Genomic DNA, 61,482 nt, shown 5'->3' on the forward strand with positions numbered 1-61,482 from the left:
TCTGGTTCTGAAGAATGTGACGACTGATGATGCAGGAACATTTAGCGGTTTTGGGGAAAAGCTTTAATGTGCTAGTTGTGCAAGTTACTGGTGGAATAATAAAAAAAAAGGATTATATTGATGCTACATGACATTTTATTTGGATTTAATCTTTTCATGTGGTTTTCTGTGCTGATGTGACAATGACCAACAAAGTCAAAATGGACCAGTTATAGAGCGTGAAGGTGGAAATGTTTTTGTTTAGCATATTTCAGTGATTACTTATTGTTACGTTGCTTACGTACTCGTCAATCATTTCTGCTTAGAAGCTCGTAAACCGGAAATACAGCCATCTCGTGTATGCGTATACTCTAATAATTGGCTGAGTCATCGTCAAGGAAAAACGAAAAGTTTTATGAACAACACGCAGTTGTAACAACGCTGTTTCTGATCAACATCCATTAAACTGGGGAAAAATGCCTGTTCTGACAAGCATCCCATTGATGATGGTCATGGCTGTTGGGAGTGTGTTGGTAGTAGCTGGTAAGTATCGACTGTTAGCATTAGCTGATTAGCATTAGCTGGTGTTTTTGGTTGCCAAGTTAAGCTTGTTTTTGTCTGGAGAATGAAACTAGATAAAAGAATTTACAACCCAACCCATTGTTGACATTGTTCACATAGTTTTCAACATTTTGGTTAGCGATCTGAAGTAATTTAGTTTAGATGGAATCCAATCATCGTTATCCAAGCTAAGGTTAGCTGTCTTCTTGGTTGCTGTTTAGAGACAATATGTCAGCCATTCAATCGAAGTCGTGAGAGCAGAATTTCTGCCTTAATTCCTGAGAACAAAAGAGAAAAAGAACAACAAAGACAAATATTTGTTCCAACATTCTTGAGTGTTTACAAAGTTTTTGTAGTTTATGTGCTCATGGCAAGATGTCCAGATGACGAGCACATAAGGCGGAATATGTCGGCCATGAAAGGAATCCTGACCATCTCTGCTCTAATGGCTGCTGGCGTCGAGTTTGCGGAAGCAAGTAAGAATGGCATGCTAACATTAGCATTGCTTTTGGAGTTACAGTAAGCGTCTATTCCTTCTGTGTAGAGACAAAAAACAACATTATAAGAATAGTATAGAACAGAGTAGAGATTTACAAACAACATTGTTGACATTGTTTACATAGTTTGAGACATTTAAGTTAACATGAAGCAGGGCGCGGTAAGACTGAAGTCACGGTGCTTGGTTAAGCTATGCTAGCATAGCTTCTGTTATGTTTTAATTAAGCATAATTTATGGAGTACTTTTTCAGAACTTGAAGTTATTGGTTTTACTTGTTTATTTTATGTATTCCTTATTTTTGTCTGAGTTGTGTTTGTGATTACTCAGAGTTTGAGAACAAAGAGTATATCTGGTACTTCCTGCTCACAGCTTAACCATGACTATGCTTAGAGGAAAATCTCAAAGAAAAATGCATGTTTGCACATTTCATTTTCCTTTAGATAACAATAAAAGTAATCAAGATTTTTATCAAGATCAAAGATTAATGATCAAAGATACTTTATTCATCCCCGAGGGGAAATTCAGAGTTTAAGCCAGCTCGTCCAAGGTCAGACATACAGACATGTAACATTCATGACAAAAGAGTAATACAGAACCAAGCTTAAGCTTAGGCCATGCAGCCAGTTTACCAGCGCTGCCTTACAAGATAAGAACAGAGATACATTAGGATCATAGGGGGGTCAAGGAAAAAAAAAGGTCATGTAACTCCGGACATTCAGAGAAAAACACCTCATACACTGAAGCACAAACTAAAACAAGACACACAAAGTCCAGGGAGGCGGTGAGTCATGTGGGAGGGGACTGGGGGTGGTTGAGGAGGGGGGACAGAGCGTCTATGAACATCTCTTCTTCCGTTCTCAAGGGGGGTTGCGCTGGCTCAAGGCCACTGGGAAGCCGAATTCAGATATGATTGTTGTTTGGGTTCCAGGCAAGGAAAACAATTTGCCCTCGGCCTTGAGTCCATAGCCGGTCTCAGGCTGGCAGCTCCAGACAGCCGAATGGGGGGGTCAATTTCCACCGACCCTAACAGATATCTTCTCCATGTTGTTGTTGATTCTGCGGACCAGCTCCGGGACCTCAGCCAAATGTCCAGTATGGACCAACTGGCATCCTGCCTACGGTCGAGTCCAGTCAACACAAGAGTCTGTGCACTGCTAGCCCGTCACATACCGTTACAGAATTCAGGCAGCCTGCCAGTTGCCAGAATCTCACGGGTCTTGAGGTAGATCAGGACTCCACCAGCGCCAATCAGCAGAATCCCGATCACCAATAATCCAAAGATATAAACATCTTCCACGTCCTCAGAGGACAGAACCACCAGACACATCGGTCTCCATCTGGCCCATGAGTCCTGAACGTATCCAGTCCGAAGCGTCCATGATGTAAATTTGAGTGGAAGTAAAGAGATGTAAAAAGAGGCTCAGAGTCAGACAGGCCAAAGTCGCAGTCCAGAGTTGGAGGGAGGGGGAGGAAACAGGAGCAAAAGAGGACACTTTTATTATTGATCAATCATTAATACAACAGTTGATAATATAGTAATAATAGTGTAATAATACTGTAATTAAAGTACGGTGAAACCTTGAAAGAATAATAAACAGTTCTGACATTATTTTTCCAAAACAAGTAGTCGTAATTCATGAAAAAAGTTTCTGATTTACCTTTTAAAAGTAATTTTCTGGTAGATACATAGCAGACCATGGTGAGAAAACAATACAATTGTTTTGATTTAATATTTATCTGATAAAATTATGACAACATATTTTTAAAATATATTTCATGAATCAAATTTCTTCTTTTTTTTATTTTCCAAAAAAAAAAAAAGGTTTTAACATTACATGAGCTGAAACCCTCTCAGGGTTTTGTATCTGTGTATTGATCCAGTTGCCTGGTCTGCAGGTGTCAATATCATTACATATTGATGAACTATCTGATGTTTGCTGATAAATTTATAGAATTATTAAATAATTAGGTTTATATCAGAATGATGTGTTTTCAGGAATCTCCAACGTTGCAAACTGACTGTCGATAAAACTATCAGATGATATAAGAATTTTTAGTTATATTTATTCTAGAAATCAGTCACAGATGAGCTGGACAGGATTTAAGGAGCTAATGAGCTCTCAGCGATGCAGATCAGATTTATTCACAATTTCATACATAAATGCAGAAAGTCATGATGTTTGTTTAGTTGTTCCTGCAGGACAGACAAACATCACATCTGAACCTGGACGTAACGTCTCTCTGCCATGTCTGGTTCCCAACCACATCCCCGTCCTAGCTGTAAAGTGGACCAAGGAAGACCTGCAGCCAGCATATGTGTTTTTTAACCGAGATGGTCGGTCTGATCCAGAAAACCAGCATCCATCTTTCCAGAACCGGGTGGATCTTCAGGACAGACAGATGAAGGACGGAGACGTGTCTCTGACTCTGAAGAATGTGACGACTGATGATGCAGGAACATATGAATGTATCGTCTCCCAGAGAAAACCAGGAAACAGGTTTGCAGACCAGAAGACCTTCGCCACCGTCCATCTGGAAGTTTCTCCAGCAGGTGAGTTTGTCTTGTTTACTGTGTCCCAGTTCAGGGTCTGAACATTTCAAAATGTGGATTCATCGACTACGTACGTCGCAGTGGTGCCCACTAGTGTCCCAGTTTGAAGTCTGCTTCACATCCACCCACAAACGCAAACTCCTTTTGGCATGTAGCGAAGGCTTCAGGCGTTGAACGACCTGGACAGGTGAACTCTCAGCCCCAGGACAGCCCGTCTGGGCCGTGTCCACCACGAGTTTCCATTTCCAACCACAGGAAAATGAAAACAACTGAAATAGAAATTTCTGGCTCAGTTTTCTGGAGATTGTTTTTCTATTTTAATGTGTTTTGTGGAAGAATGGGAATACTAATTGGACAGATATCACATTGGCAGTAGACAACAGAGGACTGGAGCATTATGGGTAATTCTGGTTCTCTACATAGGCTGTCTCATTTCACTAACGGTAAGCAGACTACGGAGGACACTCCGCATACATAGTCTAAACACTCCAAAGTTCACAGACCCTGAATGACATGGTGAAACTTCCTGGTTGTTGTGAGAGTGAAACATCTCTACTGATTCTCACCTGCAGGGATAACACAGCATGGAGGAGACCAGGATGGAGGAGACAAGGACAAGGTTGGAGGAAACAAGTATGGATGGAAACAGCATGGACGAGGCCAGCGTGGATCTACTGGACTGGCTGTTGGTGTGACAGTTTCTGTCCTACTTGCTGCAGTTTTTGGTCTTGTTGGTTTTATTTTCTATAAAAAGCAGAAATCAGAGCATCATGGTGAAGCAGTAGTGTGAACATGAGATGAAAGTCCTGCTGCTGTTCAGAAAGCTGCACTCAGGTCAGCAGCTATCAGCACATTTCACAAAGCTCCATCCCAGTATGGATCCACACGCTCCACACTTTGTTTCCATCATTTCTAATTGTTTTATTTATGATTTAACGACTGTAAATTCTGAATGTTCTGCATGAAAAGTGCTTCAGAAATGCAGTCTGACTGATCAGTATGGAGGATTGATGGCAGCGCTTCACTAGAAAGAAGCAGCATCATGATGGAGACGTGGACCTTTGTTCTGTCCAGCAGGAAATATTCTGTAGAAATGTCCAAACATTTCCTTCTGGAGATGTCTCAGTGTCTCTTTCTGTTGCTCCAAATGTCAACATGACCTGAGAGACAAACTGAAACTTTCATTCAGACATCAGTCACATTTTATTTCACTTTTCCTCAAATCATTTCTGATCAGAGTGAATCTGTTCCATGAATATTTCATCCCTGATCAATGAAAACAGCTTTATAAATGATCAATAATCTGTGTAATCCCATCATAGTGTATCTTATAACTTCTGTTGTCATTCATCATTGTTAATTATTCTTTGATTGTTTATGTGTGTGACCGACATGTGTAGGCTGTTGGAAAGTTATGATAAATAGGAACAAAGTACGTCCCATATTGGTTCAATCCAGGACGAAACATTTGTATATTAATTAAAAGACGATTCCGTATTTTATGGGAGGGGTGGCAACCCTACATGTGATAGGATGAGGAAAAAATAACCAGCTTCGTGTTCAATTCGCCAACAGAACGAGTTCACAACATAGTCTGCAATATAGTGTTGCCTCATGGAGTAAATGGGGCATCAGGAAACAGTGTGGACATTCAGACACAGCCGTTGATTTGTTTACATCCTGTACACGCTAATGCTAGCAATAACTTTACGTCCCGTACATGCTAACGCTAGCAATAAGTTTAAGTCCCGTACATGCTAATGCTAGCAATAAGTTTACATCCTGTACACGCTAACACTAGCAATAGGTTTACATCTGTACATGCTAACGCTAAGAAATACGATAGGATAAGAAGGATAAGAAAGGTTTATTGCTGTCTACAGATATTTAAGCTAAGCTAACAGCTGCTACATTTTCATATTTGATTGCTCATCAAATGCATCTGTTACACATGGTGTCTAATGAGATTCCCTTAATTTTCTGAAAAATGTACACATCAAACACAGTTAGCAATAGCTAAAGCTAGCTCTCCTAACTCACACAATACAAACAGAAACTGCATCTCCATCCAGTTAGCTCTCCTGATTGCTGAAAGTCTCTCTGATTGTTTTATCTTTTGGTAATCAATAAAAAGAAATATTTGGTTCTCGTCTCTTATTGTCACACCAAACTGCACAGCATATGGACGGCATCTGCGACAACCTGAATCTTCACCAGATGCCAGCGCAGGTAGTCAACATGGCGGCGGAGGGAGTTTGACTGTAACGTCAGAACAGGGGAACCGATTCCAGTCTAAAAGAACCTTTTCATGGATACATGAGACTCCAGGTCCACGGAGAGAGCTGGAAGCCAGCTTTACCTGGAATTGCTTGTGGTTCTGCGTTCAGCTGTTTGTTTAATGTTTGCTTAAACATAAATATGTTCTGTCATGAAAAAATGCGCAAAATTATTATGATTTAAAAAATGCTTAATAATAAACAAATATCTCATAATTACTCAAGTAAAACAGACTGAATTATATGAATTGAAAAATAATTTAAAAGCCAAAGACCACTCTTTTCAGGGAGCCGAGTCAAAAGATCTGAATCTTTGAAAAGAGTCAAACTTCTCATCACGCCTGTAGAAGGTGGACTACGGCCACCGACGGCTGATCGACCTTTAAGGTGGCCAGATGTCCAGCTTTAAGATGGACAGTCTGGTTTTTAAAGTCCTGTCTGCCTTCCTGCACAGCCCAATTGTCCTCCTTTTGAGATAATTGTTTTTTCCCTCCATCACATTGAGCTCTCTAATAAAAAAGTAAGCGTGCATCCCTTTAAGATGTATTTGTGGCTGATAATTGTATGAAATCAGTGTGAAATTATCTCATTGGTTAATGGTTAAACTCGTCACGTCATGTAGTAGACATGGTTGACTTGAAGACAGGCAGACCCAGTGAACCCACACTGTCCACATGCAGAATACTAAGATACCTAAACGTAAGACTACGTTTAAACCCGAGTGGACAGAGGAAAATGGATTCATCTCTAAAAGCAGGAAGGATGACGGTTATGCATATTATATGCCATGTTATGATGTGGATGTAAGCAGAAAAGGTAAAGGCCCCATCGATCGACATGCTAGCACAGAAAAACACAAGAGCAACAATGAAGATTTGGAAACTTCTTTCCTTATTTTTTTTCCATGAAACCGCATTTCCGCAGAACTTTGTAAAGTTTATCACGCCGTCAAGCATCACCAGTTGTACAGCAGTGTAGATGGTGGAATAAAAGTTGGCTGAGAGATCTGCAACAGCTCAATCGTAGCTAAAAGTGTAACCTGCGGTAAAACTAAAGCTAAACCTTTGTGTTTGAGCAACACACTCCATACAGACCCATGTGGAATACATAAATGAAAACAAACTGCATTATTCACTGGCGTCTGATGCATCAAACAAAGGAACAACCAAGTGTTTCCCTGTAATATGAAGATACTTTCCCTTTGAGGAGGGCTTGCAACACGCTCTGCTTGGCTTTTCCAGCGAAGTCATGAGACATCGGAGGCTCCAGAAAACCAGCTGCTGGGAAAACTCCACGTCTGCTTCGGATTTGCAGAAAATGTCACAAATACAGCAGACAGTGTTAACTATGGAAAACCCAGCAGTGTATATCAGAAGCTCAAACTGGCGTGCTTTCTGCAAACTGTTTTGTATACATTGTGCACAATGTGACTAGATCTGCGGCTGGCAACCTGGACCTGGACATTGAAAACATGGTGTTAAAGGTGGAAAACATCCAGTAGAGCAGCACAGCTGGGGGAGTTTTGTGAGTTTGTGGAGGTGGATGAATGCAACCTGCTGCAGCACATCACAACAAGGTGGCCGTCTCTGCTGCCATCTACCGACCCGATGCTGAAGTGTTGGAAACCCATGACCAGCTGCTTTCAGAGCCTGGAGGATGAAGAATGTGGAAGGGGTTTGCAGAAGACAGCAGTGAAGTGTCTGAGATGTACCTCCTCTTCCACAGGCCCACGCTGAAGTTGTTCTCGGACCAAATCATTCAGCATAACCTCTGGGTATAAAGTGATGACTGGTTGTGGGAAGTGTCACGATGGAGCTGCAGATGTGTGAAACTTCACGCTGGACTTCCCAGCCAAGTTCAGTGAAGCGTATTATCCTTAACGTTAATCTGTGATCCAGTGTCTCAGCGACAGTGGGTGTTTTTATTATTAATTCGCTGTGTCCTTAGACAAGCGGACGATCTCGGGGCACCACCCAGCCCTAAATTACGGCAGGGAATACCGTAATATGACAATGATATTTGTCTAACAACAGATAACCATCAATCTCAGAATACGCTTACTGTAAGTTCTCGTCAGAAGGAACAGATCACTTCTCAAAGATCGATCACACTACCACGACTTCTTAAAATATAACACACTTTATGAAAAATCACACCAGTTAAAATCAAAAGGCACAAAGGAAATTAATTATATAAACCAGAAATAGCGTCAGCAAGCATCAAATCCTGATTTAGCCAAGATATGAGAGAGAGAGAGCGAGAGAGCGAGAGAGAGAGAAAGAGAGAGAGAGAGAGAGAGAGAGAGAAAGAGAGAGAGAGAGACGAGCCAACAGCAAAAATGTAAAATAAAATGATTAAAGGTAAAGTTATGTAAGCAGCTCACATAACTTACACAACTAGGGAGGTTGGAAAGTCTAATGAAATTAACTCCTTTATATCAGGGTAGACTATCAGACGGATACCGCGGGGGATGGTTTTAAAAAGGGCAGCTTCTGCCAGCTGGTGATCGGAGACAGTGGGATAATGGATCTATCTTACTTCAGCGTCGGTGGTCGAGAAGCCGAATCTGTTTAGTCCGGGGACAAGAACCCAGTGGTCGTCCTGATACTTGTCCAAAGGGGACCTCCGCAGAAGTCAGGAGCTCGCCTGGAACCGCCTGGTTCGACGTCTGAAGCTGGACCCAACTCCGATAAGAATCCACGGGTCACGGGTGCCGGCAAAGTTCTGGGATCGTTGGACAAGTAACGTCCGGGTCGTCCGTACGTTATCGATCACAGTCTTGGGGAGGCCGGAGTGTGACTTGATGTCAGAAGCAAAAACTGTTTAACTAGAATTGGATGAGTTTTCTGCTGTTAAGCAGTCGAGCGGATTTACTGTAATAAAAAACGAACACGGCGCCAGACGGAAAAAAACACGACTAAAGAAAACACCAAACAAAAACAAAAGAGAAAAACGAAGAAGAAACTAAATGAAGAAGAGAAAGAATGACAAGAGAGAAAAAGAGAGAAAATAAAGAAAAGAAGCAAGAGGAAAAGCAAGAGATCGAGTTCCGGGAAGACCCACAGTTAAATTTGCCGGCGCTCTGGGGCGGACTTTAGATTATCCAATCAGAGCGCAGGGGTCAGGACATGGGGTCTGAAGGTTTGGTCAAAACACTAAGTTCTTAAGGAATTAAACTTAACATTTTTCCAACCTGAAAACATGTCTATAAAATCCATTTATAGATGAGCAGAAGTATGAATGATTCTTATAAACATGAACCTTAAAACAGTTTTGCTGCTGTCAAACGGGAAAAGGTTTTTTAACATGTACCAGACATTTCATCAAGACATTTCAAATACACTTCATCGATGATTTTCACTTTCCACGGACTTGGTGGGTCAAGAAATCATTTCCACACAACAAGTTCTTACTTTGAGTCAGAGTCGTTAATAACAACAGCATATAATGTTAATCACGGAGTATTTAATCAGCCTGAAATGCATATCTCAACCTGTTCGAGGGTCTCCGCTAGATGGCGCCATTGCTCCATCCAAGGAATCACAGAAATTAACTAATTTGCTAACTTCTGTGGATTTCACATCTGAGCTTCACGTCTGTGCCAAGTATATCAGAATCCTTCTCTGTAGTGGGATTGATGTGTTTTTTATCCCAGCTTTGTTGTGTCTTTAGAAATGTCCTCCTTTCTGGTGAAATGGAAACGGCCACCTTAACCTTCAGTCTCCGTTCATAAAGTTTTCTGTCTGACCAAACGGAGAAAAGAGGAAACTCAGAATGAGGTAAAGCAGATAAAACATGTCCTGCTGGGTCATGTTTTCCATGTGTCCAGTAAAGTTTACCATTTTAAAACTGGCTTTTTGTCCTGCATCCTTTTGTTTCTTGTTTGGCCCTTGCTGGGCTCCGTACTTTCCTTCTGCAGTGGAAGCAGTGGTTCAGTCAGGTTAACTCCAGTGGTCTCCTCTGATTCCCCCCTTCGGACACACATGTATGTTCCGGTGCATGAAGTCTGCATCCACACACAACTGGGATCATGAAAGGCTGGTTGACGAACATGTAAGCAACACAGCCTGCATAAAGCTGCACTTTAACCACGAAACAGTCAGAAACAGAAGAAAATATGTTTTAAATAAAGAAAAACATCAAGAAAAAAGAAATAAAATCATTTTACAAATAAAATTTCAACAACTAGGTGAAAAAAGGTGCAAAACAAACGTCTTGAAGCTGGAAAAGCAGCAGATTTTTTTACCATCTTTGTATTAAACCCAAAGTATCAGAAACAGATATGCACACATGACGTCGCTGTTCCACACCGCAGCTTGCAATAAGGATCAAAACTTTTTACTCTTTTTAAACACTTTATCTCCAAGACTTCCATCCTTCCAGAGCTACAGCGCAACCAGCACTCCCAGTGACCATATGGTGATTATTAGTGTGTGATATTCACATGGAACTGGAGGTTGTCATGTTTACCCTGACAGGATAACTGTTTACTTCCACTCATAAACACAACAGCAGAGTACTGCAACAACAGGCTTACTGGTGGAGAGTTCTGGACTGGTTTAGGTGGATGACAAACAAACAAACAAAAAGCCAAATATAACATTCTCTCCAGCAAATAACCACATTAAACTACACATCATCCACTCATTTCTAGTCACATTGTTCAGAACTGTACCAAAGTAAATACAGTTATACACAACTTTCCACTATGAATTAACACCAAAGCTCCCAGTTAACTGGGATATCAGAGGCCAGGAAGCTTCACAGCTGAACAACCACATGGTGATGAAGAGTTCTACAGAAACGAACCAAATGACACAGAAAGCCATGAAAAGCTCCTGATGAGGCAGAAACACAACAGTTTACTTACAGTCTTCACAGACGCACAACTCAAACCAGTTGGTTTCCCAGTCTGCTGCTGGTTCCAGTCAAGTCCAGTCTGCTGCTGGTTCCAGTCAAGTCCAGTCTGCTGCTGGTTCCAGTCAAGTCCAGTCTGCTGCTGGTTCCAGTCAAGTCCGGTCTGCTGCTGGTTCCAGTCAAGTACCGTCTGCTGCTGGTTCCAGTCAAGTCCAGTCTGCTGCTGGTTCCAGTCAAGTACCGTCTGCTGCTGGTTCCAGTCAAGTCCAGTCTGCTGCTGGTTCCAGTCAAGTCCAGTCTGCTGCTGGTTCCAGTCAAGTCCAGTCTGCTGCTGGTTCCAGTCAAGTACCGTCTGCTGCTGGTTCCAGTCAAGTCCAGTCTGCTGCTGGTTCCAGTCAAGTCCAGTCTGCTGCTGGTTCCAGTCAAGTACCGTCTGCTGCTGGTTCCAGTCAAGTCCAGTCTGCTGCTGGTTCCAGTCAAGTACCGTCTGCTGCTGGTTCCAGTCAAGTCCAGTCTGCTGCTGGTTACAGTCAAGTCCCGTCTGCTGCTGGTCTGTCTGCTGCTGGTTCCAGTCAAGTCCAGTCTGCTGCTGGTTCCAGTCAAGTACCGTCTGCTGCTGGTTCCAGTCAAGTCCAGTCTGCTGCTGGTTCCAGTCAAGTCCAGTCTGCTGCTGGTTCCAGTCAAGTACCGTCTGCTGCTGGTTCCAGTCAAGTCCAGTCTGCTGCTGGTTCCAGTCAAGTACCGTCTGCTGCTGGTTCCAGTCAAGTCCAGTCTGCTGCTGGTTACAGTCAAGTCCCGTCTGCTGCTGGTCTGTCTGCTGCTGGTTCCAGTCAAGTCCGGTCTGCTGCTGGTTCCAGTCAAGTCCAGTCTGCTGCTGGTTCCAGTCAAGTACCGTCTGCTGCTGGTTCCAGTCAAGTCCAGTCTGCTGCTGGTTCCAGTCAAGTCCCGTCTGCTGCTGGTTCCAGTCAAGTACCGTCTGCTGCTGGTTCCAGTCAAGTCCAGTCTGCTGCTGGTTCCAGTCAAGTACCGTCTGCTGCTGGTTCCAGTCAAGTACCGTCTGCTGCTGGTTCCAGTCAAGTACCGTCTGCTGCTGGTTCCAGTCAAGTCCAGTCTGCTGCTGGTTCCAGTCAAGTCCAGTCTGCTGCTGGTTCCAGTCAAGTACCGTCTGCTGCTGGTTCCAGTCAAGTCCCGTCTGCTGCTGGTTCCAGTCAAGTCCCGTCTGCTGCTGGTTCCAGTCAAGTCCCGTCTGCTGCTGGTTCCAGTCAAGTCCAGTCTGCTGCTGGTTCCAGTCAAGTCCTGTCTGCTCTCCACGTGCTGACTGCTGCTCAAAGCTTCCTCTTTAGTGACTGTCCACGTGCTTAGTGATGCAGTTGCACACCTTCACCAGAAGGGGGCACTAACGCCGCTTCCACAGTGTGACAACAGTGATGATGGTGGCCCTGGCTGGTTTTCCCCAGGCTGGGACACCACCCCCCCCTCTGCACCCTGCATCACCCTGAACTACAACACAAACCATCTTCCTAAATGTTGATGCAGATGTGATGTCAGCATGTTGGCAGCAGAGACCAGTCAACTCGTTTTATCGTAAAAAGGTTTTAATAAAAACAACTGATTCTTAGTGGAGCTAGCATTTAGCTTAGCTTATAGCTAAAGTTTTATTCAGATTTATTTTGCATACTTACTGCTTTCATAAGCACCTCATTAACCCACACATTGTTTTTATGAACTCCTTTATATTTAATATCTGTTGCTTTAATTCATGTAACATTTTTAACTCCAGGTCTGCATGGTTGTTGCCATGGTGACTGCTGTCATCTGGGTGACTGTGGGGGTCCTGCAGTGCAGCCCACTGGCTGCGGTTTGGATCTGAGTGGTTTCCAGTGGCCTGTGTGGTCAGGAATGGATCCTGCAGAAATCCCAAAGATGTCCTATCCTTTCTCAGGTCAAGCCAGATGTTAAGTTCCCTGTTAATTTTCATGGTGTGTATGTGTATGTGTGTGTGTTGAATAAAGAGTAAAGTGGGAGGAAGTAAGTTATTTTAATAAGATATGGCAAATAAAGAGTTTCAGCCTTGATGTAAAGCTGCTGAGTTTCATCAGACCTGCAGGATTCTGGGAGTTTGTTCCATATGAGGAGCTTAAAAACTGAACAAAGTTAAAGATACATGTCTACAATACACTTTGTCATCACTAAATCATCTCATAAAGAGCTAAAAGTGTCATAAGTTTTCAGTCCTGCCTCATTGCAGGACTTCAGTGCTCTGAGGATCAGCCAAGTCAAACTTCCAGTTCAAAACCCAGAAAGAACTTTTCCAGGGAAAAATTTTAATTTTCCATAATCTTTCCAATATTTCTTAAAAATAAAGTCTTTTTAAGTGTTGCATGTTTATGAATTTATAATAATTTTTCAGGAAGGTCATGTCGCTACCGTTAGCATGCACAGATGGAACATGTCGCTACTGTTAGCATGTACAGATGGAACATGTTGCTACCGTTAGCATGTTCAGATGGAACATGTCACTACCGTTAGCATGTAAAGATGGAACATGTCGCTACCGGTAGCATGTACAGATGGGAACATGTCGCTACCGTTAGCATGTTCAGATGGAACATGTTGCTACCGTTAGCATGTTCAGATGGAACATGTTGCTACCGTTAGCATGTACAGATGGAACATGTCGCTACCGTTAGCATGTACAGATAGGAACATGTCGCTACCGTTAGCATGTACAGGATACATGTTGCAGTTAGCATACAGTATAGAAAACCATGTGCTGATGATAGCATGTCCAGACATGTCACCATCATTCCTTCTGATATTTAACATATATATTAAAAACTTGCTGCATGTAGAAACAAGAAAACTTTATTAGTAAATACAAAAGCTTCAGAGGTAAAACATAAGGCACAACAGAAGTTATAAGATTCACTATGATGGGATTACACAGATTATTGATCATCTATAAAGCTGTTTTCATTGATCAGGGATGAAATATTCATGTAACAGATTCACTCTGATCAGAAATGATTTGAGGAAAAGTGAAATAAAATGTGACTGATGTCTGAATGAAAGTTTCAGTTTGTCTCTCAGGTCATGTTGACATTTGGAGCAACAGAAAGAGACACTGAGACGTCTCCAGAACGAAATGTTTGGACATTTCTACAGAATATTTCCTGCTGGACCGAACAAAGGTCCACGTCTTCATCATGATGCTGCTTCTTTCTAGTGAAGCGCTGCCATCAATGCTCCATACTGATCAGTCAGACTGCATTTCTGAAGCACTTTTCATGCAGAACATTCCGAACTTACAGTCGTTAAATCATAAATCAAATAATTAGAAATGATGGAAACAAAGTGTGGAGCGTGTGGATCCATACTGGGATGGAGCTTTGTGAAATGTGCTGATAGCTGCTGACCTGAGTGCAGCTTTCTGGTTTCCACACTGGGACGTCATCCTGCTCTCTGCTCTCACATTCACACACTTGATGTGACGACTCGACTCCAAACTCTTCTGCATTTCATGTGGAAGGAAAGGAGCTACATGTGAGGAGGGCCGAGCTGTGGGAAGATGATGGGAGCAGAGTTTTATTCAGCAGCTGAAGGATTTAGTGGGCGATGAGCGACAGAAGCTCAGAATCAGGTTTGTGTTCAGCAACACTGATGTGAACGTAGCCGAGGAGTTTAGAGAGAGCAGGATGATGTCTGACGCTGGAAACAAGGAAGCTGCTCTCAGACACAAACAAGCTGAATCATGTGGAGAAAAGAGAGGAAAATAGCTCCAGAAATGGCTGCTTTTAGGACACAAATGCTTCCAGCTTCTGTTTCCTCTGCTGATAAAGCTGATGTTTGATGGAGTCGTCTTGTTTTCTAGAACAACTAAGAAGCTGAGAGAGCAGCAGTCAGTCCAGCAGATGCTGAAATGTCTTTAAGAACGATGAACAGCAGCAGGACTTTCATCTCATGTTCACACTACTGCTTCACCATGATGCTCTGATTTCTGCTTTTTCTAGAAAAGAAAACCAACAAGACCAAAAACTGCAGCAAGTAGGACAGAAACTGTCACACCAACAGCCAGTCCAGTAGATCCACGCTGGTCTCCTCCACCCTGGTCTCCTCCACCCTGGTCTCCTCCACCCTGGTCTCCTCCATCCTGGTCTCCTCCACCCTGGTCTCCTCCACCCTGGTCTCCTCCACGCTGGTCTCCTCCATCCTGGTCTCCTCCACCCTGGTCTCCTCCACCCTGGTCTCCTCCACCCTGGTCTCCTCCATCCTGGTCTCCTCCACGCTGGTCTCCTCCATCCTGGTCTCCTCCACCCTGGTCTCCTCCACGCTGGTCTCCTCCGTCCTGGTCTCCTCCACCCTGGTCTCCTCCATCCTGGTCTCCTCCATCCTGGTCTCCTCCATCCTGGTCTCCTCCGTCCTGGTCTCCTCCACCCTGGTCTCCTCCACCCTGGTCTCCTCCACGCTGGTCTCCTCCGTCCTGGTCTCCTCCACCCTGGTCTCCTCCGTCCTGGTCTCCTCCATCCTGGTCTCCTCCACCCTGGTCTCCTCCACGCTGGTCTCCTCCGTCCTGGTCTCCTCCACCCTGGTCTCCTCCACCCTGGTCTCCTCCATCCTGGTCTCCTCCATCCTGGTCTCCTCCACCCTGGTCTCCTCCATTCTGGTCTCCTCCACCCTGGTCTCCTCCATTCTGGTCTCCTCCACCCTGGTCTCCTCCATCCTGGTCTCCTCCATCCTGGTCTCCTCCACCCTGGTCTCCTCCACCCTGGTCTCCTCCATCCTGGTCTCCTCCACCCTGGTCTCCTCCACCCTGGTCTCCTCCACCCTGGTCTCCTCCATCCTGGTCTCCTCCATCCTGGTCTCCTCCATCCTGGTCTCCTCCACCCTGGTCTCCTCCATCCTGGTCTCCTCCATTCTGGTCTCCTCCACCCTGGTCTCCTCCACCCTGGTCTCCTCCATCCTGGTCTCCTCCATCCTGGTCTCCTCCATCCTGGTCTCCTCCACGCTGGTCTCCTCCATCCTGGTCTCCTCCATCCTGGTCTCCTCCACCCTGGTCTCCTCCATCCTGGTCTCCTCCATCCTGGTCTCCTCCATCCTGGTCTCCTCCACCCTGGTCTCCTCCATCCTGGTCTCCTCCATCCTGGTCTCCTCCATCCTGGTCTCCTCCACCCTGGTCTCCTCCATCCTGGTCTCCTCCATCCTGGTCTCCTCCGCCCTGGTCTCCTCCGTCCTGGTCTCCTCCACCCTGGTCTCCTCCACGCTGGTCTCCTCCGTCCTGGTCTCCTCCACCCTGGTCTCCTCCACCCTGGTCTCCTCCACCCTGGTCTCCTCCATCCTGGTCTCCTCCATCCTGGTCTCCTCCATCCTGGTCTCCTCCATCCTGGTCTCCTCCGCCCTGGTCTCCTCCGTCCTGGTCTCCTCCACCCTGGTCTCCTCCACCCTGGTCTCCTCCATCCTGGTCTCCTCCACCCTGGTCTCCTCCACGCTGGTCTCCTCCGTCCTGGTCTCCTCCACCCTGGTCTCCTCCACCCTGGTCTCCTCCACCCTGGTCTCCTCCGTCCTGGTCTCCTCCACCCTGGTCTCCTCCACCCTGGTCTCCTCCATCCTGGTCTCCTCCACCCTGGTCTCCTCCATCCTGGTCTCCTCCACCCTGGTCTCCTCCACCCTGGTCTCCTCCATTCTGGTCTCCTCCACCCTGGTCTCCTCCACCCTGGTCTCCTCCATCCTGGTCTCCTCCACGCTGGTCTCCTCCATCCTGGTCTCCTCCACCCTCGTCTCCTCCATCCTGGTCTCCTCCATCCTGGTCTCCTCCACCCTGGTCTCCTCCATCCTGGTCTCCTCCACCCTGGTCTCCTCCATCCTGGTCTCCTCCACCCTGGTCTCCTCCACCCTGGTCTCCTCCATTCTGGTCTCCTCCACCCTGGTCTCCTCCACCCTGGTCTCCTCCATCCTGGTCTCCTCCACCCTCGTCTCCTCCATCCTGGTCTCCTCCATCCTGGTCTCCTCCACCCTCGTCTCCTCCATCCTGGTCTCCTCCATCCTGGTCTCCTCCACCCTGGTCTCCTCCATCCTGGTCTCCTCCACCCTGGTCTCCTCCACCCTGGTCTCCTCCACCCTGGTCTCCTCCATCCTGGTCTCCTCCACCCTCGTCTCCTCCATCCTGGTCTCCTCCATCCTGGTCTCCTCCACGCTGGTCTCCTCCACGCTGGTCTCCTCCACCCTGGTCTCCTCCACCCTGGTCTCCTCCACCCTGGTCTCCTCCACCCTGGTCTCCTCCATCCTGGTCTCCTCCACCCTCGTCTCCTCCATCCTGGTCTCCTCCACCCTGGTCTCCTCCACCCTGGTCTCCTCCATTCTGGTCTCCTCCACCCTGGTCTCCTCCACCCTGGTCTCCTCCACGCTGGTCTCCTCCATCCTGGTCTCCTCCACCCTCGTCTCCTCCATCCTGGTCTCCTCCATCCTGGTCTCCTCCACCCTGGTCTCCTCCATTCTGGTCTCCTCCACCCTGGTCTCCTCCACCCTGGTCTCCTCCACGCTGGTCTCCTCCATCCTGGTCTCCTCCACCCTCGTCTCCTCCATCCTGGTCTCCTCCATCCTGGTCTCCTCCATCCTGGTCTCCTCCACCCTGGTCTCCTCCATCCTGGTCTCCTCCACCCTGGTCTCCTCCATCCTGGTCTCCTCCATCCTGGTCTCCTCCACCCTGGTCTCCTCCATGCTGTGATGTTCCTGCAGGTGAGCATGAGGAGAGCATCAGTATCAGGGAGGTGATGAATCATTTCCTCTTCAAACTGCTGTCACACATTATCTACTGCACTCAGACCAGCTGCTTTCTACAGAGTAGGGCCCGACCCATATGGATTATTTGATACCGATATAAAGACTTTAGAGCTGATAGCCGATATAATGGCTGATAAATCCATCCACCAGAAAAAATGAAAAAATATGACTCAAAGCTAAAACACTAAATTTTAAACTCATTCCTAACTAAAGTCTACCTGTTAGACACCATGAACGATCTGAATTCGTCACTGATTAAAAAATGTAAATGCGGTTTCCTTATTCCACAGTGCCGACACACCGTCATGTTTTATCAGCCGACCTCTTTCCTTCTGCATCGTATCTGACAGGGAAACCAAAGTGTTCCCATGCAGGGGATCTGAATGAACCGGGGCGTTCAAGTTCCTCTGCTCGCCATGACCACGCTGCACTTGTGTGGAACTATTATGCACACAGCTTTCTTTTTTTTTCATATCAATCCACAGATCACGTGTGTGCCGAACCGTAGATACTGATCCGCACGGATCGCGGATCAATAATGATCAGTTGCTCCATTAATAATAATAATAATAATAAGTATTCAGAAGTTGTGTAAATGGCACGCAGACACCAACTTTCACACACGTTCACCAGGCTAAACACTAAACACGGCTTTCCTCGCTGCTAAACATCAAGTTTTCCTCCCTCTGATGACTTTCCTCATGACTACGGGGGTTTTGGGGGCGCCTCTATAACATGTAAAGTCGTCATTTTTAAAGACACTGTTGGAAAAAATAGCCGTCAGATTATGGCTATTTTTAGAGACGATGACGATCGTCGCTATTTAACTTCAGCATAGTCTGTCCTGTCTGTCTATCCGTCACAAAACACCAATATCTTTCTGATTGTATATAATATTAATCATGCTTGGGCCTGAAAATGTTGCATGGTGTGATGTACTGCACTACTATTGCAGTAACAGTAGAAGCCAGCGTGTGGATGGATGTATTAACACAGCAGGTTGCTACATGTTTTTTACGATGGCAAAGAGCCGTTTAATGAAGACTAGACTTATCTTAAGTGAGAGAAAGAAACACGAGAACTTTATGTCACTAAAAACACACCAGTTATGATGCTTTTATGCACTTAGACAGCTATGCTTCACATTTTACTTGTGCATGTTTAACTTTTAGCAAGGTAAGAATTATTGTAGCTTTAAACGCAGCGCAGCCACGAGGCACGCAATGACCAGTCTGTAGAGGATGTAAGAAAACATAACTTGTTTATTTCACATTTCAACTCACCAGTGACAGAATATAAAATGCTGGTGAGCAGACTTCACCTTACTCGGCTCAGCTGCGATCTGTTTCACCGTCCGGTTGGCTCTGTCTCGGTTTCCACGGTAGGCAGCCATGACCCCCCCGCTTCTTGTCCAGCTGGATGAGTTGCCCAATTACATTTTAACTGGGGAGTCTCAGAAACAAATATATGACAAAAATAAATCAATAAAAAAAATCGGCAATTTTTTACCGATAGCCGACATCACCCTGGACCCCCATATGGGCCGATATATCGGTCGGGCCCGACTACAGAGTCTCATCAACAACATGTTTAGAAAACACAAACATCTGATCTGACATGTTTCACTCTCACATCAACAACCAGGAAGCTGCTTCACCTCTGATCCAGAGACAAACACACAAACTCACCTGATGGAGGAACAACTTCCACATGGACGGTGGAGAAGATGGTTCTTCCTCTCTGGAAGACTCTACATCTATATGTTCCTGCATCATCAGTCGTCACATTCTTCAGAACCAGAGACACGTCTCCGTCCTTCATCTGTCTGTCCTGAAGATCCACCCGGTTCTGGAAAGATGGATGCTGGTGGAGACATCAACAAAGCCGTCTCTGTAGAAAAACACATATTCTGACTCCAGATCAGGTCTGGTCCACTCCACAACCCGGATGTCTCCATCATGTCCAGTTCTACATGGCAGAGAAACGTCATGTCCAGGTTCAGCTGTGATGTTTGTCTGTCCTGCAGGAGGAAACATCACAGGTCAGAGGAACTCTTCACTTCCATCAGACACCAGAGAGACCAGACTGGTCTGGACTGGACCGTACTGGTCTGAACTGGAACATACTGGTCTGAACTGGACCATACTGGTCTGAACTGGAACATACTGGTCTGGACTGGACCAGAGGAAGTCCAGCAGGATACATGAAGCCTCTGAACATCGGAGCGTTCTCCTCACAACCAGTTAGACCACCAACAGTTCCTTCACATCTCAGAAAATAAAATCCTTTTCACATTGACTTGTCAGACAGAACTTACCAGCAGAAACAGGCAAGAGGAGGACGGCCCACATGAAGATCCACTCCGCAGACGTTTTACTGGTTTAACTAGTTAACAGCTTCAACTCGGTTTGATCTAAAGTTACAACACATTTATTATTCTTCCAGGAACAACAGAAAAACTGTTTGACTTGCAAATCTGCAGCGTGTTTAAAGCAAAGTTGTAAAAAAAGCAGAAAACACGACGTTCCGCTGCGAAGTAGGCGGTGAATGTGCTGGAAGACGATGCTTCAGGAATGAAAACTTTCCCCCTGAGAAACCCAGAGAAAGGAAATCCCTTCGGTTTAACACTTTTATTCACATTGAAGCGTGGATCAGTTTTTATTCCGACAGAGCTTTCTAACCTCCTGCAGTCAGTATATTCTGCTCCATGGAAACAGAAATAAAGCCGCTATCAAGCCAACAGAAGTCCGGCAGACCAGACCAGGACCGTCCTTTACACGGAGTCTGGCGGCGCCTCCTGAATTCCAAGTGCGCCTGTACTGTAAACTTTACGGTAGCAGCGGAAAGGACGCTGACAGGTGTGGAACTGTTTCCGGTTTTCAGAATAAAACGTGTTAAGGAACAATAACAAAAATACAACAACAGAAGAAATATCCTCACGATAATTTAGGGTCTTTGTTTTATAAGGTACCATAACCCGAATGTTATTCAGGTATATATGTATGTATGATTATATGTACAGTTGTTCTCATATTTATTCATACCCTTTCATTCACGAAAGGAAAAACCGGTTGCCTGTAAATTAAGCTGAAATTGACTAAAGTAACCATAACAAAATTTTTTTCATGAAAATCATTACATTATTTTCTCATTCTGGTTCAATAGAAATATTTTTTTAAAAAGCAAACAAATAAGATAATTTATTACATATTACATCACTCATAAACTAATATTTTGTTGAACAATCCTTTAATGTTTCCGCTAAAGTCAGGTGTTTTCTGTTCCTCTCAGTCAGACTTCTGCACCTGTTGACAGGTATTTTGTCCCACCGTTCAACAGAAAAGTCTCTAATTTGTCCAGGACCAATTTGTTTTTTTTCTTTCAACTCACTGAAATGAAAAAAAAAGTGTTTTATATTACTAAATTATATTTTTGCAAATTTTAGTTATTGTTCCTTTTTAAAGTCTCCAGTTATTTGAGTGACTGTTGTAAATTCAGCCTTTTCTTTAATGAAAGGGGATGAATACATATGAGCACAACGGTATGTGTAAGATTTACATGAATCATAAAAAACAATTGTTATATTGAAACGTAATAAAAAACAAAGTGTTTCTCAAACAGACAGTGTAGGACTTTGCTTCAGGACTGATTTGGGGTCAGAAGGTTACATGACCAGGATCATATTGAGAAAGAAATTCTAATCTTACAGTACAGCTACACAATTGAATGTTCTCGCACAAACTTTGTTTGCCACTCCTTTTTCTTCTACCGTAAGTTTTTAAAACTCATCTTAAAACCCATATTCATTCTTTGGCTTTCAGCCCAGTATGGAGACTCATTTCCGAATGTGAAACCCAGATATTATATGGATTCATTGCACACAGAGAGAAACATTTCAAACATTTATTTCTTGAAATGTTGATAATTGGGGCTTATAGATAATTAAAACCCAAAATGTCTCAGAAAATTAGAATATTGTGAAAAACTTCAATCTTAGAAAGTCCTGGTGTCACACCCTAATCAACTAACTCAAAACACCTGCAAAGGTCTCCTAGACCTTTAAATGGTCTCTCAGTCTGGGTCAGACGGCGACATAATCATGGGGAAGACTGCTGACCTGACAGATTCCAGAAGACCATCATTGACCCTCCACAAGGAGGGAAAGCCATAAAAGGTCATTTCTAAAGAAGCTGCTTATTGACAGAGTGCTGGATCCAAGCATGTTAATGTAAAGCTGAGTGGAAGGAAAAGCTGCACCAGCAAAAGGCAGAACTGCCTGGAGAGGATCGTCAAGCAACATCCATTCAGGAATCTGGGAGCTTCACAAGGAGTGGACTGAAGCTGGACTCATCAAGAGCTGCTACGCCCAGACGGATCCTAGACATGGACTACAGATGTCCCATTCCTTGTGTCGAGCCTCTCCTGGACCAGAGACACCAACAGAAGCATCTCACCTGGGCTACAGAGGAAAAGGACTGGTTCTCAGATGGAAGCAGATTCTGCGTTTCATGTGGAAACCAAGGTCCCAGAGTCTGGAGGAAGAGTGTAGAGGCCCAGAATCCATGTTGCTGGAAGTCCAGAGTGAAGTTTCCACAGTCAGTGATGGTTTGGGAGCCATGTCATCTGCTGGTGTTGCTCCACTGTGTTTTCTGAAGGTCACAGTCAACACAGCATCTAGCAGGACGTTTTAGAGCTCTTCATGCTTCCTTCTGCTGACAAGCTTTATGGAGATGCAGATTTCATTTCCCAGCAGGACGTGGCTCCTGCCTACACTGCCAAAGGTACCAAAAGCTGCTCCAATGACCACGGTGTTACTGTGCTGGATCGGCCAACAAACCACCTGATCTGAACCCCGTAGAGAATCTGTGGGGTCAAGAGGAAGATGAGAGACACCAGACCCAACTATGTAGATGACCTGAAGGCTGCTATCAAAGCAACCTGGGCTTCCATTACACCTGAGCAGCGCCACACGCTGATGGCATCCATTGCCACGCCGCGTTCATGCAGTAATTCACACAAAAGGAGCCCAACCAGGAACTGAGTGCATGGAAATGATCATACTGTTCAGAAGCCTGAAATTTCTGTTTAAATATTCTTTTTTCCATTGATCTTATGTAATATTCTAATTTTCAGAGACACTGCATTTTGGGTTTTCATTACCTATAAGCCACAATCATCAACATTTCAAGTCATAAATGTTTGGAATGTTTCACCATGTAATGAATCTATATAATGTATGGGTTTCACATTGTGAAATGAGTGATGAAAAATATGGAACTTTTGCAAAATATTCTACTTTCATGAGATCTAGCTGTACACACAATGAAAAAAGTCTATATACTAAATACATGTTTGCAAGTATAGATTTCCATCACTGTGAAATGGTTGGTGCAATGTGCAAACAGGAAGTGTCAACAACTTCAACCAGTTCCATGTGCAACTGTATGTACACATGTTGGACGTAACCTGACAGTCAGTCAAAAAATGGAAATTGTCCACATGCAAAGTTTATGCAAGTAGAATTGGATTGTTCCGGAGTCAGAAACAGTGCAGATGTTCATGGGTTGTTTAAGTCTGGTAGTCCTGCATTTCCTGAAGGTATAAACAGTTGGTGGCCTTTGATGATGGAAGCAGCTCTCCTGCAGACTCTGCGATGGTAAATAGTCAGCAGAGAGGGTTGAGGGGTCCTGGTGGTCTTTGTGGCAGTCTTTACTACTCTCTGCAGGCGTTTCTAGTCCTTCCCAGTAGTACTGCTGTACCACAGGGGGCTGCAGCTGGTCAGGATGGACTCCATGATGCAGCTGTAGAAGTTGTTGAGGATCTTGGGCGACATGCCAAATGTCCTCAGCCTCCTCAGGAAGTCCAGCCGCTGTTGAGCCTTCTTCACCACCTGAGTTGTGTCCAGTGTCCAGGTGAGGTCATCACTGATGTGGACCCCTCGGTATATAAAACTGTTCACTCTCTCCACATCAAGTTCCTGGATAAACAGTGGCTGATGAGGTCCCCTCTCCTTCCTCATGTCCACCATCGTGTCCTTCGTCTTGTCTGTGTTGAGAGCGAGGTTGCTGTCCCCGCACCGTGCCACCAGACTGTCCACCTCCCTCGTCCCCGCCTGGGATACGTCCTATCACAGCGGTGTCGTCAGCAAACCTCAGGATGATGCTCCCGGGGTGGGATGCAACACAGTCGTAGGTGAACAGGCTGTAGAGGATGGGGCTGAGGACACAGCCCTGCGGGGTGCCGATGTTAGTGGTGATGCTGGCTGAAGTTCTGGTTCTGATCCTGACAGAGTGGGACCTGCTGGTCAGGAAGTCCAGGAGCCAATGACAGAGGGCGGGGTGTCGTCCGAGTGATAACAGTTTGTGGAGGATGACGGTGTGGGAAGCGGAGATGTAGTCAATAAGGAGTATCCTGACGGAGGAGTCCTTGTTTTCCAGGTGGGAGACATGAAGGGCAGCAGCGATGGCGTCAGAGGTGGACCTGTTGGGCCTTTAGGCGTATTAGACGGAGTCTTTGGTGTCCGGTATGCTACTCTGAATGTGGGCCAGGATGTGAGGTTCTTCTTGAGGAGGGGGGCGATGGTGGTGGACTTACAGCAGGTGGGGACGGTGCATTGGCCGAGGGAGAGGTTGAAGATGGAGGTGAAGACCTCAATCAGCTCATGAGGACACGCTCTGAGGAACCAGCCAGAAACACCATCTGGACCTGGAGCCTGGCGGGGGTTGGTCTTCTTCAGGGCTTTGTGTACCTGGGCTGATGAGACGACAAGCGGGGGGAGGTGGGTTGAGTGGCCGAGGTGTGAGTTAGGGGTGAGGGTGAAGGCGGCCTCAGGTGCTGCTGGAGCTGGTCCTGAAGTCTGCGATGTGGTCCAGACAAGGCCACATCCTCCTGGGGTCTTCTCTCTGTATTGCCTCTTGGCCGCTCTTATGGCCTTCTGCCGTTGCGATGACGCCGTTTTGCCTCATTGTCAGATCTAAAAGCAATAGAGCGAATGCGCAGCAAGCGCAGTTTATGTTGGTAAATAAAACTAGGAAACAAATATTGATGATCGGAGTGAAATGTGTGAAAAACAGGATTCCCTTCCCACAACACCATTGAATGAGGGCACACAACACCACCATTAAAGTTTATACTTCACTGTGTCAGCTAAAATGTGTTGGATACAGTATAATAGAATGTAGTGCGAAGGAGAGGAAGGCTAAAAAACTACAAATGTCTGTCAAAGGACTACAAAAGTCCAGTAATAATGATGTGTAAGAAGGGATGATAAAACGGCTTGTAAACTGTGATTGTACGTTCTTCCTTTGGGTTCTGCAAGGAGAAAGCATCTCGGTGGTTTGATGCTGCAGAGAGAAGGAGCTGAGACATCAACGCAGAGCCGTCTGAAGATTTGACTTCTGAGTTATTCTGGCTCCGTCATGTTGAGGACGAGCGAGAGGACACGTGGATCCGGGTGACTCTGATGAGAAGGTTAACTCGGACTTGAGTTCAAATCGACACCATCTAAAGGGATTTTTGGAGGTTCTGCTTCCTCAGATCCTTTCCCTGGAAAGGAGAAGAGGTTTTTGGACTGTTCATCTCTCAGCACACAGCAGCTGATACATGGACTGTATGAGAACGGCTTCTTCTCCGACCGCGGCACATTTTATGCAGCTTCATCAGAAGAGGATTTATTTTAGGAGCTGAGTTAAGAGTGAGTTCATCTGGGTGGGTTTTGTGATTAAACTACAGGTCTGAAAGGAATTTTGTATCTGTCTCAGAAAATGTTTTATGTTTGTTTTGGTAATATTTGTATTCAAGTTTAAAAACAAAAGAAGTTGCTGTGTTGCACCACTGACCTCTTGTGGTAGAATGAGGGATTACGTGCATGTGAAGTACATGTGAATTAGGCATGCATGTGATGAGTGAGTAAACGTGCTTCGGAGAAGAGGAACGACACAAAGAAAGAGAAACACTTTGAAAATGGACTAACAACTCCTAAACGTTGGATTAGAAGGCGCACACGGTAATTGTTATTATTTTATTGTATATTTTGGATTCATTTGTGTTTTTGTTTTATTAATGAAAGTTTTATATTTGTCTTTCTTTAGTTTTTCACGGTGGTTTTGTCGGTCATTGTGTGCGTGACACAATAAATGCCAACTAAAACATCAGTTGAAGCGTGGCTTTCTCTGGTCCAAACGAAAATCCTTGGGAGCAGTTACAGTGAAAACGTGTCCTGTCGGTGCCACGTGTGGTTCTGTCCAGAGAGAATCGTCACCGCAGTTCTTGTTGGGAGAGGCCAGTCATCGAGGGAGCAACTTAACATCACCACAACCACGTGTTGAGGGACTTCAGCCTCTATCTCAGTCGTCATCTGTCTGTCTCCATGTCCACAGTCCAGCGGCAGCTGAATGTTGGAAGAACTGCAGCCGCATCAGCTGAGTCGAAAAAGGACTGCTTCAGTAGCGTGTTGCTGCAGTGCAAATCAGGTCAGATTGTACCGTCAGGGTTTGGCAGAAGAGAGAAATGTTTTAGGTTTGCTCTGTTAAACTGATATTATTTGGCATTTGAAATAGTGGGTTACATTGGTTAAGTACCCTGTCAATGCTTAATATTTCAAAGATACAGTGAATACTAATACTGCCAATATTACTCTGAAAATGGCTACTGAAACATGTGATCTAGAGGTCATAATTGAGGCTTTAAAGTGTGAGAAAGCTCAGTTAGAAGAGATGTTAGACGGTGACCTTGAGGATTCAGAAAGAGAAAAAGCTGAAGTACGTTTAGGGGAGCAAACGCTTGTCATAACACCTCATTCTCCTGAGCTTTTAGTCGGAGACCCTGAAGTAAAAGTTCTAAAAACACAAGCATTGGAAAGAGAAAGTTTTCTGGAAAGGTTCTCTAGATTCTCGGATTGGAATACAACTCTTAACGTTGCTGCAAGGATAAAACGACTCAAGGCAGGAGACAAAATGGGGCCAGTTAGCGTTGAGGAGAGACAAGCAGCGTCTTTTGTACTCATAAAAGCTGCTCAAAGAGAAGCCTTTGAACAAGAGTTGAAACAGTTGAGTCAAAACGCCGTCAAACTGCCCAAAACACATAGGTTGTACCAACTTGATCCCATTCTTGAGAATGGCTTACTTAGGGTGGGAGGCAGGTTAAGAAAATCAACTGCCTCATTTGAACTTAGACACCCAGTTAGCGGTTCGGAAAATGAATGAATGAATGAATGAATGAATTTCTATCAATTCCAGTATCCGAAGAGTTCAGAGGTTGGTTCGGGTTTACATTTGAAGGAAAACAGTACACATTTACTAGATTACCACAGGGTTTTTGTGATTCTCTGACAATTTTTGCAGCAGCCATCCAAAACTGTTTGGCTGGATTTAAAGTCCCTGCCCATTCACAGGTCATTTCCTACATCGATGATATCATCGTAGCGGCGAACTGTGAAGAAAACTGTAGAGAAACATCACTCAAACTTAGATTCTTAGCTGATACTGGAAACAAAGTTTCACTCAAAAAACTTCAGTGGGTAAAAGAGGAAGTGAAGTTCTTAGGCCATTTAATAAGTGGTGAAGGAAGAAGACTGTGTGAAGACAGAAAGGAAGCAATATTAAACGCACCACAAGCAGTGACCAAGAAACAAATGATGCAGTTTCTTGGTCTGTGTAATTTTTGTCGAGCTTGGATTCCAAACTATGCAGAAATTACTCAACCCCTATTGGATATCACATACGAGCAGCCAAAGTCCATGTCAGATGTGCTGACCTGGACCCCAGAGTCCTTGAAGGCTTTACAGGATCTGAAACAAGCCATGGCAAGTTCTACGGTTCTGAGTTTGCCAGATTACTCAAAGCCATTTATTCAAACTGTAGACTGTAAAGGAAATTTCATGACTTCAATGTTAGCTCAAGAACATGGAGGGAAACTAAAACCCATAGGGTTTTATTCGAAAAGACTTGATCCAGTGTCGAGCGCATTACCTCCGTGCGTTAAAGTAGTGTGCGCGTCAGCCCTCGGGGTACAAGCAACAGCTGAAATTGTCTTGTTTCATCCATTAACATTATTAGTCCCTCATGACGTGGAAATCCTCCTCATGCAAACAAAAATGACTTTTCTGTCACCAGCTAGACATTTATCTTTAGTTGCCACATTATTGTCTCAGCCTCATTTGACAATATAACGCTGTAAAACTGTGAATTCAGCAACATTGATTCCTTCTTAGGAAGATGGTGGAAAACATAACTGCCAAGCTTTAACAGAGAGATTGTGTAAGCCCAGACCTGATCTGCAAGATACACCTCTTGGTTATGGTCTGGTCTTCTATGTTGATGGGTCAAGTTCTAAAGATCTTCAGGGCAGACAGTGAACGGGGTTTGCGGTTGTTACACAAAATAAAATTGTGGAAGCTGGACAAATTCCATTGAGTCTGCCAGCACAAGCGGCAGAAATAATAGCCTTAACACAAGCATGTAAACAAGCTGAAGGAAAATCAGTTACGATCTATACAGATAGCCAATTTGCTTACACACATTGATGTTTCGACCATTAAAGACATGCAGCAAAACGCACCCACATCGAAGAAGCAGCTGTGGTTAACTGCAGGAGACGAGCTGAAGGATGACGTTTATGTTATTCAAAACAAACTTGTGTTACCAAAAAGTCTTTTTAAAACTGCAGCTATATTAAGCCATGGTCCAGCACATGTTGCTACAGCTATTATGAATGATACTTTGGTCAAGATATTCTTATGCTTTTGGTTTTGTTTCTTTTTCAAAGAAGTTTTGCAGAGCTTGTCTTATTTGTTGTAAACACAATTCCCAGGGAAATGTCAGACCAAAGAGAGGACAATTTCCCAAAGCAGAACATCCTTTTTTGTTTTTGCACATGGATTTTATTGAGTTGAATGCATGTCAACAATATAAGTATTGTTTAGTACTTATTTGTCCCTTTTCTAAATGGGTTGAAATTGTGTCAAGCAAGCATGCAGATGCTTTAGCAGTTGTGAAAGCCATATGTAAGATCATAATTCCACAATGAAATTCCTGAAAGACTTTTTTCGGACAACGGGTCTCATTTTACAAATAAAGTCATTTCAGAAATTTCTGTCAGTTTAGGAATTACCTTGAAAAACCACTGTTCATATCATCCACAATCTGCAGGGTTAGTTGAACGAACAAACTATACTATAAAGCTTAGGTTACGTAAAACAATGGAATACACAGGATGAAACTGGGTTGATTGTTTAGACTTAGTTCAACAGTATATGCGTGTCACGCCTACAGATGGAAATGGATTAACCCCTTTTGATATTGTGCATGGAAGAGCTTTTAAACTGCCAATGTTTGGGGATGATGAAGCTAAGGCCGACCAAGAAAATACATTAGCAGATTGGATGATACAAATGTTTAAGAATAATTCTGTTAAAAGCAATGATCTGCCAGTATGTTCTCCTCCTCTGCAGGAAGCATCGATCTTGGCTCCTGGGGATTTAGTCCTGGTACGCGTTCTCAAGCGGAAATGTTGGGCTTCTCCGAGATGGGCGGGTCCATTCCGTGTCTTACTCGCAACCCCGACCGCTGTAAAACTAAAAGGAAAATCTTCCTGGACTCATGCATCGCATGTGAAGCGTGTGTTTCAGTTCCCAGCCTAAACGGAGACTAGTGTCTTACCTAACACAGCAGGAACGACTGTGTGGCACACCTGAGAAAACTCTCCTCTGTGGAGGATCGAGGACTGGAAGTGCGATCGAACTGTGTTTTACAGGGCGGTGGACTCGGGGGGGACCTGTCCCATGGAGAGGAGCCGTGAAGAAGTATCTGGACTTTTCCTCTTGGTGGTTCGGAGTCGTTGGTATCTGTAGGACAGTTGAGCTAAGGATTTTCCCTCAGTAGATCCAAATTGAGGTGCTAATGTATTTTGGAGGTCCTGTGTTCATTTATTCATGGCCTATTCACCCCCATCTAACGGATAACTTTGTGTACAGCATAGCCACATGTGTGCCTTTACAAGATGGCCAAAGTAATGAAAACAAAAACTAAAAAAATAACACTTGGCCGACTACCATGTATACAAGTAAATGATGTCACTTTCGAAAATGCTTTGGCAAGTGAAAGGCGACTGATGTTGACATAACTTGTGTATTTTTCTGTCAAGAGGGGGAAATGTTGGGAATTTCAGTTATATTTTCAGTTGATATTATGATCATCTTTTATTAGTCTTACATTGATGTTCTTCATTAATCCTCATGTACAAGTTAAAAGTTTTCCTCTGTGTGCTGTTTGGATAAGCAGGACGTTCCAGTGACGTGCAAGGTCAGAGTGGTCTGATCAAATTTGATAAACATTCGGTTCCGATCAGAATGGTATCTTTAAGAAGAGCACGCATTCGCATTGTCCTATCAGGACATACGCATTGGACTTTTGAACCAAGCAAACACCCACACACACACTCTGAATTGTATCAACTTGTATGAATGTCACGTGGTACCTTTCAATAAATGGCTTGGAGGTTTTTTGAAGCCAGGCTTCTGAGATGAGCCTCCTTGCAAGTTGAACAAGATCGTCTCGTCTGGCTTCCTCCTTATTTAATGATAATTATGTTAAAGGGTGCTATTATTGTATTTGGAGTTTTCTGAGCTTTCTACAGTGTTACAGTGTTGAATCCTCATCAGACATGTGAACAGCACTGTTTTTTATCACCTAAACGCATGTTTGAGTTTGACTACCAGCACGCTTCCATGGCGACGAAAAACGCGTTGTTTTAGAGAGTTTTTTCTACTTGGAAATCCTTGTGACGTCCCGGGGGATAAGGTTGGGTGATTGGTTACCTTCTACTGGTTAACAAGGGCATGTACAAATACATCAGGCGGGTGGAAAACGTGGGATTAAGTTATTTCCAACGATGGCTGGTGAGTTTACCAAAGAGAGACATCCTGCTGCATTCGTTGCTGTGGGTTGCTGTTTTCCACTTCGTTTTCAGGCTCTGATTCAGGTTCCAACATGTAGGGCTGTATGCTATGTGTTGACATTGTATTTTGTTTTTTTATTGAGTTCATATGAGCCTAATCCTTCTGTTTATGAGACGTTACAATGACGGTGAAAGCAGGTGCGGTGCGCGCTCCCGATGTAGTGCAGTGGCGGGAGGCGGGGCTTAATGCAGAAGAGTCTCAATCCACTCCTTTTGCCCACAGGCTGATCTGACAGCCTACGGAGAGGGTCGGTCTGAAGTAAATAAAGCCATTTGTGACAATAACTCGATCAGTCCCAGCCCTTCTGGTCTCAGAAATAAAAATAAATTAGCCTGAAATGCACAGAATAGTTCCACTTTAAAGATTTTAAAAATGATCTTAGATTAAATTACGACTTAAAAAAAGATTACAGTGTTGGTCCTGCTGGATCTAAGTGCTGCCATTTTGGGCCCTGTGCTTTTTAACCTGTACATGCTCCCTCTTGGTGGGGTCATCAGGAGACATGGAGTCAACTTCCACAGTTATGCTGATGATACTGCTCCTTCACTGTTCAAGTCACTTCAATCATTCAGATCTTTCAGGACATGTGTGCTCTGACTTTTGTCATTTCAAATCTTTGTAGTTTGAGATATTTAGCACTTTGTACAAATAAATTTAGCCTTGTGATTGGATGAAAATCCTTCAAAGAAAATGCCATTGGACAACGAAAAAAAATTCAGCTTGGTGAATTTTTGCATGATGAGCTGAAAACAGCTTAAACGGGGGTTCGGAGCTCTGCAGTGGTTTGCAGTGTCCAGTTCATCTCGGTCCCGGTCTCCACTGTCTTTCTTGCAAAATGTTTGAAATAATACTCCTCCTACACCTTTTGTCTCACTTCAACCATTCAAGTATCAAACTCTTCAGCTCAACTTCAAGTTATTCAAGTTTTTGTCAATGTATTTAAATCCGTTCCTGTGATTGGACGAAATGGAATTCAGCTCAGCGATTGGTCCATTTTTCTTTTTCTCTTGTCCAGCATTTAAGCAAGCAGACTGATGTTCTGGATGCTGTGTTCTGATAAGCAAATTTATTTTGCCAAGGTGAGCTTTTTTCAATATAATGATCACCTTGATTTTATTTTATTTTTCTATTTGTATTGGATAATTGTTCATATTACACAATTCATGCTGCTGGACCAGACCCGAGAGGACAGAAAGAACAGAAAAGAAGAGAAGCCAGAGAGAAAGATAAATGAATACACATACATACCCACCTATATACATATTGTGGCGAGTGTAGAGAGGAGGACTGAGTCAGACCTGCTAGCCAGCGGTGATGCTCCAGTCGACCTACAAGGGCACAAGTTCAATAAAACCCCGGATAGTGACTGTGGGTTTCACAATAAAAACAATGTTTATTTAATACAACAAATGGTGAAAAGTCTAAAATAAAAACCATCTCTAAAATCTTGTGAGTCCACAGCCTAGAGAGGAGCACAGGAGTGGGCCTGCAGAAGAGAGCAACCTGCCAACTCAAATAAACATGCAACAGGAAATCAAAATAACCACCACCAAAATCAAAATATACGAAAACTTAAACAAGCCATACAAAATGTTGACGGCAGGTTGCCTCCGTACTGATAAGTCCAAGCTGTGCACAAAAACACCCAGATATGGGAGGGCAGAAATAGTTAGATGTTGTCAAAAACCACAGCCGCAAGGACAAGTCTCTGCCCAGGGTGAAGCAGGTCCGCTCCAATGCTTGTTGTGAGCCAGACAAGACAGCAGTGTCTCCAAGGGACCTGGAGCAATAGCACGTTGTGGTGCACACCTCACAGTATGCCTAAAGAGGTTATTTACTTGGTGTCGTGAGCCAAAACCCTGTGGATATATAGTTATCCTACCTGGAAGGTATTTGTAGCCTACCCACAAACAGATTTACAGCCAACAGATGCTGGAGAATTGGGTGGCTCAGCTCACCTGGCGGGCACAGCTGGCTGACTCCCACGCTACATTGAATTAAGGTGAGTAACCCAGAGACAAAATTGCCAAGCAGTCACAGATTGTACTTAAAACTTTTCAATGGTTGAAACCGACAACGCTTGCTGCTAAGCTGCAGCAGGAAATAACAAGGAGACAGACTGAGGAGAATGCACACCTGCCCATCTATAAGGCCCTTTGATTAGCCTCATGGCTTAAACCTAGTCAGTGCAGATTGGTGTGGGAAGGGGAAGCCTTCCTCACCCCAATATGTACATGCCCACAAACACATATATATTCACCCTCACAAGTTAACACTAGATTCATGGTTCCTGCTGAGAACAAAACCATTGATTGTCAGGAGCACCAGAAACTAGCAAGTTAAATAAGAAAGACAGAAAGAAAGCTATCTGCTGCTAATGAATAAACTTGCTGGATGACTCAGTGACTGTGACACATGCAGAACATTCAGAGTGGAACGTGTTCAGAGAAGAGTGATCATGCCAATGTTACCCTGCCCACCCATAGGCAAGAGGCAGGCCAGGAGAACCCAGAGACCTGGACACCGGCAGTCACACCCAAGCACAGACCCCAACCACCCCACTCCGGATCAGCTTTGCATCCACCCAGGAGGTGGCGAAGGAGGACCCCAGCCCGCAGTCAGGGGGAACAGGCCCCAGCAAGCCCTGGCCAGCAAGGACCGACCCCACCGGGCACTGGCCACCAGGCCAGACAAAGCGCGGGCCCCAAGGCCCCAAGAGCCCGAAAGCAGCCCCCCGCCCCCACTTGCAGAGGGCGCAGCCCACACCAACAGAGGGCCAGGATCCCCAGACCACCACATAGCAGCAGCTGCACTCCCCGGGCTAAAGACACCCCCCACCACAAACCGCACACATATACTCACACACACTCCCTCCCAACCCCCATCCACACACATGCCCCATCACGCACGCACCCTAACCCTACCTCCACTCACCCACCCCTCCCAAGTCACACAAACCCCCACCCCCGCCAACCCTCATGCTGCCCCGACACATGCCCACACCCCACCACCTCATCCACACATGCCCCAAACACCCCTTTATCCCTTCCCACCCACAAACCCCCCTCCAAACTCCACCCTCAATTGCACACCCCACTCCACACATACATCTGCCCTCACATAAACCCACCCCCTCCATACACACCCACACTCCTCTCAAACAGGTACACCCCATCACACATGCCTACCCACCAACACACCCCATCACACACACACACACACACACACACACACACACACATCTGCACATACCCCCATCCCATCACCCCCCTCCCACCTACATCCCTAACCCTGACCCCCCCCGCCCACCCACTATCAATCTGTTACCCCATCCACCCGTTCCCACATGTCCTCGCCTCGCCCCTCCATGATGTCCAATGTGAGGTGCCCCAGAGGGGGCAGAGGACAGGATGGCACCGATCAGGGCCCCTACAACTACCGCCCACCACTCCCAGCGCCCCCCCCACCACCCCACAGATGCAGCTGACCCAGCACACCCCAGGGCCAGTGACAACCCTCCTCCAGCCTGGCCAACCTAGACTTAGGTCTAATGGATGGCACTCTTACCCCACCAGAACCCTCCTCCCAGCAAAGCCCCGGAAATAGGGACATGAGAGGACCCTATCGCTCCTGCCTTCCCCCCGCAAATGAAGGATTGTGAAGTGTGTATTAGTTGCAATTAAAATTGAGGGAAGTGCCACGAGGTGTTGGGAGAGGCACACCTAAGGAGCATACACTGCATGCCCCTCCCCCCCCAATCTTGTGAATTGTCATTGTTTTTCATGTTATAATGACTACGTGTAATTAAAACTGGAAAGTGAGCTGAGACTGGGTGCAGCGAATCAAGACCATATCGATGGCCTTTCTCACCACCCAGCACCATGTGCACAACTCCAATACCATGCCTACAGGACCCAGGTTCAAATCCAGCATGGCATAAAATATTACCACTTCTGCTCAGTGTATGAGCAAGAGCTGTGGAGCTGTAGTAGTAAAATGAATTGCCTTACGGGTTAAAATCCAAGTACTGGATCTTGATAAATCTTGGTTCTTCTTCAGATGGTTGTACTTCTCCTGATTTTTATGCTGACAAAAACTAACTAATAAATCTTGTGTGCTACTAAATGCATTTAAATCTTAAGCTCTTTAGCCAATTCCACACTGCAGGAAGCTTTAAAAAAACATTCCCATTCCAATGGGAACAGACTTTTACACTTCTATGAAGTGCAGCTGAGAGCCGTAGTGGTGAAAGAAACAGGCTTTTGTTGAATGTTCATGGGTTCAAATCGTGATGTGCTACCATAATAAATTAAGTTGGATAGTTGTGCTGCTTCTCCAAATGATTATGCAATTGCATATCAAACATTTAGCATAAAAGGGCAATCACAGATGCACAAAACACATTTATAATATCAATAATAAAAAGAATAAAATGAAACAATCAAGGGGAGCCTCATATTTAAGGCTTCCCTTGGAACAGTCAATTTGTGCAGCACAAAATGGCAGCCAGACCACCCTTCTGTTATCATGAAGCTGGACAGGACAGGATTAAAATAAAAGTGTGAAAAATTCATTAGAAAAATCAGCCACTGACCAAGAATCCTGCCTTTTTGATGGTCGTCGACTGGAAGCTTCTCGACCAGAAATTATACAATAGAATCCTCTTCATCTCTGGAGTGAAGACATTGTAAAACCACGTGCTGCAGTGGCCCAATCTAGTCAATAGTCCAACCACAAAGACTACACCAGGTTGGTCCTTTGTCTCGATCGTCAGCTGAAGACTGGAAACCAGTAGGTACAGGAGGAGGAAATGGCCACAAGGGACGAGTTCACCATCATACTTCTCTGCTGGAGGGAACTGAGGCTCTCATGATGTATTGCTGGTACAGGTGTGGTGGTGGAAGCAGCTGCAGATACTTAACCAGGTATAGTCTCCATCTCCATCTCTTTGATCAATGCAAACACACAGCAGCCCAAAGTCTGGAATGAAACCATCATTTGATGGAGTTACTGGTCCTGTTGGTCCATAAGTTCACCTTCTGCAGCCAACGCTCATCTTAGTGCCTCTAAGGCTGGTGGGGTCTTCATGGCCAGGTGGGTCGATCATGTTGTTGACTGACCTGAGACCCAAATGCCAACCCAGACAGAACATCTTGACAGAACTTCAGACGGGGTCAAAAAGGTTTGATGGCTGACAATATTGCAGCAAAATGACAGAATTCCTCCAGAAGAAAGGCTAAAGCAGGCAGTGGTTCTGCAGTCAGATGTCCAAATCAACATGAAAGATCAGCAACCATCTGGCCCTGGATGAGTGTAAAACCAGTCCTTAGATACTGACGATGATGATGATGATGATGGAGGACAGGTGAACTGACACACCGCCGGGCCTCTGGTGGACAAAGGGAGGGAGAGAAAAACCTTTACAACAGGAACAAATGTGTAAACTAAAGTGAAAAATCTTCAGTTTAAACTGAACTAAAATGTCTGAATCACTAAAAAGAAAAAGGGAAGGAAAAAGAAAAACCAGCGCACACATGAAGAGGAAGAGGGCGGGTTTTACTTGAAGCGAACCAGAAGAGACGACACACCAGTTCACTGAGAGGAAGGATGAAGGAAACACGTCTGCAGTTTCTGCTCTGTAAGTAGAACTTTTTCTCATCAGAACTGATGAAGATGAAGAAATGAACACAGAAAAGTCTGAAAACTAATAAAAATACCAGGAAGTCAGAACAGAAAGGTGATTTTAACCAGTAAAAGTAGCAGAAATAACTGTAAACATGATAAACAGATGGTTTAAGTTCTCAGTAACGTGGTTAAACACACAGTGAAACCTGTTGTTGTGGTTTTCTTGTAGTTGTATAAATTCAGAAGAATATCTTGTCTGGAAATGGTCGACCTTTACTGGCTGCTGTTTTCTGAGACTTGCTCAGTTTGTATATTTAATCATGACAAGTATTAGAAGAGATTCTCTATAAATTAAAATCAATCATTTAAATAAAAATAACTAATCATATTCTTTGTAACTATGAATGTAATATTAAAGCATGCTAGCAGTGTTGGAGGTCCTTTCACCCACTTTGGCCGATCACACCGCTGCAACGGCCGCATGTAGACGCTGCTGCATTTATGGCCTGAACTGCAGCAACACATGCGCTCGAGTCAGTGCATCACTTTAGTTGGTGCAAATGTTATTAGAAGGTGGTTGGAAACACAAATGAGTGATAATAGGAAGTAAAGTAACATTTTATTGAAGGATGCAAGTCGTTTAGGCCATAAAATTAGTCACTTTCTATTTCCAGAGGGTGAGGCTGTGATCACAACTTTATTCTTGACATCTGCACCAGACAGACATGTATTTCAGAGGTACAGAGATCTTGCTTGACAGCAAATCATCAACTTTGAGCAGGCGCTGCGCCCATCAATGTATGCTGCAGAAGTTTCAGCCTGATATGCTAAAACCCCTGGAATAAGTTCCATCTAACTTAAAGGGCAAAAAAGACCAAAATCATATGAAAAATTAAATTTCAATTCTATATGACTGACTTTCTACCTTTATTTATCCAATAGGTCCAACAGACTTTTCTGTAGTTCTGGGTAATTTAACTCATTTCAATTGACTGGGTTGGGCTAATCTTATGATTATTACCAGAACAGTATTACCTAGCTAGCATATCTCCAGGTGTCCATGTTCAGAATGTGACTTTCATCATTTTCATCATCCATGCAAAGTTTTTCGGGTTCAACATCTTAATGAGCCAGTTACAAGGACTTCCTGTTTCATGGCGTTGGACCATCATTTGTCGTGGTAACATTAGGCTGAAGAAGTTAGGTTTTTTGTTGTGCCATCATGAAAGTGTTTGACATGTTGTGAAGCAGTTTCATGCGTTTGGGGTCAAATCCCAAGGAGTTGGAACAAAGAGTGTGTAAAAAAAATAACTTCCTGTTGGAAGTGGGTGGGGCATAAGGGTAGACTGGGAATAGTAATATCAATCTGTTGAAGACCAGACTCTGATTAATCCCTGGCAGGATTATGGTGATCAAATCAAGGGATTTATAGTGATTTTTTATGTATTATCAAGTTTGCCATGATGATACAGTTTCACCCTACAGTGTAGACCAACTGGTTTTCTGCTCGTACCCAGTTTGGACCTGGTCTTTGATGAGAAACACTGACGTCCTATTGCTGTGGGGCTTTGTGCTGCCTTTAGTGCTTGGGTCAAATAATGTACATATTTCACTGTTGTTTCACTGACACAGATGTGTCATGTGTCTCCACCACTGATCTAATCTGTACAACACATAAGGAATATATATATATATATATATATATATATATATATATATATATATATATATATATATATATATATATATATATATATATATATATATATATATACACACAAACCCCTCCCTCACAATGCTAGACCTCTACATCTTCTCTGGGTAGGGTTAGGGTTAGCTATTGATCTCAAGCTCAGGTCCTTTACCAGAGTCCTGGGAGGCTCCTCTTCAGTATCTTAGCTGTTCCTAGGACTGATCTTTTCTGGACGGAGATGTCTGATGTTTCACCAGGTATCTGTTGGAGCCACTTCTCCAGTGTGGGGGACACGGCCCCCCAGTGCTCCCATCACTATGGGTACTACTGTTGCTTTCACCCTCCAGGCCTTCTCCAGTTCTTCCTTGAGGCCTTGGTACTTCTCCAGTTTCTCCTTTTCCCTGATATTTCCATCATTGGGGATGGATCCATCGATCACTACGGCTTTCCTCTGCTGCATATCCATGATCGCTATGTCCGCTGGGTTGGCCACCACCATTTTATCTGTCTGGATCTGGAAGTCCCAGAGGACCTTGGCCCTCTCATTCTCTACCACCTTGGGGGGAGTTTCCCACTGGGACTTGGGGGTCTCCAGTCCATATTCTGGACAGATGTTCCTGTACACTATGTGGCTACTTGGTTATGGCGCTCCATGTATTCTTTGCCTGCCAGTATCTTGTACCCTGCTGTGAGGAGCTGGATTGTTTCAGGCCTTTCTTTGCACAGTCTGCACCTGTAGTCCTGCCTGGTCTGGTAGATCTGGGATCCTGCCTGGTATGGTAGATCTGGGATCCTGCCTGGTATGGTAGATCTGGGATCCTGCCTGGTATGGTAGATCTGGGATCCTGCCTGGTATGGTAGACCAGGGATCCTGTCTGGTATGGTAGATCTGGGATCCTGCCTGGTATGGTAGACCAGGGATCCTGTCTGGTATGGTAGATCTGGGATCCTGCCTGCTATGGTAGACCAGGGATCCTGCCTGGTATGGTAGATCTGGGATCCTGCCTGGTGTGGTAGATCTGGGATCCTGCCTGGTATGGTAGATCTGGGATTCTGCCTGGTATGGTAGATCTGGGATCCTGCCTGGTATGGTAGATCTGGGATCCTGCCTGGTATGGTAGATCTGGGATCCTGCCTGGTATGGTAGATCTGGGATCCTGCCTGGTATGGTAGATCTGGGATCCTGCCTGGTATGGTAGATCTGGGATCCTGCCTGGTATGGTAGACCAGGGATCCTGTCTGGTATGGTAGATCTGGGATCCTGCCTGGTATGGTAGACCAGGGATCCTGTCTGGTATGGTAGATCTGGGATCCTGCCTGGTCTGGTAGACCAGGGATCCTGCCTGGTATGGTAGACCAGGGATCCTGCCTGGTATGGTAGATCTGGGATCCTGCCTGGTATGGTAGACCAGGGATCCTGTCTGGTATGGTAGATCTGGGATCCTGCCTGGTATGGTAGACCAGGGATCCTGTCTGGTATGGTAGATCTGGGATCCTGCCTGGTATGGTAGACCAGGGATCCTGTCTGGTATGGTAGATCTGGGATCCTGCCTGGTCTGGTAGATCTGGGATCCTGCCTGGTATGGTAGATCTGGGATCCTGCCTGGTCTGGTAGATCTGGGAGCCTGCCTGGTATGGTAGATCTGGGATCCTGCCTGGTATGGTAGATCTGGGATCCTGCCTGGTCTGGTAGATCTGGGATTCTGCCTGGTCTGGTAGATCTGGGATTCTGCCTGGTATGGTAGATCTGGGATCCTGCCTGGTATGGTAGATCTGGGATCCTGCCTGGTCTGGTAGATCTGGGAGCCTGCCTGGTATGGTAGATCTGGGATCCTGCCTGGTATGGTAGATCTGGGATCCTGCCTGGTCTGGTAGATCTGGGATTCTGCCTGGTCTGGTAGATCTGGGATTCTGCCTGGTATGGTAGATCTGGGATCCTGCCTGGTATGGCAGATCTGGGATCCTGCCTGGTCTGGTAGATCTGGGAGCCTGCCTGGTATGGTAGATCTGGGATCCTGCCTGGTATGGTAGACCAGGGATCCTGTCTGGTATGGTAGATCTGGGATCCTGCCTGGTATGGTAGACCAGGGATCCTGCCTGGTATGGTAGACCAGGGATCCTGTCTGGTATGGTAGATCTGGGATCCTGCCTGCTATGGTAGACCAGGGATCCTGCCTGGTATGGTAGATCTGGGATCCTGCCTGGTGTGGTAGATCTGGGATCCTGCCTGGTATGGTAGATCTGGGATCCTGCCTGGTGTGGTAGATCTGGGATCCTGCCTGGTATGGTAGACCAGGGATCCTGCCTGGTCTGGTAGATCTGAGGCTCGATGGCCCTGGTACTCAAGCCGTGCTCCTGTGCTGCCATGATTAGTACCTCTGTGCTGTCCTTCAGTCCAGCCCTCTCCAGCCATTGATAGGACTCGTTTATATTGACCACTACAGTGATCTGCCGGTGGTACATCCCATGCAGGGGCTTTTCCTCCCATGATGGTTCTTCCATCTCGTGTTCCTCCAGACTCCATTGTCTCAGACATTCACTAAGTGGTTCATCCCTTGGTGCCCTCTTCCTGATGTATGGAAAAGCAGCTTGTGACGCTGCTCCATCATCCAGGCTGAAAGAAGTGTGTTGCAGGTCTGAACGTCTCTTCTGATCCAAGATCTGCATTTCAGGGTTTGTCAGAATTATAATGTGGAATTATTTTGTGTCATTTCTCTCCAGTTCTCACGTCTCTGCTGAGCTGCACAACTGATCAATGTCGGTAAACTTTCCTCTGTTTACGTTTGTTAACATTTACGTTCATCTTTCCTACAGGAATATATCATATAAAAGTGTTAATTATTAGATCTTTTCAACCAACATTTCATCCAGCAGCTCGTCTGACCATCAGTCCCAGCAGATCTCAGGTTTATAGAAGAGACTCTGTGTCTCTGATCTGTGAGGACGACGACGGCTCTGCTGGATGGACGGTGAGGAGAAACACAACCAGACCACAGTCTGAGTGTGGAGATGGATGGGGAGAAGCATCCGGTTCCACATGTAACATCAGCTACACGTTCACATGGGACACTGGAGTGTACTGGTGTGAGTCCAGAGAGGGAGCAACCAGTAACAGCATCAACCTGACTGTCACTGGTAAGATGAGACTGTGGAGTTAGTGGTGATGAAGCTGTGTGGAAATGGATGAAATGCTGGAGTTTGTCTCTGTGTTGAGGTGGATCAGTGATCCTGCAGAGTCCTGTCCTCCCTGTGATGGAGGGAGATGACCTCACTCTGAGCTGTCAATCAAAGCCTCCCTCCAACCTCCCAGCTGCTTTCTATAAAGATGGCTCCCTCATCAGGACTGAGTCTACAGGTCACATGACCCTCCACCATGTTAGCAGGTCTGATGAAGGTCTCTACAGGTGTAGCATCAGCAGTCATGGAGAGTCTCCACCCAGCTGGATCTCTGTCACAGGTGAGGAGCTTCACCGTCTGTTTCAGCATCCAGAACATCTCAGTGATGATGTCATCATCTCTGCTTCATTTCAGCAAAACCCACCAGCACATCTTCACCAGCATCCACCACTCCTCCATCATCTTCCTCTCTTCCTTCCACTGTGTGGATATCTGCTGGTGTTGTTACTGGTTCTGCTGCTGGTACTGGTTCTGCTGCTGGTACTGGTCTGGATGTGTAGACGACGTCTTCACAGGAAACCTGAAGGTGAGACAAACATCTGGATGATAAAACTTTCAGAAGTTTATTGATTAATGATTGATCATTTTCTAACGACATCATCCAGATCCCAGTAAAACATTTAGTTCCTCATTCTGGTTCCTTTCAGCTGCTGGGAGACAAACTGGTGTCTTTGTGAGGTCCAGTGTCTCTTTCAGCGATCAATAAAACTGCCAATGTGATCAGATCATGTGATGTCATCATGTCAATGTACATAAATCATTTATCATCAGATGGGATCAATACTGGGTCTGATGGGATCAATACTGAGCCAGATCAGCTCAGAGAGGTACAGCTGCTCCTCTTCCTCTCCTCTTCATCTCCATCAGAACCAGTTTACCTGCACAGTAAACCAGTCACAACTGGGTGCAGAGAAGTGATCAGAGGGAAGCAGAACCAGTAAAGTATCAGTGTTTCCAGCCTCCAACGGAGCTTTGACCATTGTCATCAGGTTGCGTGTGAAGCCCAGCAACACCTTCCTGCTGGTGCAGCTGGTCAGGACCCCCAGCTCTGCGTGGTCGGCTTCACATGCAGACAGAACCACAGCTTTGTTAGCATGAAAACCACCAGTTATATTTAGTTTTGTGTCAACAGAAGAACAACCACACTGAAAGCTGCGGTTTCTGGTCAGTCTGTTTCCATGGAAACACAAAGAGAAAAACTAGAATGTTTCTTTCTGACGAGCTGAAGCAACAGGATGTTAAACCACAACGTACCAGAACCTCCATCCACCCCCCATAACACCCCCCCTCCATCACTATATGCCCTCCGTCTTTATACGGCACACAGAGCTGAAACGACGCGTGTTGAAAGATAAAATTCTTCTCTTATGGATAATATGCTCTAAAAAATGAATTCCTTTATCAATCCATTGTTTAAAATTGATCATATTGTAGTTTAGAAGAATGTCAGGGTTGTTCCAGATGGGTTGAGTTTCCATGACGTGGTTTTCAAGTCCGTCCAGGTTCTCTTGGATCGCAACGAGATCCATCAGTTTCATTTAGTCTCTGTTTAAGTCCAGATCCTCCATTTCAGTCCTCATGTCCACTGTCCTACATTTCCTCCTGGAAAGCCTTCGTCCTTTCACAGCTCCTCTTCATCACATTACATCCTGGTCCACATCCAGTTCTGGTCCACATCCAGTTCTGGTCCACATCCAGTTCTGGTCCATATCCAGTCCTGGTCCACATCCAGTTCTGATCCACATCCAGTTCTGATCCACATCCAGTTCTGGTCCATATCCAGTTCTGATCCACATCCAGTTCTGGTCCATATCCAGTCCTGGTCCATATCCAGTCCTGGTCCACATCCAGTTCTGATCCACATCCAGTCCTGGTCCATATCCAGTCCTGGTCCACATCCAGTTCTGATCCACATCCAGTCCTGGTCCATATCCAGTCCTGGTCCACATCCAGTTCTGATCCACATCCAGTCCTGGTCCATATCCAGTCCTGGTCCACATCCAGTCCTGATCCATATCCAGTCCTGATCCATATCCAGGGCTGGTACATATCCAGGTCTGATCTACATCCAGTTCTGGTCCACATCCAGTCCTGGTCCGCATCCAGTCCTGGTCCACATCCAGTCCTGGTCCACATCCAGTTCTGGTCCACATCCAGTCCTGGTCCACATCCAGTCCTGATCCATATCAAGGGCTGGTCCACATCCAGTTCTGATCCACATCCAGTCCTGGTCCACATCCAGTCCTGGTCCATATCCAGTCCTGGACAACAGCCAGTCCTGATCCAGTCCTTATCCACATCTAGATCCAGTCCTGGTTTTCCATCTTCAGTCAGACCTTGTCATTCTATTCTATTCTATTCTATTTTATTCTATTCTACAGTCATTTAGACGCTTTTATCCAAAGCAACTTACATCTGAGTGAGAACAACACAAGCACGAAATCAAACAGTAGAGGACATCGTAGAAAGATGCTAGTGGACTGTACATTTGGACGCAGATCCTTCCATGAAGTGCTAAAGGCTTTCTTTTTTTATTATTTATTTATTTTTTATATTTCTTGTTTATTCCCTTCCCAACACATAATGTTACCTATTTTATAATACATAGAATTAATACCATAAAGATTGTTACAAAGAACTGGGCTAAGTTCTCCAACTTTCCAGCAAATACAGCTAAACTAAGTGTTGAAGTTCTCCTTGAAGAGCTCAGTCTTCAGCACATTAAAAGTAGACAGGGACTCTGCAGAGCGGACAGAGTTTGGGAGATCATTCCACCATCGTGGAACAACAGAGGAAAAGAGTCTGGCTGGTGATTTAGTCCCACGTTGTGGTGGTAACACGAGGCGTCTTTCACTGGTGGAACGTAGCTGTGGAGAGGGAGTGCAGGTCTGGATTAGGGAGTGAAGGTAGACGGGAGCCGTTTGAGTTATTGTTTTGTAAACCAGAAGCAAAGCTTTGAATTTGATGCGTTCTGCAACCAGAAGCCAGTGAAGAACGATTAGCAGCGGAGTGACATGAGCTTGTTTGGTTTGGTTGAAAACCAGACGCACTGCTGCATTCTGGATCATCTGCAGAGGTTTAACAGAGCACACAGGCAGACCTGCCAGTAGGGAACTGCAGTAATCGATGCATGAGATGACCAGAGCCTGAACCAGAAGCTGAGTCATGTGTTCCGTCAGGTACGATCTGATTCTCTTGATGTTGTAGAGAGCGCATCGGCAGGTACGGGCAACCGAGGCAGCATGGACCTTAAAGGTCAACTGGTCATCCACCACGACACCCTTATTCCGGGCAGCAGGCGTAGGAACAAGTGTGACAGAGTCAAGCTTCACACTTCATTGCGGATGTAAGGAAGGATTGGCTGGACAGACAATGAGCTCTGTCTTGGACAGATTGAGCTGAAGGTGGTGAGCCTTCATCCATGCCGAGATATCAGCAAGGCAAGCTGATATTCTCATTGAGATGATTGTGTCATCCGGAGGAAAGGAGAGGGAAAGCTGAGTGTCATCAGCGTAACAGTGATAAGAGAACTTATAACTGTACCAAGTGAGGAAGTGTATAGTGAGAAGAGAAGAGGGCCGAGCACCGACCCTTGAGGCACCCCTGTTTTCAAATCATGTGATCTGGACTCTTCTCCTCGCCAGGATACTCTGAAGGATCTTCCTGAGAGGTAGGACGAGAACCAGGAGAGGACAGATCCAGAGATGTCGAGCTCAGAGAGTGGAGAGGAGAATCTGATGGTTCACTGTGTCAAAAGCAGCAGACAGGTCCAGCAGGACCAGGACTGAGGATTGACCAGTGGATCTGGTCCAGCAGGACCAGGACTGAGGACTGACCAGTGGATCTGGTCCAGCAGGACCAGGACTGAGGACTGACCAGTGGATCTGGTCCAGCAGGACCAGGACTGAGGACTGACCAGTGGATCTGGTCCATCAGGACCAGGACTGAGGACTGACCAGTGGATCTGGCAAGCCGGAGGGAATCGGTAACAGACAGGAGAGCAGTTCCAGTGGAATGGCCTTGCCTAAAGCCAGACTGATGTGGATCTAACAGGTTTTCATCATGGAGGAACTGTGAGATTTGGCTGAAGACTGAACGCTCTAGTAGTTTAGATAAGAACGGCACCAGTGAGACCAGCCGGTAGTTTCCAACCTGGACTGGGTCGAGTGTGGGTTTCTTCAGCAGCAGGGTGACCCGAGCTTGCTTGAAGACAGAGGGAAAGACTCCAGATTCAAGAGAGGAGTTGATAATATGAGTTACTGCAGCTTTGATAGTAGGAGAAATGCTCTGCAGGATGTCGGTAGGGACCGGATCAAGTGCACAGGTAGTGGGTTTAGAGTTCTGTAGAAGCTTTAGGACTTCATTCTCATTCAGAGTGCAGAAGGAGCAAAATGAAGCACCACTAGCTGGATGTGGTGGACTGAGCTGGTCAGGCTCAGAGAACTGATTACTGATGGTAGCAACCTTTCCGGTAAAAAAGGATGCAAACATTTCTGCGGTCAGCATGGCGGGAGGCTGAGCAGGAGGTGGAGAGAGGAGAGAGTTAAATGCCATGAACAGCTGTCGTGCGTTAGGAGCATTGCAGATCTGGTTCTGATAGAAGTCTATGTTGGCAGCCTTTAGGCTGGATGTGAAAAACCATCACACGCCGTCTCCCAGGCAACCAGCCGGACCATCAGTCCTGAATGTGAAAAGATGAGCATGTCTGGCTGCAGAGTTGCTGTTTTAAAGCATAGATCTACTTCCTGCTGCCAGTCGGCTGCTGACCCGACCGTGGGACTCGCTTCCCTCCAGCTGGGTTCCATGTCGCCTTCACACTGTTTGACCTGAGAAGCCTGCAGAAGATGTGAGGAGATGTTTATAAGACTGAATGTCTGATTAGAGAAGCAGCAGCTCCACTGTTGTCTGGTGTTACACATGAAAAAACCCCCGTTAGATTTACCGTCTCGGGAACAGGAAGTGGCAGCGTGGTGAGGTTCATCAGTAGAACACTAAATATGGAGAACACCTAAAGACCTTCATGCCAACCACACCAGTCCGTTGGATGCAGGTTGCCAGGGCAACCAGCCAGGGTCCGACCTGGTCGCCACATGAATGAAGTCCTGGTGACCGAACTGATTGGACCAATCCCATGAGGGGGCGGATCCTTCCATGAACAGATGGCAGCAAACAAACACAACTGGACAAGACAGCAGAGTGACCGGGGGGGGGGGGGCGCGGGGGGCCGATGCCCTGAGGCGCACAGCCAGCCGGCGTGGATCATTTCATAAATGAATGAATTTGTATCAAAGCTCCATTCAGATCTATTTGTCTTTGTTCTAAGTTGTATCGCTGATGGAGAAACATCTGAACCACACCGACTTTCTTCCTGGTTTCAGGGAATATCCAGCAGCTGCTCTTCTCATCTTCTGCACACTTTTTCTGTTTCCAGCTTTTCCACCAGAACCAAATGACCTCTACTCTTCAGTGAGGTACTCCACCAGTCTGACCAGTCTCCAGCCTCTCATCTAACTGGTCCACTCAGCCCATCAGACCAGTAAGCATCTATGTGGAAACAGGAATGTGTAAAATGTCATTAACTGGAAACTGGAGTTTGTTTTGTGGTGGAACCTTTCAGGATTTCACACATGAAGGTTCCCTGTTAACCTCAGCAGGATCACAGCTCACCTCTGATCACCTGGAGAGGTTTCTACCTGCTTCACACACTCTGCTCCGTTAGACCCCTTCTCTAGACCCCATACCTGTCCTCATCAGCTATTTGTTCTGAATCACAGCATAAAAAGTGGAGATAAAAGAGCAGAAACAGGATGGAAGATCATTAAAATGCTGATGTAAAAGCTGATCAGAATCCTTTCAAGGACAAGGACACAGAAGAAGTCCAACTTTGATGAGTAGAAAGCATCAAATAGATAAAAAGTAGACTTCAGTAGAAGAAGAAAAAGTCTTGTTTAGAGAGGAAACAGCAGCAGAAGCACAGCTGTTCCTGGAACATCTGGTCCTTGACCTCAGGACCTGATGACAGGAACTGGAAGTGGTACTGGGACTCCAGACTCAGCTGGGACTCTGACCAGTCCACCCAGCATCTGATCATCTGGTTGTGTGAAGGGGAAAGAACGACCCCTGGTGGTGAGTCTGTGTAACACAGTCTGACCTCTGTGACCTCTAGTCCAGAGTGTCTCAGTCCTGGTCCTCAGGACCGCCTGCTCTGCATGTTTTCTATGTTTCCACCTGATTCAGATCAATGAAACTTCTGATCCAGTAGAAACAGGTGTGAAAGCTGCAGGACATGCTGACTGAGGACCAGACTGAGAAACACTGCTGTAGTCTTCATCTAGTGCAGAAGGAGGCAAGTTTTAGATGTTTCCCTGCTTCAACGCAGCTTATCTGACCCCCTGTGTGTAACTCTACCTCCACATGATCAATTATTCTGGAACAAAAAGCATCTTTCCAGCTGATCAATGAAGATCCAGATGATCCAGATTTGCACCAGCAGTATATGGTAGCGAAGACAAACATGTCCGACGTGGACAGATGGAGGACCTGCTGCAGAGACTTCCTGACCTCTGACCTGAATCATCATTTCTACATCAGATTAAAGGTTTGGATGTGAAACTTCTGATGAGCGGCGGCACGCCAACAGGAGGCCAACGTTTCCACACGAAGCGGCGGTCAGGGTCGGCAGATCAGGATAGAAATGCTGCACATTCCAGCACATCCAGCTGTTAAAGCAGACAATAAGAGGAAACACACCTTACACCTGTACACACATCCTCACACACAAGAAATGCTGAAAGCAGATGTGTCAAAAGAAAATCTGAGCATTTCCAGCACTCCCTGCTGGTGTTTCCATGGTTACAGTGCCAACATCTACTGGGGAAGCTTTACTGGGAAGAGGAAAATGAAGTTTAAGGAAATAAAATGAAGCTAGTTTTTATTCCCAGTATAGTAATACTTTTCCAGGTATTATTAGGTGTTTCTGTCCCAGCAGGTGTTCCCTGGAAGCAGCAGAAACAGCAGGCTTGTAGCAAAGAGAAGAAGATGGAACATAAACACAACAGGTCTTCATCATGAAAATGTGATGAGTCATGGTGGTGTCAGCAGTTTTCCACCTCAGAACAGCAGAGAGGATCCAGCTTTCTGTCAGCAGCGCCGCAGCTACACGTCCCACCTGATAAACCATCTGAACTTTGGCTTTTTTACACCGTTTTACACTTTGTCTTGTTTTATTTGCCCTTTTATTTCATCTGATTTCTATTTTATTAGTGGATTTTTATCGTTCTAACATCCCAGGTTTCTATTTCTCTGTTGTTTTTATCCTGTTTGGGATCATTTTATCTGGACACTTTGTTCTGTGAAGCACTTTGCTCCAGAAATAAAGTTGAAGTTTGAACTCTTCTGATTGGTTCTGAGCCGGTGTTTCCTGCTTCCTGATTGGCTGTGGATGTTGTCACTCTCTTTGTTCAAACATAGACTGTATGTAGAAAGATGGACGGAGCCTCCGTGACGTCACCCATAGATTTCTTTTTTCTTTTTTTTTTTTATTGTTGAAGTCATGTAAAAACAATCTGGCAACACTTTTTTTTTTTTTTGTTTATTTTGTTTTTTTTTTGTTTTTAAAGAAAACCATTTTCAGGAGTGTGTACAAAAGCAAAAAAAGAAAATCAGAGAATCCTGAACAAGTATATCTAGACATCCTTAAATGTACAAAAAAATAGATAAATAAAAATGATTTGTTAGTTCGGGCTTAAGTTGGAAAATATACATTGTAAATAACTTGACAAGTTGCACAGTCTTTACTTTTCAGTAAGTTCAAGGCTTTGATATGGTAAAGGATCTCATTATGAAACAGGTTAAATCTGGGTTTCACCTTCATAAATCGGCATTTGTGCATTTCAAATTTTGCAAGAATTAGCACATTGTTTATTAAAAAGTCCCGTTCCTTGTTGTCCATGACCACACTGTAAGAGATGTTCGTTTGAGAGAAGGGCTAGAGATTCATTTTGGTGTTCAGCCTTTCATGTATGTCAGTCCAGAGAGCCTCAGAGAAAATACAATGATAAAATAAATTAATTATTGTTTCAGTACCATCACAGAATACACATTTTATCGTTTCCAGGCCAATTCTTTGTTGTAGAAATCCCCCAATGGATCCACTCCATTTTGGAAATTGATCCATTTTGAAACAGTTTCTTTAGCTTTTGGATTTATGGGGAATTTTAAGTATTTAGAGCGCAGGGAATAAATCATGTCTTTAGAGAAGATTTCTTTAATGGAGTTGCGGAAAGACAAAAGGGGGTGTATGACTTTGTCAAATCTTCTTCTAACTGTTTTGTTTGGAATTTTAATTCCTACAAAATCACAGCTACCTATTAAAAGATGTGAAAGCTGAGGGGAGACGTCGGGTGAATTTGAAACGATCTCTTGTAAGTTTAAAGTTGGTATGGGAATGACTTTTATTATTGTTATAAAGGAGTTACGGTTAACTGCAAGATCAAATTTGAGACCAAAATTTTCACATGTAATCACATTACTCTCATTACCAAGCAAATGAATTATGGACCAAATGCCTTTATCCATCCAGTGCTTGTTATATATTGATTTATTTGTAATTGTGATGTATCTATTGTTCCAGATTGGCGTGTTGTGTGGGTTGAAATTATGATTGTACAAGAGTTTCCAATATAGAAGGACTTGTTGGGGAAACCGAGATAATTTGACAGGAAGCTTCTGAGTGATAAAATCACATCTCATTAACAGGTCAATACCTCCTCGTCTTCTAAATATTCCTCTAGAGATAAGAAACCAGAAGCTTTTCTTGGTCAGGAGGGATTTTAGCCAGTTGAATTTTAGTGTGCCATTGATGGAATTAAAGTCGATGGCCTGTAGGCCTCCGTCTTCGTAATCCTTAAGTAACTCACATCTCTTAATACAATGCATTTTTTAATCAAAATTGATTTGATTGATTTTGTTTATGGCTCTGTTAGGGATGGCCAGAGAATATGCTGGATAGATACACCTTGACATACTTTCCATCTCAGTGAGAAAGATTCGACCCAATAAACTAATGTCTCTTAATAGCCAGGAGTTGAGTTGAGTTTGACAGTCAGTTATTGTCTTCCATATGTTCATATTTTCTCTTTCATCAAGGTTTTTAGTTAGATGTATTCCTAGGTATTTAACAACTGATTTTATAGGGATGTTATTTGCTGTTGTTAAATCACGATGATGAATTGGCATTAACTCACATTTATTCAAGTTAAGTTTGAAAAAGTATTGATCGCTTATTTTAGGGGTCTCAGACAGGTGTTTCAAAAAGATGTTAGCATCATCTGCAAGCTGGGAGATGACTGGTAACCCGATAACATTTAAGGGAGCAATATTTGAGTTTTTTATGAAGATAGAGAGCATTTCTGTGGCAATAATAAAGAGAAAAAGAGAGAGAGGACAGCCTTGTTTGACCCCGCGCTGGATGGCGAATCTTGGTGTAGTGCCACCAGGCATCATCCTCAATTATGCGACTGTAGTCAAGGAGATCAATTACTAAACGAATATTATAATGTATAGATCTATTTTTCATAAATCCAGACTGGGAGTCGCTTTTGATTTTGTCTAGGTTACATTTTAATCTATTAGCATAAACAAGGGCTTCGATTTTGTAATCAGTATTTAGTAAAGTAATGGGTTGAAGATTGTCCAAGAATTTGGGGTCTTTGCCGGGGTTAAGGGTTAAAGTAATAATACCTTGTTTCATAGTGGGTGTGAATGCCAGATTATCAGCTGCTTCCTTTAACATTAGAATGAAAGGAGTTTCTGAAATATCTACAAAAATGTTGGTACAAATTGGATGTGAGGCTGTCATTGCTCGGAGCTCTCAACTGCTTTGTCCAGTTCAGAGATGGAGATATCCTCGTCACATAACCTGGCAAACTCCTCTTCTATACAGGGGATGAGATCTTTGATATGGCTGAATAAAAAATCTGAATCAGTTCCAGGAAATGCAGATGGATATAGATTATTGTAAAAGGAAGCGATTTCTTTTGCAATCAGGGTTGGCTCTGTGCAAAGCTGATTTTGCTGACGTCCAGCGGACGGCCCTGTGTGCACTAAACGTTACGTAACATGATGAATATTCAGACAGGTAAGACGGTCTCGTGATAAAGTTCCCTCATTTCCAGCTCTTTTCTCTCCTCAGCAGAACTCTGCTCCATGCTTTGCTTCATTTCAGAAATCTGCAGTCGCATTTATGGATAAAACTTCAGCTGCTCTGATGGAAGGAAGGGGACAGAAAATGGGATTTCTCCAGGTGACCTGGGCTTCTTCAGGAGCTTTTAGGACGCAGACAGTTCAACAGGGGTCGTGTTGGTGACGGCCGAGTCTTGCAGGGCAGAAAGAAGCAGCATCAGGATGTGACGTGGAGACTGTTTGCTCTTACAGTGAGTGCTGTACGTGCTCAAGGCACCGTTACCGGCCATTTCCGCATGCGCTAGCCTCTTTGGTGTCGCCATGTTCAGATCAACACGGGGGTTCTTCTCTGCTGTAATCGTTTCTATTCTTCTCTCTGGATCCACCAGCGGGTAGGGAGGTGTCAGTTTTCTTTAGTTGAGTTGAACTGTTTAAGTGACACTGACTGTCGTTATGTTTAGTTAACCCTTTTTAAAGATTAGTTAGTTTACTAGTTTTTTTGCACTTTTGCATTTGTTTTGTAACAATAAAAGCCCAGGTTTTTATTTTAATTACATCTGTGTCCTCATAGCTTTACCTTTTGGTCCCTGACACAGTCAGATGGGGGCATTTTACAGACCGGTATGGTCCAGTTCAGACCAGTCTGGTCCAGTTCAGACCGGTATGGTCCAGTTCAGACCAGTCTGGTCCAGTTCAGACCGGTATGGTCCAGTTCAGACCGGTATGGTCCAGTTCAGACCAGTCTGGTCCAGTTCAGACCGGTATGGTCCAGTTCAGACCAGTCTGGTCCAGTTCACACCAGTATGGTCCAGTTCAGACCGGTATGGTCCAGTTCAGACCAGTCTGGTCCAGTTCAGACCAGTACGGTCCAGTTCAGACCAGTCTGGTCCAGTTCACACCAGTATGGTCCAGTTCAGACCAGTATGGTCCAGTTCAGACCAGTCTGGTCCAGTTCAGACCAGTATGATCCAGTTCAGACCGGTATGGTCCAGTTCAGACCAGTCTGGTCCAGTTCAGACCAGTACGGTCCAGTTCAGACCAGTCTGGTCCAGTTCACACCAGTATGGTCCAGTTCAGACCAGTCTGGTCCAGTTCAGACCAGTATGGTCCAGTTCAGACCAGTCTGGTCCAGTTCAGACCAGTCTGGTCTCTCTGGTGTCTGATGGAAGTGAAGAGTTCCTCTCTGATCTGTGATGTTTCCTCCTGCAGGACAGACAAACATCACAGCTGAACCTGGACATGACGTCTCTCTGCCATGTAGACCTGGACATGATGGAGACATCCTGGCTGTGGAGTGGACCAGACCTGATCTGGGGTCAGAAGATGTGTTTTGCTACAGAGACGGACATTTTGATGTCTTCGACCAGCATCCATTTTTCCAGAATCGGGTGGATCTTCAGGACAGACAGATGAAGGACGGAGACGTGTCTCTGCAGATCCAGTTCTGCAGCTTCAGCTTCTCTTCATCCTCAGAGATCCACGGTGACAAGTCTGCAAAGGCTCATGGGAACTCCACATCCAGCCTGCAGACGTGTGTTGGACTTCCTGGACCATGTTTCCACGCAGTGGACGACAGTTTAACACTCTAAACATCCTGTGAAAGAAAAGGTGTTCAGGAACATGTTTAGGCTCATAAGTCCAGCACTTCACTTCATTCCCACCTCGTGTTGTTCCTCTGTTTCTGCCTCGTCATGGTTGATTCAGCGTTTCCTGTCAGTGTCCCAGATGCTGCCACATGGAGACGTGTTCGTCCACAGGGGGACACGTCTTTCCTTTTCTTTAGGTGGATGGAAGTGTGACTGTGATGCAGGTTGCATGTGAACGGTGAGGACCAGCACGTCCTGTCGTCTCCTGCTGAAGGAAGAACAACATAAGAGTGATTTAGGATGTTTTTTTATGCAATCATCTCTTTTTATTAATACAAATCTTTATTAATAAATGATCATAACAGAGATGATGTGTTCTGTCGTTGTTCTGGACGTTCCAGCAGAAATATTGATCAGATATTCACCATGAAATAATAACAAGCTGATGTTTGTCACATAATGTCATTTACCTCATACCTGTTCACGAGTCATTCAGAAAAAGAAATTACACTTCCATCTAAATAATCATGGATTAAATCAGCTTGTAAGTCTCTATAGTGGCGTTGCTATGACAACCCATGTCTGACAGCGGCTCCAGGTGGGAGCAGGCAGGTAGAAAGTCATGTCGCTGTCTGCAGCAGACCTCTGCTTTCACCTGTCAGGCTTCAGGTTTACTGTGACGCTTCCAGGTGATGTTCTGCCACCTGCTGGTGGTTCCGGGGTGCTGCAGCTGGAGGATGGTGCATCACCATGGCAACATGGGGAACTTTCTGGTTTGTGTTTAACCTGAGAAACAAGCTCAGAGGTTTCTGTTTGACAGGAAGAGTTTCTGTCTGGGAGCTCAGGTTCATCACGGAGGTTCCAGGACTTCCTGGAGGTTCCAGGACTTCCAGGAGGTTCCAGGACTTCCTGGAGGTTCCAGGACATCACGGAGGTTCCAGGACTTCCTGGAGGTTCCAGGACATCACGGAGGTTACAGGACATCGCGGAGGTTCCAGGACATCGCGGAGGTTACAGGACATCGCGGAGGTTACAGGACTTCCTGGAGGTTCCAGGACATCACGGAGGTTCCAGGACTTCCTGGAGGTTCCAGGACATCCCGGAGGTTAAAGGACATCCTGGAGGTTCCAGGACTTCCTGGAGGTTCCAGGACTTCCTGGAGGTTCCAGGACATCCCGGAGGTTAAAGGACATCGCGGAGGTTCCAGGACATCGCGGAGGTTACAGGACATCGCAGAGGTTACAGGACATCCTGGAGGTTACAGGACATCGCAGAGGTTACAGGACTTCCTGGAGGTTCCAGGACTTCCTGGAGGTTACAGGACTTCCTGGAGGTTCCAGGACATCTTGGAGGTTACAGGACATCGCAGAGGTTACAGGACATCGCGGAGGTTCCAGGACATCGCGGAGGTTACAGGACATCGCGGAGGTTACAGGACATCGCGGAGGTTACAGGACATCGCAGAGGTTACAGGACATCGCGGAGGTTACAGGACATCGCGGAGGTTACAGGACATCGCAGAGGTTACAGGACATCGCGGAGGTTACAGGACATCGCAGAGGTTACAGGACATCGCGGAGGTTACAGGACATCGCAGAGGTTACAGGACATCGCGGAGGTTACAGGACATCGCAGAGGTTACAGGACATCGCGGAGGTTACAGGACATCGCGGAGGTTACAGGACATCACGGAGGTTACAGGACTTCCTGGAGGTTACAGGACATCGCGGAGGTTACAGGACATCGCGGAGGTTACAGGACATCGCGGAGGTTACAGGACATCGCGGAGGTCACAGGACATCGCGGAGGTTACAGGACATCGCGGAGGTTACAGGACATCGCGGAGGTTACAGGACATCGCAGAGGTTACAGGACATCGCAGAGGTTACAGGACATCGCGGAGGTTACAGGACATCGCAGAGGTTACAGGACATCGCGGAGGTTACAGGACATCGCGGAGGTTACAGGACATCGCAGAGGTTACAGGACATCGCGGAGGTTACAGGACATCGTGGAGGTTACAGGACACCGCAGAGGTTACAGGACATCGCGGAGGTTACAGGACATCGCAGAGGTTACAGGACATCGCGGAGGTTACAGGACATCGCGGAGGTTACAGGACATCGCAGAGGTTACAGGACATCGCGGAGGTTACAGGACATCGCGGAGGTTACAGGACATCGCGGAGGTTACAGGACATCGCGGAGGTTCCAGGACATCGCGGAGGTTCCAGGACATCGCGGAGGTTCCAGGACATCGCGGAGGTTACAGGACATCGCGGAGGTTACAGGACATCGCGGAGGTTACAGGACATCCTGGAGGTTACAGGACATCGCGGAGGTTACAGGACATCGCGGAGGTTACAGGACATCGCGGAGGTTACAGGACATCGCGGAGGTTACAGGACATCGCGGAGGTTACAGGACATCGCGGAGGTTACAGGACATCGCGGAGGTTACAGGACATCCCGGAGGTTACAGGACATCGCGGAGGTTACAGGACATCGCGGAGGTTACAGGACATCGCGGAGGTTACAGGACATCGCGGAGGTTACAGGACATCGCGGAGGTTACAGGACATCCCGGAGGTTACAGGACATCGCGGAGGTTACAGGACATCGCGGAGGTTACAGGACATCGCGGAGGTTACAGGACATCCTGGAGGTTACAGGACATCGTGGAGGTTACAGGACGTTGCGGAGGTTACAGGACGTTGCGGAGGTTACAGGACATCGCAGAGGTTACAGGACATCGCGGAGGTTACAGGACATCGCGGAGGTTACAGGACATCCCGGAGGTTACAGGACATCGCGGAGGTTACAGGACTTCCTGGAGGTTACAGGACATCGCGGAGGTTACAGGACATCGTGGAGGTTACAGGACATTGCGGAGGTTACAGGACATCCCGGAGGTTACAGGACATCGCGGAGGTTACAGGACATCGTGGAGGTTACAGGACTTCCTGGAGGTTACAGGACATCGCGGAGGTTACAGGACATTGCGGAGGTTACAGGACATCGTGGAGGTTACAGGACTTCCTGGAGGTTACAGGACATCGCGGAGGTTACAGGACTTCCTGGAGGTTACAGGACATCGCGGAGGTTACAGGACATTGCGGAAGTTCCAGGACATCGCGGAGGTTACAGGACATCGCGGAGGTTACAGGACATCGCGGAGGTTACAGGACATCGCGGAGGTTACAGGACTTCCTGGAGGTTACAGGACATCGCGGAGGTTACAGGACATTGCGGAGGTTACAGGACATCGCGGAGGTTACAGGACATCGTGGAGGTTACAGGACATTGCGGAGGTTACAGGACATCGCGGAGGTTACAGGACATCGTGGAGGTTACAGGACATCGCGGAGGTTACAGGACATCGCGGAGGTTACAGGACATCGTGGAGGTTACAGGACATCGCGGAGGTTACAGGACATCGCGGAGGTTACAGGACTTCCTGGAGGTTACAGGACATCGCGGAGGTTACAGGACATCGCGGAGGTTACAGGACATCGCGGAGGTTACAGGACATCGTGGAGGTTACAGGACACCGCGGAGGTTACAGGACATCGTGGAGGTTACAGGACATCGCGGAGGTTACAGGACATCGCGGAGGTTACAGGACATCCCGGAGGTTACAGGACATCGCGGAGGTTACAGGACATCGCGGAGGTTACAGGACACCGCGGAGGTTACAGGACTTCCTGGAGGTTACAGGACATCGTGGAGGTTACAGGACATCGCGGAGGTTACAGGACATCGCGGAGGTTACAGGACACCGCGGAGGTTACAGGACTTCCTGGAGGTTACAGGACATCGTGGAGGTTACAGGACATCGCGGAGGTTACAGGACATCGCGGAGGTTACAGGACATCCCGGAGGTTACAGGACATCGTGGAGGTTACTGGACATTGCGGAGGTTACAGGACATCGCGGAGGTTACAGGACATCGCGGAGGTTACAGGACATCGCGGAGGTTACAGGACATTGCGGAGGTTACAGGACATTGGAGTAAAACTCAGAGCAGAGGTCACGTGTTTCTGTGTGATGACCAGAAACAAGGTCAGAGGAGACGTGGCGTCATGACGAAGTTTAACTAAACTTTCTGATACTTTAACCAGATCATCTTCAATGGTTTAATCTCAGAGATTCTCCAGACGAACTTACTGGTTTTTCTATTCTATTGTCATTTAGCAGACGCTTTTATCTAAAGCGACTTACAGACACCCTCATACCACGTTAGGCACATCGGGGGGCAACTTAGTGCCTAAGGTCACTTCGCCACAAGGAAGCCTGGAATGGACCTCCCAACTTCCCGGTTACAAGCTGACTGCTCTTCCTTCTGAGCTGTTTTCCTGCTTGTTTAAATACCTCTGGATGGTAACGAAGTGCAACAGGAAGTGAAGAACACTTCATTACTGAACTCAGTGATGTCCTGTAACCACTTTGGTTCCATGAAGCTGAACAAAATTCACAGTCCGGACAACTCGTGTCCTGATATGTGTTCATGCGGGGCTTCCTGCAGTAGGTGCTTATCGCTATGTTTGCTGCTGGTGCCTGGAACTCGGCCCCCTCGCTTGGGGGGGGGTGTTGCATTGACCACACAGTGACCACAAATGAAGGAAACTTTTTGTTCCACAGACCATGTTAGTGGGACAGCTGTAGGCTTGGTTTGAGGGACACGCAGGACAACATTTCATCATTCAGATCCAAAGCTGTGAGATTCACGTTCCAGGAGGAATGAAGGAAAACTTTCAGCTATTAGCCACTAGCTTAGCCTGCTAGCATTACATGAAGTTCCAAAGAGATCTCTGAGGTAGAAATAAAGCTGAGAGCAGAAACGGATCTGCATGAGTCCAGAACAGGAACTCTCATGTCTCAGTGGGAGGAGAAGTTCTTCCCCCAACAAGCAGAAATACTGTCAGACTTTTCCTTCACAGTTTCTGGTTTTAACATCTTCATCACAGGGAAATGATGCCATGACAGCCCTCCCTGTCTGACAGCTGCTCCTGGTGGGAGCAGACAGGTAGAAAGTCATGTCGCTGTCTGCAGCAGACCTCTGCTTTCACCTGTCAGGCTTCAGGTTTACTGTGACGCTTCCAGGTGATGTGCTGCCACCTGCTGGTGGTTGTTTGCATCAACATCCAACTGGAACAAAGCGAAGGGGATGCAGCATGAGGCACCAGCGAGTGATGGAAAGCTGCTCCAGATGGACATGGCTAACGTTGAAGACTGATGAGTGTCTGGATTTGCAGGAAGACCCCACATGAACACATATCAGGACTGGAGTTGTCGAGACTGTGTCTTGCTGTGTGCTCACACCCGAGCACATCCTGTTTCTGCAGAAAGTCTTTATTTAGGCCTGAGCCGAGGCAAAGCAGCTGGATGTTGCTCCCAGAACCAGGAGACCCAAAGAGGAAGGACAAGACCAGCCCCCACATCCAGAAATCTGTGTTACTGGAAGTTAAATAAAACACTTTTACAAAATGAAGCATTTCAGAAGGACACACAGGATACTAATGAAAACACTGCACTCTCAAAAATAGAGGTCCAAGATAAGGACATTTCTGTACCTATAGGTACATTTTAAAGAAATGTTCTCTCAAAAGTACAATACTGGTCTTTAAGAGACCAGAAACACCTTCAGAGCATGAAAAAGGGTTCAAAGTGACATAAAGTACAAATTTGTACCATTTTAACCACAAGGGTATCTGCAGCATTGAAAAATGTTTGTCGTGACAAAAACTAGTGTTAGCAGCAGTGCTTGGATTTTAATGAAAAAAAATGTAAAAAGTCGCCTCAAAAGAAATGTATTGTTAATACCGGTTTAGACCCACAAAGGTGGAGAAAAAAAAACTATTGTGGCTGTAATGTTACAAACTAGAGCAGAGTTGAGTGATGACAGTAGTACTACTTAACAGTCATTTACTACACCAGACAATGAAGGTCAGATTCTGCAAACTAAGTGTATGTCTGGTCAGTATTTTGAGTTTTTGAAGATTATTTCTAGATTAAAGATAAGATAATATTGCTAAGTGGAATGGACCAGGCCTAATGCTGGGAAAAACATAAAAAAACATAACTTGATAAGGTGAAGTTGAACTTGATGAGGTACAAAAATAGACCAGAACTGAAGGGTACAGAAATGTCTCTCAAAAGAGTACACCCCCAGCGACAAGCATTCGTACCTTTTTAGGTACAAGCTGGTACCTCTATTTTTGAGTGTGTGGAGACAAGCTGACACAAATGTTGGAATTAATGACATCAGAGGTTTAGAGATGATGTTTGGAAAGAAAATTGCCAAAATCAAGAGATGAAATTAAACCTGAATAATGACCAGAAGAGAATGTAGTTCTCCTTCTGCAGGGGAACTTTGACACCTGGCAGCGTTGCAGCTCCAATTAGACCAAATATAAGAAGAAAAAGCCAGAAGGGTCTTTACCAGGTGGAGAAGGAAATGGTGAGAAGAAGGAGAAAATGGACTAAATATTCTTTTATTTTGGAAAACAGTAACTCTGAATCCTTGTATTCTACAGTCATTCAGCCAAAGCCACTTTTCTTCCTTCTCTAAACTTAACTTGAAGAATAAAACTTATATTCCAGCTGATTTTTATCCAAAGTTCTGTCGCTAAACCTGGAAGAGAAACAGCCACTGTTTAGAGTCATATTCAGATGAAGACATCAGAGGAACTGATGAAGGATTTAAGTGAACTTGAGACCAGAAGGTCAGCTTCTCAGAGGTTCAGCAGTGTCTCGGCCGTCACGGCAGGTCGGAGCCAACAGCACGGAGTCCAGGAACCCAAAATACATTTAATGCTCAAGTTTGCATGTTTAACAGTAGTTTAGTCCAGGAAGCGTCTCCAGGAGGAGAAGATCTGTCACAGACTGAGGAAATAACACGGCTTACTGTTTCCAGAGGATGATAAGCGGTGAGTACAAGAGAGACCAGGATGGCAGGGCGAGCAGGGAGGTTAGGCTGCTGGATCGGCTGGAGATGGATCCTCAAGGCGCTGAGAGGTAATGCTGGGATCCAGGTAAGACAGGTAAGAGACATAACAACACAGAGCTGACTTAGAGAGCGCAGCAGTCCCAGAAGCAGCTGATTTAGCACAGATAGTGATGATCTGGTGGAGCTCCTGCAGGTCCTTCAGAAGCCACTTCCAGATGAGCTGCAGGTGTGTTCAGTCAGCCAGACTTCTGCTGAAGTCAACTGGACGCCTCTTCTTTATGGTATTGATGGAAAAAATGCATCAACGTGCAGAACATGAGTCAACAGAACCCTCTCCATCTGCAAGAGAAGGATGTTTTTCACTGCGAGGACAACAACTTGGAAAAGGACACAACTTGTTTTAGCTTTGAGAAAATATCCTGTGGAAGGAGATGTAGGACAGCAAGCTGAGCTTTCCTCAGTTTTAGCTCTGAACACAGCAGCATCATCAGCGGGAAAAACTCCTGCTGATGTGTATCTGCGTGTGTGTGTACATATATATATATATATATATATATATATATATATATATATATATATGTACACACACACACACACGCATATAGTTTTATCTCAAAAGTTGAAAAAACTCGATGAACCGTTGTTTTCGACTGGACTCTCTGATCACAGTCATGGACTCTGGACAAGCTGGACACGATGGACAAACTTGACATGATGGACAAACTGGATAAACTGGACATGATGGACATGATGGACAAACTTGACATGATGGACAAACTGGATAAACTGGACATGATGGGTAAACGGGACATGATGGATAAACTAGACATGATGGACAAACTGGACATGATGGACATGATGGACATGATGGACATGATGGACAAACTGGACATGATGGACAAACTGGATAAACTGGACATGATGGGTAAACTAGACATGATGGACAAACTGGACATGATGGACATGATGGACATGATGGACGATGCCAGTCAGGCTCTGCACACTGTCTGCAGCCTTCTGACTTTCCACATCTGAAGTTCCTCGGTATCATAAGAACATGCAGTTCTGTCTCTTTACAAAGCTCTCCGGTCACTCATCAAGCTTTATTGTGCAGAAAATAATCCTTCTGTAACAAGTTTCCCTGGTGCAAAAAGAAAAGAAGAAATAAAAAAGCATCTGCAATGAAATCAAGACAGAAATGATGCAGTTTGTGTCAGAAAATCACTTGACAAATTTAACTTCTATGTTTTATTTTCACCGGATGGTTAAATGTGAGAACAATAAAATAAACAACTTTCTTCATGTCTTCGTCCTGACCTGTGCCCCGATGCGCCGCGCACTGCGCACCTGTTTGCGCCACAATCCACCTGAAGCAAACCGGAAGTCCAAAGCAGCGCAATTCGGTCTCACCTGGCGCAGTAAACAGGTGCTGCCTGTGCGGCAACAGGAGCGTTTCTCCGCAGACAGCTCGGTCTGAGACGGAGCACATCTGCGGGATTTTACTGCAGTTTCACATCAAAACTCCGGGAAATGCTTCTCTTGTGGACGTGGTTTGTCCTGATCCTCCACCTGTCCTCCTCTCATGGTAAGCTGAAGCTCCTTCATCTTCATCATCTCTTCCTTCTTCCTGTTATTAACTGGATCACCCCCACCCTCCCCCCTCCGGGACTCAAGAACAACACTTGACTGGTTTTTAGGTTTAATGACAGTAAACCAGCATCTTCACCGTAAGAGCTGGGAAATCCACAGAAAAGGTGTTTAAGCAACGATCCATAATCATAACGAATCATAATTCTAAATCTTTCACTAAACTCATA

The 61,482-nt window shown here is 45.5% G+C and overlaps 1 protein-coding gene across 1 annotated transcript; it reads left to right on the forward strand.

Annotated features, from left to right (window-relative positions):
* Nucleotides 1–36,062: 36,062 nt before the first annotated feature.
* LOC306769321 (uncharacterized protein) lies at nucleotides 36,063–60,700 on the forward strand (the record flags this gene model as incomplete). Its single annotated transcript, XM_079257887.1, has 6 exons — nucleotides 36,063–36,093; nucleotides 40,495–40,530; nucleotides 40,648–40,908; nucleotides 40,988–41,230; nucleotides 53,539–53,690; nucleotides 60,335–60,700. The coding sequence occupies 6 exons, from the start codon at nucleotides 36,063–36,065 to the stop codon at nucleotides 60,698–60,700; spliced, it is 1,089 nt and encodes a 362-aa protein (XP_079114013.1).
* Nucleotides 60,701–61,482: the final 782 nt, after the last annotated feature.

The sequence above is a fragment of the Telmatherina bonti genome (assembly GCF_933228915.1).
Source record: "Telmatherina bonti genome assembly, chromosome: 18".
NCBI lineage: Eukaryota > Metazoa > Chordata > Actinopteri > Atheriniformes > Telmatherinidae > Telmatherina > Telmatherina bonti.